The sequence below is a fragment of the Sceloporus occidentalis genome, unplaced genomic scaffold (assembly GCF_023333645.1).
Source record: "Sceloporus occidentalis isolate IW3139 unplaced genomic scaffold, rSceOcc1.0.p SCAF_9, whole genome shotgun sequence".
In the NCBI taxonomy this organism is placed as follows: Eukaryota; Metazoa; Chordata; class Lepidosauria; order Squamata; family Phrynosomatidae; genus Sceloporus; species Sceloporus occidentalis.
Window position 1 is genome coordinate 12,344,896 of NW_028316989.1, and position 56,215 is coordinate 12,401,110.

The 56,215-nt window shown below is 44.9% G+C and overlaps 3 protein-coding genes across 4 annotated transcripts in view; 2 read left to right on the top strand and 1 right to left on the bottom strand.

Annotated features, from left to right (window-relative positions):
- Positions 1 to 1,526, top strand: part of LOC149306917 (G protein-activated inward rectifier potassium channel 4-like) — an 18,776-nt gene extending 17,250 nt beyond the window's left edge. Inside the window, exon 4 of the mRNA XM_089538081.1 lies at positions 663 to 1,526. Coding sequence (XP_089394207.1) covers positions 663 to 1,036 — 374 coding nt within the window. The 3' untranslated portion in view covers positions 1,037 to 1,526. The remainder of the gene's footprint in view (positions 1 to 662) is intronic.
- Positions 1,527 to 6,834: 5,308 nt separating this feature from the next.
- Positions 6,835 to 20,542, top strand: LOC149306918 (centromere/kinetochore protein zw10 homolog). 2 transcript variants are annotated; one of them, XM_089537684.1, is made up of 16 exons: positions 6,835 to 6,987; positions 8,266 to 8,400; positions 9,714 to 9,815; positions 9,943 to 10,020; positions 10,469 to 10,628; positions 11,066 to 11,215; positions 12,204 to 12,395; positions 12,802 to 12,983; positions 13,573 to 13,755; positions 14,573 to 14,811; positions 15,311 to 15,382; positions 15,953 to 16,110; positions 16,651 to 16,781; positions 17,196 to 17,327; positions 17,987 to 18,189; positions 19,032 to 20,542. In XM_089537684.1, the coding sequence occupies exons 1-16, from the start codon at positions 6,862 to 6,864 to the stop codon at positions 19,150 to 19,152; spliced, it is 2,364 nt and encodes a 787-aa protein (XP_089393810.1). In that variant the 5' UTR covers positions 6,835 to 6,861; the 3' UTR covers positions 19,153 to 20,542. The 2 variants fall into 2 exon arrangements, with proteins under 2 accessions (XP_089393810.1, XP_089393811.1); XM_089537685.1 differs by lacking the exon at positions 17,196 to 17,327.
- A 1,980-nt stretch (positions 20,543 to 22,522) lies between these two features.
- Positions 22,523 to 54,968, bottom strand: LOC149306919 (transmembrane protease serine 5-like). The gene is made up of 11 exons (XM_089538227.1): positions 54,551 to 54,968; positions 28,964 to 29,050; positions 27,929 to 28,072; positions 27,607 to 27,742; positions 26,075 to 26,188; positions 25,674 to 25,717; positions 24,903 to 25,068; positions 24,439 to 24,608; positions 23,555 to 23,653; positions 23,285 to 23,433; positions 22,523 to 22,690 (listed from the first exon to the last, which is right to left on the bottom strand). The coding sequence occupies exons 1-11, from the start codon at positions 54,966 to 54,968 to the stop codon at positions 22,523 to 22,525; spliced, it is 1,695 nt and encodes a 564-aa protein (XP_089394353.1).
- Between the last annotated feature and the right edge of the window lie 1,247 nt (positions 54,969 to 56,215).

Consider the following 56,215-nt stretch of genomic DNA (forward strand, 5'->3'; position numbering starts at 1 on the left):
TATTTAATGTGTTCAAAATATGTACAGCGAGCCCTTGGTATCTGTACCCCCTGTGGATACCAAAATCCATTAAATACAATGGTGTATTATTATTATTATTATTATTATTATCATCATCATCATCATCACAATCATGATTGGCCCTTGGTAGGTACAATGGGTTATATTATTATTACTACTACTACTACTACTACTACTACTACTACTACAATGGGCCCTTAGTATTGACTGGGGTTTGGTTCCAGGGCCCCTCATGGATATCAAAAGCCATGGATACTCAAATCCCATTAGCTGCAATGGAGTATTATTATTATTATTATTATTATTATTATTATTATTACAGTGGGCCCTTGGTATCCATTGGGGTTTGGTTCCAGGACCCTCTGTGGATACCAAAATCCATGGATGTTAAAGTCCCATTAGATACAATGGTGTATTATTATTATGACTATGAGCTTTCCTAGACTAAAGTCTACTTCCTCAGATCCATTTAGATGCAATAATAATAATAATAAGTAGAGAAATCTTGTGGCACCTTTGAGACTAACTGAAAGAAAGACATTGGCAGCATGAGCTTTCCTAGACTAAAGTCTACATCTTCGGATGCATTTGGTATATCAATGGCTTTTTCTTGTCTCCTGATGACATTCTCTTCTCTGCAGGGATGACATGTCAAGCCCGGACATCTTACGTAGAGGACGAGATCCTTTGGGGCCACCGCTTTGAGCCCTGCATGACCCTGGAGAAAGGCGCCTTCCGTGTAGACTACACCAGATTTGAGAAGACCTTTGAAGTCCAGATCCCAGGGATTAGTGCCCGCGAGATGTACGAGCAGAAGGAGATAGAGAATCGGGACCAGTCAACTCTAAGCTTGTACTGGGACCATCTGGTGCACCCTTGCCTTTCAGCAGAACTCAACAATGAAGGTCGGCAAGGGGATGGTCCCAGCGAGGAAGGCCTCTCCAGACTGGGCTTTTCCAACATCACAGAAGAAGAGCGAAGCAACGAGTACCAGACCCAAGAGGCCAGCGTCTAAAGCAACCTAGAGCCATCGCTGTTGGCTTCCGTTCAACCAAGAGATACAAGGAAGACCTCCTGATGTCCTTGTGGCTGACGAAACGGTGCATGCTGGAGGTGTTGGGTTTTTTGAGCATCTTCATGCTGGCAGCTGTCTTGAGCTCCCTGGCAAAGTTCCCAGGAAACCATAGAGGTCCAAGGGTTCTCTTGTTTGGGACATAGGTCCTTACAGACAACCTCCAACTGCTTCAGGTTACTCTTCCAATCGCCTGCCTCTATCTTTGATGAGTCGACATGCTGTGCAAAAACAAGACGTTGCACTATGGGAGAGCTCTTGTGGGGCTGGAACCCCTTACAAAGAGCCATAACTGGAATACCTGAGCTGGAGCCCTGGTTTTTGCAAGCAGAAGTCAGGCGTGGAGCCTTGAGGCCCTTCCAAAGCAAGCAGCGACATCTTTTATCAGGGTCAAAGCTGGGGAGCATGCACACTTTTAGCATGAATATTATTTTTCTTTGAGATAAAAACAATTATGGGAAAAGCCTGGCTGGTTTGCATCAGTGCTCCACGAGGCTGCTCCTATCTCTATGCAACGCAATGCAATGAGGGAGCCTGGAGCAGTTGCATCCCCAGCCACAGTTCTGGGTGCAAATACGAAAGTGTCTCATTAAATTTGTTTACAGTGCCATACAGAACTCTCATCGAATGCTGTCGCCTGTGTCCTCCTCACCCCTGTGCGTAGCTGGACCCGTTTTCCTCCTCCTCTTTGCCTCACAGAAGCCTTTCGCTCCTGAACTCATCTTACGTTTCCCTTCGCTGTGGCTACTAAGTGGAATTATGTTTACAAGAGGCCATGCTCTTTTGCAACAAGGATGTGGGGAGAAGGTTGGGGGCAAGGGAACCGACAAATAAAACAAGTTTCTTCTGGAACGTCCACGCACAATGGCAGCGTCATGCTTTTTGTGTGCATGAGGTGAATGTTGTAGAAATTTTGAAGCTGGTCAAGGGCCTGGGAAGGAAAGATAAGAATCTGAGGAGCACCTGTAATATCTGTTATATTGTATATCCCTGGTCTCCAAACTTTGGTCCTCCAGATGCTTTGCACTTCTGTTCCTAGAAGTCCCAGCCAGCTTGGCCAACAATCGGGAATCATGGAAGCTATGGTCCAAAACATCTGAAGGACCAAAGTTTGGGGACCACTGTTGAACAAGAGTCCTCACTACTGTGTGTATAGGAATCTACTCAGAGGTTTGGAACCCAGGGAAATGGACTTTTGGTAAGCAGATGAAACCGGACCATGTCCAAAAGAGGGCAACTAAAAGGGTGAAGGGTCTGGAAACCATGAAGCCCTATGACGAACAACTTAGGGAGCTGGGGATGTTTAGCCTGGAGAAGTTAAGGTTAAGAGGTGATATGAAGGCCCTGTTTAAATACTTGAAGGGATGTCACATTGAAGATGGAGCAAGCTTGTTTTCTGCTGCTCCAGAGACTAGGATCCGGAGCAATGGATGCAAGCTGCAGGAAAAGAGATTCCACCTCAACATTAGGAAGAACTTCCTGACAGCAAGGGCTGTTCGACAGTGGAACAAACTCCCTCGGAGTGTAGTGGACTCTCCTTCCTTGGAGGTCTTTAAACAGAGGCTGGATGGCCATCTGTTGGGGATGCTTTGACTGGGAGTTTCTGCATGGCAGAATGGGGTTGGACTGGATGGCCCTTTTGGGGGTCTCTTCCAACTCTTATGATTCTCTGACCTAACTTTGGGAAACAATATCTTGGACGATTCTAACTTTAGTGCTCAGTTGTATATCTTTCCTCCTTAGGATACTGCAGTTCTTTCATGGCTGCCCTTCCCATTCCTAGGAGTTTACCACGCAGGAGACAATTGGAAGTACAAACAGTGATAATCCCGCAATTGCACTAATGGTTTTCAGTTGAGATGAAATGTGATTAAAATGCCATTATCCTGTGAATAACCAGGCAAGAAACAGGAGCAAATCATTCACAGGATTTTCCCTGAATGACTTTTTGCTCTTTATCCCCTGGTTATTCATGGGATAATGGCTCTTGCGTTAATCTCATTTTAATTACGTTTTAATGTCAAATGTGCAATTTTCATGGGTTAATCACTGTTTAAACGCCACATTTTCCCATGTGTGATAAACTCCATAGTCTTCTTCTGATTTCTTAGTGGCCATCTCCATTCTGATTATTGTTTGATCCAAGGTACGGGAACTCTTTTCCACTTGCCTTATCGATTAAGTATTACGTATTACAGGTCACTTACCTTATTGCATGTATTATACATTATGTACATATCCATCCCTTACTTTAATTCACGTAGTAAACACAACCAAATTTTAACACAAGTCCAGAACATCACAGGGACACTGAGAAACACGGGTTGAGACCTGGAGGCAATACAATTTGATCCACTCCCAAACTTTTGGGAGCTGAAGAATCCCTGGAGGAGTGTATTAACGCCACTGGCTCCACCAGGATTAGTGCTTCATTTCTACGTTCCCTAAAGCAGCAAAAACCTTATACCTGTTTGTCTAGATCTGGGGAGACTAAAATATATCTTTAAAGTTTGCTATTCAACGTGCATACTATTTAAAGGACTCCCAGGAGCAAGTTCAGCTTCTTGGAGCTTCAACTGCGTGGGAAGAGAAGGAAAGATGGAGAGACTGATGAGCAGGTAATTAATAGTTACCTTATTCCATTAGTAGGTCAGGCTAGACTCAGACAATGCCATCATCTCCTTCTAAGCCAATGATGGCTTCTCCGCAGGGAGTGGAGCCGAAACAACAGTATGGCTGCCTATGAGTTTGTTTATTTTTCGATTTCGTTTTGGGTTTTATAGCTCTTTCATACCTGGATTCGAAGCCGGATGGAAGAGCGCTTGAGGATGCGGCCGGCAGTTGGTTCCTCTTGCATCTGGGGCCCAGAAAGAGACGGTTAAGCCTAAAGTAAAAAAGAAATGAAATAAAACTTTTATTTTTATCCCACTTTTCTGCAATAAAACAATCGAAGCAACTAACAACAACTTAAAAACATCCATATACAATATTACATCACAATATCCCCCCCCTTAAAAAAGAATTAAGCATAATATATTTAAAATAGAGTATTAAAATATCAATTAATAACAAAGACAACATGGGAAGTGTGGTAGCACAGAACAACATTTTTTAATTAACAGTTTAAATAATTGCATAAAGCAACATGAATAAGACGAGACAAAAGTTTGAAAAGGTAAAAGATGACCTATTAAAACATTTTCCCCATTTGTTTTGTTATTTATTATTAAGTTATTTGCATAAAAATTTATCAAAGAATGCAATGAATATTATCAAATATATAGTATAATACTCATAATAATAATAATAATAATAATAATAATAATGTACTTATTCATATAAAATTAATATAAGTGTAATAAAATTATAATGTAATCATTTAATAATATAATATAATAATTATAATATAATAATATAATACACACAATAATAATATTATAATGATTAAGGTTAATATAATATAAAATATATAGTATAATTATAATATAATACAATGAGCAGAATAATAATATAATTATTATTATTAATACAAATTAATATAAAATATAACTATGATATAATTTAATAATACGTTATAATACTACAAAATAATAATTGTAATATAATCTAATGCACATAATAATTACTATTAATATTAAATAATAATCATAATATAATGCAATACAGATATTAACAATATAATTACTAATTAATATAAATTATAATAAAATAATAATATAATAATTATAATATAATGTAATACATATAATAATATAATTGTTAAATACTAATGTAAATTAATATAAAATGTAATATAATTATAATGTAATTTAATATAACAATCATAATATAATGTAATACAGATTATTATTTTATTATAATTTATATTAATTAGTAATTATATTATTAATTACTAATTAATATAAATTATAATAAAATAATAATGTAATATAATAATTATAATATAATGTAATACATATACTAATATAATTGTTAAATACTAATATAAATCAATATAAAATGTAATATAATTATAATGTAATTTAATAATATAACAATTATAATATAATGTAATACACATTATAATAAATATATCAATATTGTCTTATTTATTAATTTTTTTATTTTTCTTATTTGGAAGAGAAGACATTATTATTAATTATTAATCCATTTGGACCCAGAGATGCCAGCCCTGAGTCTCTCAAACCCAGGAGCCAGGAATCATGAGCCAGCAACGCTCCCTTTCCGCCACAAGAGGGCGCCCCAGGACAGGGAAGAATCCCAATCAGCGTCAAGGGGCCGAAGTGCGCCATCTCAGCCACAGGAGGGCGCCCGAGAGAGAGAGCCAGGGACGAGAGCGCCAGAGCGGAATTGCGAGAAGGCTTTGGCGCTGGAGCCATCCTCGTTGGCCGATGGTCTCCAGAGGAGGGCGCCCGAGAGAAGCCTAGCAGCCATTGGCCCTGAAGCCTGCAGTGCGCAAAGGGCGCCACCAGAGGACGGCCGAGAGCAAGGCACCAGGTGGCGCAGCAGCAGAGCCCCCTTTCGCACTACAATTCCCATCAACCCCTGGGAAAACATGGACGCCTCCACCGTCCCTGAGGGACACAGGATGATGGGAATCTCATTCCAAAGCATTTGGAGGGGCTCCAGGCCGCAGAAAGGCTGGCTTTGAGGCGTCCCCCCCCCGCCTTCTGCATCGCCTGGGGATGATGGGAACACCAGTCCAAACCTAGTCTTTTTTAACGGCTCTTGGACAGAGAATGGAGGGCTTGAAGAAGTTGCTTCCCACTTATGGTGACCCTAGATAGGTGATCTAGATACCTATCTATCTGGGGTTGGCATGGCCCTCTGAGGCTGAGAGAGTGTGACTTGTGAGTGTATATAATTATGTATAACCGTGTATACACAATTATATATGTGTATGTTGTATAGATATATTCTCCCCTGGAGGCTCCGGTCCCTCCTCGCTCTCTCTCTCTCTCTCTCTGCTGTGGCTGCTGCACATGCGCAGAAGGAGGAGGCAATGGCAGCCATCGAGAGACCCCAAAAAGGGCCCTGATCCAGTCCAACCCCCTTCTGCCATGCAGGAACTCTCAATCGAAGCATCCCCATTGACAGAAGGCCATCCAGCCTCTGCTTCAAGACCTCCAAAGAAGGAGACTCCACTACACTCCGAGGAAGGAGTGGGTCCTAGTCTCTGGAGCAGCAGAAAAGAAGCTTGCTCCCTCCTGAATAGGACAACCCTCCAAATATCCGAACAGGGCTCTCATATCCCCTCTTAACCGTCTCTTCTCCAGGCTAAACAGCCCTTTCCTCCTAGGGCTTTATGGTCTCCAGACCCTTCACCATTTCGGCCTCCCTCCTTTGGAGACATCCTTCTTAAATTGTGGGGCCAGAACTGGACACAGTGTTATTCCAGGTGGGGCCTGAGCAGAGCAGAATAGAGTGGCACTGGGACTCCCCTCGATCTAGAGACTAGACTTCCACTGATGCAGCCTAGCATCGCATTGGCCTTGTTAGCTGCCGCATCGCACTGTTGACTCAGGTTCCACTTTTGGGCCTCAGGCAGAAAAAACATTCAGTAAACTTCGCCTGAAAGAGCGAAAGAGGCCGAATTCGGGGCTAAGAATGAAGCCAGGGGGGCCGGAAGTGGAGGCACTCGAAGGTCCTTCTTCCGCCGCAGTGCATGCTGGGAGGCGTAGTCGTCAGGCGCCTCTGGGCGGGAAGCAAAACCGCTTTTCCCGTGGTGCCTTGCGCGTGGCTGAGGCGGGGCAGCAGCGGCTCCAGTCATGGCGGCGGCGACGGCGGTGGGTTCTTCGCTGGTGGAGGCGGTGCTGGCCTGCTCTGGCCGCCTGGAGAAGGAGAGCCTCAGCGGCCGCATCTCCCGACTCTCCGGCCGAGTGGAGGAGCTCAAGGTCTGAGGGGAGGGGGCGTGGCTAGGGGAAGAACCAAGCCCCCTGGTGGGCGGGGTTTCACTAGGCCCCTCCTCCTTTTGGACCCCCTTTCGAGGAGAGGGAGGAGCTAAGCTAAGCGCACAGGGGGCGGGGCTTCACTGGGCACCTTTTGGAGCCTCCCTTCTCTGGAAGGCGCTAATTGTCCTCGGGGGCGGGGCTTCTCTGGGCCCCTCCCCCTGTTGGAACCTTCCCTTATTTGGAATCGAGGGCGTGGCCGGAGGGAGGAACTAGGCGCCTATTGGGCCGGGATATAGAGCAGGGCTTCACTAGGCCCCTCCTCCTCCTTTTGCAACATCCCTTATTTGGAAGAGAGGGAGGAGCTATGAACACAGGGGGTGGAGCTTCACTGGGCCCCTCCCCTCTTGGAGCTATATTTGGAAAGAGTGGGGAGCGTGGCTTTATTGGGCTTTTCTTCCTCGTTTTGGAACATTCCTTATTTGGAACTGAGGGGCGGAACGGGGGCATGGCTAGGGGAGGAGTTAAGTACATTGTGGGCAATGGGCCAGTGCTTCACTAGGCCCCTCCTTCTTGTCATGGAGGCTCCCTTTTGGAGAGATGGGGGCGGGGCTGGAGGGAGGAGCTAAGTACTCAGGGGGCGGGGCTTCACTTGGCTTCTGTTGGAATGAGCTATGCACCTGGTGGGCGGTGCTTCACTAGGTCCCTCCTCCTTATGGAACCTCCTTTTTTAGGAGAAGGGAGGAGCTAAGCACTTAGTGGGCGGGGCCATAGGGGTGGATACAGGGGCAGGGCTTCAATAGGCTCCTCCTCTTTTTGGAACCTCCCTTCCCTTGAAGAGAGAAAGGAAGGAGGAGGGTTCCTGAGCATGTGCAGAGTTCTGAAATGGAGGCGTAGTGGGAGGGAATTCGTTTTTTTTAATGTCATCCCAGCAATAAGGTGCTTGGACTGAAGTGCCTCTGAGCATGCGCAAAGGGTTCCTGCCTTCCTCCTAATAATACTTTGGCTGGAGGAGCAATTTCTATAGGCTGCCTTGAGTCTCGCTCTTGGGGGGAGGAGGAATAACACAGTGTTTCCCAAACTTTGTTTCTCCGGCTGTTTTTGGACTACAACTCCCAGAAGCCCTGGCCATTTGGGCTAACCGTCAGGGATTCTGGGAGGTGTAGTCCACATGTTTGGAGGACCAAAGTTTTGGGAAACACAAGGGACTGATGGGTCGGCTTGGAAAAGGGCTGTTTGCAGGGTCTGCTTTGTGTTGACTCTCCCTGGCTTCCTTCCTCGCAGGACGAGGTTTGCAGCGTGATCCACCAGCGTTACGTGGAGTTCCTTCCCAGCATGCAGAGCGCCACGGACCTGGAGTCCCAAGTGCAGGAGCTGTCTGGGAACATCAACCAGCTCAAGATGAGGATCGAGAACGAGGTGAGAGCGGAGCAGATCCCATTCTTAGGAGGATAGACAGGGCATGTCTTCAAACACTTTCTCTGGTCGTTTGTCTCTTTCCTGCCCTGGGCAGGTAATACCTTTCGGATTGGGAAAAGCAAGCTATAGACCGGATAAACTGTTAGAACAAGGTGCCTTTAAAGTGTTGTGAAATACTTTGTGTGGCTGTAATTAATGAGACGTAGCACTTGGCGTGACGCATAGGCTTGTAATAGAGATGGCGTCATACTAAGCGGCAACAGGTGATGACCATTAGGCAACTCTCTCTATAATTGCACCGAGACTCAGGGTTGAAGTGGTTTGGAGAGAGTGGATTGTCAATGGTTGTTTGGATTGTTGGGTTGAAGCTGTATTACAACATGCAGCGTAAGTTGATGGGAGTCGGGGGCAGTGTTTGTACGTAATCGTACATACAGTGCACCCGCGCCATAGGTGGCTTTAACCTTATGTGGAAGGCAAGCCCCGTTTAAAACAATGGCATGTGTGCCCGCTATGCACACATACACGTGCCTCTGCGCATGGCAGCACACACCTATTCTTTTAAATAGGGCTTGAGCATATGCGTTTTTCCTTTCATGTGTGTGTGTGTGTGGGGGGGGGTCTGGAACAGATTCTTCCATGTATTTTAAGGGTCCGCTATACTGCAATGTCTGATAAAGAACCTCCAAGGACTTGGAAGATAGCAACAAGTGTCTGTGAGTTTATATTCAAGTGTGGTCAGTGTATTGCCAATACTTAAACTGTTTAGGCATTTGGAGGGGTGTCATACTGAGGAAGGAGCAAGCTTATTTTCAGCAGCTGCTGAGAATAGGACACAATGGAGCAATGGGTGCAAACTGCAGGAAAAGAGATTCCACCTAAACATTAGGAGGAACTTTCTGCCAGTGAGAGCTGTTTGACAGTGGAACACACTCCTTTGGAGATTTTGGTGGAGTCTCCTCCTTTGGAGGCTGTTTTTAAACAGAGGCTGGATGGCATTCTTTTGGTGGATGTTTTGACTGTGAGTTCCTGCATGGCAGAATGGGGTTGAACTGGATGGCCCCTGGGGTCTCTACCAACTCTATGATTCTGTGAAACTGAACCAGTGCTTCTGCATTTTGCTACAGTAAAGCTGCTTGTGAGGGTGTGTGCCTCAGATAGTGTTGTATGTTGGCATCTCTGGTGGGCCAAAGAGTTTTGTTTTTGTTACTGCACATCCAGCAGGATAGAAGAGAGCCAACATAATTAAATAATAAATGGCTAAATAGTATTTGCATCCCCAAAACGGCATGTGTCCTTGGGGTCTTTTCCAGGTTCAACATGACCTTAATGTGGCCATTGCAGAATTTGCTGAGCTGAAGCAGCAGCTGGAGAGAGACACGCTTATTCTGACTGTGCTGAAACAGCTTCAGGAGGTGAGAGCCAGTGAGGAATCCTGTCTTACCCTCATTGCCATCGTTGCCCTTTTTGGCTTCCCCCTTTATACTTTTTATTTGGAGTTTATTCTTAGCAGTCAGTGACTGTTCCTTTTCCTTTTCATAGTTTGACACTGCTCTCAAGCAATTGAACATCTTGCTGCCGCAGAAGAAGTATATGTCCGCTGCGCACCAGCTGACCAAGGTAATGCCCAAAATCTTGGGGATTCCCTGTCTGTCTGTGATGCTCGCCCTCTTTTGTGGCTTCCTGTGATTGCTTCAGAGTTGGTTCGCTTGCCCATTTATCACTACGCTCGTCTCTCCACATTTGCGGCTTAGACTTGCAGATTTGGTTATTCACAGATTTTATTAATACGTTCTCTCTAGGACTATCTAGATCCTCCAGTGCAACTCTATGGTCAACTTTAAGCAACTGAAGGACCTAGAGATTCCCAGAGAGAACACTCCACTAGGCATTTGTAGCTTCTCCAGCGCAATGCTATGGTTAGTGCCTGGCAGATGTTGACCACAGAGTTGCATGGAGGGCCTAGTGTTTTTGTTGTTTGCAGGTTTTCCACATTCATGGGGGTCCTGTGCCCCTAACCCCAGTGAATGTGGAGGGATGAGGGTATTTCTCTTTCCCTTTCTGCCAGGCCAGGAGGAATATGAAGGCGATGGAATCTCGCCGCGGCTTTGAGCTGAAGATTCTCAAGGCCCTGAGCAGGGAACTCACGATACAATCCGAAAACATCCTATACCTTTTGGGTCAAGAGTGGCAGCAAATGACAGTGTGGAACCTCCCTCAGTCGAAAGGTATAAGAACTTTTTGGTGTGTTTTATTTTTTAACATCTGTTTGGTATGACTTTATTGCAGGGCAAGGAGAAAAGGACAGTTTTGGCACTGACCAGTCCCAGGACAAGGTGCAGAGCACCACATTCCCTGCGTACTGAAAGTTCATGATTTATGGAAGCTGTAGGCTTGAACCCAGGGCTTTCTGCAGAAAGAGCATGTTCTCTGCCACTGAATTGCAGTCTCTCCTTAAAATAAATACACAGGGTGGAAATGGGAACTGTTTCGAGTCAACAGTGGTTGCAACCTTGCATGCGAAACTGATTGTAAATAGTATCAAACCCTGGAAAAAACAGGCCAGAAAGGATATCCTCATTACGATTTTTCATGTTGTCTGTCTTCGTGATTTGGAAGCGCAGTGTTTGCTCAAACAGATTGGTCTGTGCTACTTCCTCCCTAGAAATTGGCAGTTTGGAATCGGCTACACAAACGGAGCTGCATTTGTCCAGGGCACTGCCCAAGGATGGCATGGTTACTGGCCCAACAGTGACATCCGTGCTGCAGGCGTTTGCTATACTAGGGGAGCTGCGTTCCAAGTTCAAGCACTTTGGTAAGCCATTTTCACCTGCAAAAGCAGCTTGTGATTGGGAGGATTGTGGAAAGCATTTGAGCTCTGTAACTAAACAGTGCTTGACTAGACAACTAAGCTAACAGCATCCCAGATTCTGATTAAATTTGTCCCTCCCCGATCAATTAAAATCAGAGAGCTGTTCCACTCTTACCCTCTGCCCAATCTGTACTTGACCGTCCTTGCAATTGCAATTTCTGTATCCTCCTGGCACCTGCTCTCCTCTTTTACCTCTCAGTCAGGGATGGCGCTATACTTTCCAAGCAGTGGTGATGCTTCTCTTGGTTATGGCACCTGCATCTTTAGCTCCCTTCTTCAGGATAATATCATTGGCTTTATGTAAAAGTAGTAGTAGGAGATCTAGAGACTCAGTATTGCACAGGGGTCTCTGTGATCTGAAAGTTCATATAGGGATAGATCCATCCAGTAGGGTGGCTCAGTGTTTTGCAGTTACAGTAATTTAACACCAGTAATTCAGAAACAGACAAATTCAGGGGGTTCAAGGGGCCAATTTGCTGCTCCAGAACCCTCTGGGGGAATCAAACAGATTGTCAAAAGAGCAGGGAAGGGACATTAACTGGCTACAGCTGGAAGCCCATTTGTTTTGCAAAACAGTCTTTTATTTTCATTTTCTGAATGCTTAACTATGTAAGGAGTCTTTGCTTCCTATTTAAAATATGAACCACCATATTTGGAAGTTTTTTCTTTTGGCAAAAAATGGTTGACATGAGAGAGTGTGAGTGGGAGAAGATCAGGTTTTTCAAAAGGCCTTGGAGTCCACGCTTTACTTACTCCTCACTTCCCCGTAGTAAGTGAAGGAAAAGATTTAACTAAACACAAAACAGATGCAAAGCTGACACAGTGGTCCCTGTTTCCTGAGTGGAAATCCCATCCACCTTTCCTCTTGGCAACCTGCCTATGAAGCCCAGCTGATGGTCTCTTGTTTCCCTCCCTCCCTTCCTTCTGCCAGGACAGCTATTGCTGAAGCACATCCTCAAGCCGTTGATCTCCCACCCGTCGCTACGTCCCTGCCTGGAAGAGCGGGCTGATGCTGTCACGCTGAGGTTCGAGTCGGTGGGCTCCAATCTGGGCCATCCATCACCTGTGGAGGTCTTTTCAAAGCTCAAGTTGGTCCTCAGAATCCTTCACAAGTATCAGTTGGGTGAGTAGCTGCTGGCCAGGAGGAGGAGAAGACCTGCATGTCTGATGCAGTCAAGGGCAGAACATGAGAAAGTAGCCTTTTTTGACTGGTGCTCCACTTGCCGGTTGCAAGGCAGGAAGGGAGCATCTTTGCACCAGCAGCAGCAGAAAATGGAAAAGTAACTTCTTTAAGTCCTGAGTAGGAATGGGTCATAAGAATGCCTTGCATTTTTCTGCATTTATGAAGCTATAAGGAGGTGAGAGAGTACAAACACAAATAGGGATGAAATGCTCTTTCTTGGCTTGCAAGTGCTGATGCCCATTTCCCAGCAATTTCCCCTCAGGTGTGCTGGTTCACTTCCCAGGGCACTGGAAAGAAGGGGACAGTATCTAATGTTCTGGTCCTAAACATCCTTCATCTTCCCCAGATGTCCCCCTTGAGCATGGTGTTGAAGAGGAGGAGGAGAAGGACGACGACAACAGCCCCAGGCTTGTCTTGGCAGAGGCGCTGGGCAATGTGATCTGGAAGGAGATGTCTGACTGCCTCATCCGGGATTGCCTGGTGCATTCAATCCCAAAGAACAGCAGCAAACTAGGACAATATAGCGAGGTGAGTGAGTGCTGCACCCTTTCAGCTCAGGGTGATAGAAAGCATGAGAAAAGCTACTGGAAGAGTTAACTTCCCGGGTCTGCTTTCAGAGTTGTAAAGTAAAAGTGGGCAAAGTGTGGCTGTGGGACAGTGTTTGGTCCCTGAAAGCTGTTTTAGTGGCTTTCCCTCAACACCCCTTTCCCCCAGTTGCCAGGTTTCCCTTTTCAAGGCCAACAACAACAAATCATCTTATTAGCAGTTCACCTTTTTGAAGTTGAATGGACCTCCTGCACCATTTAACATTACAAGTGGCCTGTTTGTCAAAACTCGAGGTTAACTTCTAGCCACTTCCAGTTTCCTTTTCCATTTCTGGTGCAAGCAGTCTGTGTAACACCCCAACAGTGTCCAGAATGCCTAGATCCATCCCTGATAGAAACATTTTCATAGAGGATTAAGATGAAAAAAGCTGGGTATAGCATGTTCACAGCTCTTGACTGGCTCTTTGCAGGCCTTTCCTGTAGTGAGTAGGCTTGGGTTTTCACTGCACAAGCATACTGAACTTACATATTACTAAGCCACTGTGACATTTGCTCTGCCTCACACTCCTTAGGTTATTAAAGCTGCAGAGGAATTTGAAGAAGCCTTGAAGGACATGCGGTTCCTGAAGGAAGATTCCACTGACCTCTTGACCTATGCCCGCAATGTCAATGGCCACTTTGCTGACAAGAAGTGCCAGGATGTCATAGTGGCAGCAAGAAGTTTAATGACGTCGGAAATACACAATACCATAAAGGTATCTGAGCAAAGACCCTCTGGATGTTTCTTCCAGCGCTGGAGTTCTATGTAATCTACAGGAAATACAAGATTCCCAACATTTGCCTTTTCATTCAGAGCCAAGATCACTGACTACAAGCCTAGTCAACTTCTGTTGTTTCCCTAAATATTTACATAATAATCTTTTATTTGTGGGTTGTGCTTGTATTCCCTTAATCAGATGTTGAGGACCATTTGGCATTTTCGTGCCCTTTTTAAATACTGTATTTCTTAGCTTCAGCAATGCAACATTGGTGTTGTGGCATGTTAGACGCACAGATCTCAGTTCAAATGTGCATTCTAGTCATAATGCACTTGCACTCCCTTAGCCAAATATACCTCACACCAAGTAGTTATTGGAATTAAAGGTGGGGAGGTGGGGGAGAGAAGGAGTGTGTGTGTGTGTGTGTGTGTGTGTGTGTGTGTGTGTGTAAAATATGGAGATCATAGGAGGATGGACAGTATATAAATGAGATGCAGCACTAGGACTCCTTGACCGTTCATTTATTATGTAAGTGTGGTTAGAATTCCTGGAGGAGCCATGAAAGTCAAATTATTTTTGAAAAGAATTCAGTTACTTCCTAAAGGCTAACCAATTTATTGTGGCATCCATGCTTGACATCTATCAGTTGCTGTACCGCTTTTTGGGTTCTTCTACAAGGCTCTTTAACTGTACACTTCTGGAATTTCCTAAAATGGCTTGACTGTCCATGCACCCTTATCTGCCCTTTTTCCTTCCCCATTTTCTCTCCATGTTAGGTCCTAAACTGCTGTGCATTTTCCATTTATCCTCCCAGGTGACTCCAGACTCTTCAGTAACTCTGCCTCCATTGCCTGATCCTGGAGCAGGAGACCAGTCAAAGGCACTGAAAACTCCTGATGCTCTTCTTAAGCAAGCGGCCAGTTTGGAGAATGAGGCCAGGCTGAGCCGGCACACTTTGTCCTTTCCCACTTGCCGCATCAGTGATTCCGTCCAAAAATTGATGACGTTGGCTTACCAGACACTTCAGGAGGCCTCAGCCAGCATGGATCAGTAGTAAGGAATCTGAGTTAATTATTTGGGCTGGACCAGGAAAGCACATTGACACTCCCCCACCAAAGAAATCCTTCAGGAACATAGCCTTTCCCTGCTATAAATGGCACAGGAAGTGATGGTGGGGATGGAGTGGGAGTGCTTTGTGATGCTTCACATGTTTAGAGAGGGGTTCTGAATAACTAGGGGGCAAAAAGTGTCTGAAAATTGTGGTTTTAAAACTATGAGCACAGGCCTGTATGCTTTCATTTCATCAGTCACTGTCTTTATTTTTCATATTGTTCACTGCACCATCCAGGGTTTACAAACTAGAGATTCCTTATCTGCCACGTTGATGCTGGCTATTTAGTTACCAAGCAAGGGTTGCTATCCTTTCCACATGTACCATACAGTTAGTCAATCTTCATTCCCCCTTCCAAGTGATTTTTTTTTTGTTAAAGCCATGTTGCTTCTGGCTAACTGTGAGCATCAACAGGATTTCTCTGCTTCTCTCCCCCTGTAGCCGTCTTCAGCTGTTCTACTCAGTGCGGAACATCTTCCTCTTGTTCTGTGATGTGGTGCCGATGTATCACAAGTGAGTGGTCTGCTTTGTTAACAGAGAATAGTTGTGTGTGTGTGTAAATAAAAATGCAGCCCTGCTGTACCCATAGCTTTGCTATATCTGAGTTTATTAGGTCTTCGTCTCCTTCCTTTTTCCTCTCCAGTTTGGAGAGGTGAGGCTCATTCTATTTGGGAAGGCCTGTGCAGTGCATGACCTTTGCAGGAGCCTTTTAGTACTAAGAACATATGCATTCTTCTGTTACAATTCCCAGTAGGCTCGCCTTTAGGGCCTGGGAGAGGATGCTGGGTGTGATAGTCCAATTTCTTTTCCCCATAGCTCTGTGGAAACATTAAGTGAGATCCAGTGAGTAACTTGCTGGCAACCACTTGATGAATTCGTAGGTGGAATTGTTTTCATCCTTTGCAGTTCTTTCTGCATCGTTTCAAAGCCATTGTCTTTACCTGTTTACATTAAAAGAGTTTTCCCAGCCACAGTAGCTTTGTCCTCTTTAGATAATTGTAGTTCAGAGGAAAATCCCCCAAAGGATGATGACCAATTGTCTGCAAATAGTACTTGCTAAAGTTTTTCCTCCCTCCTGCTTAGAGAGAATCTTCAGAAACTTCCCCAGCTGGCTGCTATCCACCATAACAACTGTATGTACATTGCCCACCATCTCCTAACTCTGGGCCACCAGTTCCGAGGCCACCTGAATGATATGACAGCCACCTTTGTGGACTTGGTGCCTGGATTCAGGAAGCTTGGTGAGTCTAGGGCAGATAAACCTATGCCCATTTTCCTTATGTTTGTTCATCTGTCTAGCTGAGGCTTCTAAAACTGCTTATAATGAAAAACACACATAGATATTATAACCACAGTGATCTCTGTGTGGGGGGGAGAGAGTTGGAGAGAATTGTGTGTTCCCTGTAGTACTCTGCAGAGAGAAAGCCAGCATGGTGTAGTGGTTTAAGTGTTGGACTATGGCTCTGGAGACCAGGATTTGAATCATGCACTCAGCTATGAAAACCCTCTGGGTAACCTTAGGCAAGTCATACATTCTTAGCCTCAGAAGAAGGCAAAGGCAACCCACTCACCCAACAAATCATGCCAAGAAACCCTGTGATATGGTCACCTCAAGGTCACCATAAATGGGAGACAACTTGAAGGCACACAACAAGTGCACTTCTGCAGGGATAAATCCAGTATAGCAAGAAGAAGTAGATGTTGGGATGTTCAGAACCATAGGAGACTTCAGAGTCAAAGAAGGACCATCCAGGAACAACCCCATGTTTCCTTTTCCTCAGGAATGGAGTGTTTTGTGGCCCAGATGCGAGTGCAGAAGGAAGAGCTGCTGGAGCGACTATCAAGCGCGAGGAGTTTCTCTAATGTGGACGACGAGGACAACTACTCTGCAGCAAACAAAGCTATACGGCAGGTTTGTGAGAAATTTAGTCTTCTCTGTCAGAGACCACTGGTGCTACAATAAACCACAAATTCCAGAATTCCATAGCATTGAACCAGCCTGACTCCACTCCAGACCTAACCCCAAATCCAAAGTGATGTTCATAAAATTTCTCCAGCTCTTCTGGATTTATATTTGACTGCGTTTGATAAGGCCTTTCTTCTGTGCAGCCTCAGTTTGTTGCTGGATGATTTTCATTGGATGTCCCTGAGTAGTATTATAAGAGTGGGAAGAAACTCTTCTTATTTTTAGTATGTGCTTTCTCCTACTCATGCATAACTTTGTAAATGGTTTCCCCATCCCAGCCCACCCCCAGCAGTGTCATGTTTTTGTTACTTTGGTAGTTGTTTACCTTGGTCTGTGCATGCTGGTGCCATTCCTTTGCAGGTCTTACACCAACTGAAGAGGCTGGGCAAAGTCTGGCAAGATGTCCTTCCTGTGAATGTCTACTGCAAGGCCATGGGGACCCTGCTTAACATGGCCCTCACTGAGATTTTGAACAGAATTACTGCCTTGGAGGTGAGGACTGTGTGCATAGCAGGTGACTTCTCTGTGTGGCTTTTCTCCCTGCTCTAGATTCAGCTGCTACTCAAGTCCAGTTTGGCTGTACTGATGGATATACCCTTCTCAGCTTCCTTGATAAGTGCTAGTATTGCTTAAAGTGTCTTTGCAACACTGGTGTAAAATAAATGCCAGGGTTCTCCTGAGACGTAACTTCTCCCAACATAAGATTTGGTGGTGGTAGAAATGATCGTGGAAAAACTTGACTGTGAACATCTATAGTTGGTGCAGATTTGGGTCACTCAGGAACAGAGCCTGGAAAAGATGCTTTTTCAGTTTCTCTTGTCCCTCAGCAAGCATAGCCAATTGGCTGGGGGGGGGGTGTCTGGGAGTTGTAGTCCCAAAAGGTAACTTTTGATTGTTCTGCTAAGGAGTTCAGGTAATCCGGACACAGCTTCTGTTTCTTGTGCGAAAATGCCTCAAACCTGCTACTTGGAATAGCTCACAGCTCACCTATAGACAGAGTAATGAGAAAGGCCTTAGAAAATTTCTGTAAACAAGAGTTTGAGCTGAATAAATCAGGGTTCTTTCTAAATTGACTATGTCATGGGGAATTTAGGACTGGTGTCACCCATACTCTTTTCCGTCCTAATGGCTCCTTCTAAATCTCATTGCAGGACATCTCTGCTGAGAACGCTGACCGATTGCATGTCCTATGCCAGATCATGGTGGATGAGGGGCCTGGCGTGTTTGTGCCCCTGCCAGGAGAAGAGCAGAACAGGCCCTTCCAAGAAGAGGTCCCAGTCTACGTGCCAAAATGGATGACATTCAGGGAGCTCATGCTAGTGCTGCAGGCCAGTCTGCAAGAAATAGTGGACAGGTGAGTATCTCTTTGAACCTCCCCTAGTTAGGTGGGTGGATGAACAAGACACGGAAGAGATGGCCAAGATGACAGTGGCAGAGCAGGTGTGAGTATCATGGAGCTTGAGGAGTGGGGATCACATGCCACCCTGGGAGGGTACCCTGTGGTACCTGGGCACTGAAATTATTGGGTGGGGTGGTGGTTTTTGAATCCATTTTTTTCTTTTGCCAGAAATATACTCCAAGGACTAATCTACACTGCAGAATTAATGCTGTTTGACATTGCTTTAACTTCCATGGCTCAATGCAATGGACATCTAGAGTTTGTAGCTCTGTGAGATACTTAGCCTTTTCTGGCAGAGCACTCTGGTGCCCCAACAAACTACAAATCCCAAGGTTCCATAGCATGGAACCATGACAGTTAAAGCGGTGTCAAAGTGAATTATTTCTGCAGGGCAGATGAAGCCCAGGAGACCCATTTTAGCCCTCTGACACACACAGCATTTTCCCAACCCCATCGGAACAGTGACACAACAGGGTCAGGCTTATATGGCCTTTTTTTGGTGCCCTTTGCCAATTAAAACCACATTGGGGCTATGAAAGCAAAACACCACTTTTTGCTCATTTGGCATCATTTATTTTTCTAAGATCCAGATTTCTAAAAGAATTGGGGTTAAAAAAGAAACGCAAAAAAGATTCTTAATAAAGGCTTTAAGCCCTGATCTGGTAGTCATTAGAAAGCCACAACCAAAAAGAGTTTGGGAGGCCCGCTAAGGATACCAAAAATGCTGTCCTTTTATTCCCTTTCCCCAGCTTCTTAACTAACTGCCCTTTCCTTCTTCTTTTCTCTGTCTTTCCAAGGTGGGCTGATGGCAAAGGGCCCCTTGCAGCTGAGTTTTCCCCAGGCGAGGTGAAGAACCTGATACGAGCCTTGTTCCAGAACACAGAGCGGAGGGCGGCTGCCCTGGCAAAGATCAAATAGCGTTAAAGACTCCCTTCTCCTCCTAAACGGTCTTCCTGGGCGCGTGGCATTTGGCACAGCCTGTGGCGCCTGTTCTTCCTCCAACTTGACTATTTCCCTGTCCTCAGCCCCAAAGTACCTCCTGGCATTTGTATGCCAGGGTTTCCTATCGGTCAGGCCTATGTGTTCACTGGAGCATAAAGTGACACACTGGCCAAGGTACTAGTTAGCCTGAGGCCTCCAAAGACAATGGCCTGATGTGGTTCCCCCAGAAGGAAAATGGCCCTGCTTGACTATAAACTCCTGGTGTTCAGCTCTTTCCAGCGTTCCCCCTTGACTTGCTTCAGGTAGTTTGGTGCAGGGTCTGTTTGGGTCTGGTGGGCCTTGTAGCCAACCAACCTGCCTCAGGGCTACCTTTGCCCAGGCCATTCTGAGGCAAAGGGTGGCTTGTGAATCCATGTGGAACAGCACCTATGCAGTTTCTTTTTAAAAGGGGGCACCCTTTGTGTCTCTTACCTCATCTCTTTTGCAAACACAAGACTTGAAAAATAAATAATAAAAATCTCTCAGCGGCCTTTCTGAGGCTTTTAAAAGTGCCAAAATGTAAGTAACCCTGCTACTCTCTTAGGAAACTCTATACAGCCAGGCCTCCAAAGGAGGAGGCAGGTGTTTCTCCTCTGCTATGTTCCATATCTAAAAAGCTTTTGTCTGGAGAAGAGAGAATGGGATCGTTCTGTTCTCCAGGTCAGGTGCAGTGTCTGCAGCAGAGAAGCCTATGTATGTTCCTGACTGCATGGAAGCCCCTTGCACTCAACATGCTTAGTCTCCTCTGTTGCAGACAATATACACAAGGCATCAAGTGTTCAGATGCTGAGACCTGTAACATACTCCATGTTGGTTGTGCATGTATATGTGTCTGTGGCTGGTGAAAGCTATGCACAGAGAGCATCTTTGAAGTCAAAGCCCATTGCTCCTATAAGCATCCTCACCTTTCACTTAGCAAATCTGTGGTGCCTACTCTATTCTTTTCTCCTTCCCATAGAGAATCGGAAATCAGTTGTCAGAATGGGAGCTTTGTGATTTTTAGTTTCTTTGACAATGGGGATTGGAGAGTGTCTTTTGGAGTAACTCCACTCCTTTTTCATTCCCCCCTCTTTGGCATTAAAAAATTAACAACACAATCTCCATGTGTTGGTTCAAAGGCTGAAACCCAAAAGTGGGGTCTGGGGGCGGAGGGGAGGAAAGACGGTTGGTTGAATCACTTGGAATAATGAATAATAATTCTTATGAAATGTTTTGTATTTTATTCTGTTGCAATGAGCTAACTTGTATTACACCCTCAGGCTGGTTTGATGCCCCCCCCCCCAAATTTGACTCAACCTAGGTTATTAAATATGCATCTAAGGCTCAAGCATCACTGAAGCCTCTCTGCTTCTTCCGGGCTGATGGCTGACAATTACTACTTCCTTTCTCCTTGCATACCATACAAAGCATCCTAGTTACCAAAAAACTTGCACAGCTCCCTCCCTCACTTCTGGTGAGAGAGATTTGAAGTGCAGAGGGGAAATGGCCAAAGAGAAATGTTTGGGATCACTTTGCCTGGTTGCTTGGCTTCTGTTCTGGTAACAAAATGAAGCTCTTTCTCTGTGGCCAAACAAGTTGTTGAAAGGAAGGACAGGTTGGCATTGTACCTCTTCTCACCATCCTCATCCCCTGCCTGCGGCAAACAGCAGATGATTAAAATCCTGTTCCGTATAAACAAGATGTTCCTAGTTCATTGTTTTCGAGAACTGAAGACTAAAACATGTGGAGGCCTTAGTGGCATTGAAAACCACTCATCTGTTGCATTTAACTCCTCTGGTTTAGTGAGAACCACTCCCCTGTTGCTTTGAATTCCTCTGTTTATTGTTCCCCACATTGGGCAGCTGTTCAAGAATCTCAGACCCCATCCTGAGGACCTCTTTGGCAACTGGCATCCTCTGGCCTTTGACACTTGGCACCCTCCACGGAGGAAAAAATTCCCATAGGGTGAACGGTTTAGCTTTCTGTGGAATGTTTTCTCTTTTCATGTCTTTGACATTCTGTACAGGTTTACTAAGCACTTCCTTGTTCCTCTATGATCTCAAAATTGCTGAGTAAGTCAAAGAACTGTTATAGTTCACTTGGGGAAATGTTTCCAGCGGGCATAGAGTCTGCCGCCTGCCTTATCCAGGGAGGATGGTGGTTCACTGCAATACCTTAGGCATGGTACCATTATTTCTGTTATATGCCGTGATGTTAACTCTGCTTGTGGCAGCCCTATCCTAGGTTTTCTTGGCAAGAATCATTCTTCAGAGGAGGTGTGCCACCATCACCGTCCTCTGAGAGAGTGGGACTTGCCCAACATGGGTGTCCACGGCCATGTGGATTCGAACCCTGATCTCCCAGTACCCTTAGACTCAAAACCACTATGCCATACTGGTTCTTAAATTTGTTTAGAGGGATTTTGGCAATGTGTTCTTTTAAGGCTTGTCCAAGGTCATCCAGTGGGTAGCTCTATGGCTGCACCAAAGTAACCCAGAAGTCTGGTGATTCGAACCCTGGTCTCTCAAAGTTTTAGTCCAGCACTCAAACCGCTGCACTATGCTGACACAATTGCTTAAAGGCATTGCAGTATTGATAGTTATGTTTTCACTCCTTTCCATCCACTAGTGTGGAAATCATGACAGCTGCAAAACTGTCCTCTTTTGTTATCTCCACCATCACTTTAAAATTAGAACCTTTTTATATTTATTGCCTCTCATATGCACCACTTTAAGCTTGCCATTGGATTTCTCCATTCTCTCTGCAGCTGCTAGGTGGAGTTCTTGAGCTGGTTTTCCTTTTCACGCTCCCTCCGGGCTAAAAACTTTCCCAACATGTGCCAAGCAACTCTGCGCTTTTGCTTATTTGCTCTTGTAAGCCCTCTTCTGAATTAACTGGAATTTGCTGTCGGAGAAGTAGACAGTATTATGCACAGCCTCCGGAAAAGGAGACAAGATTACATTCACGAAGTCTAGCAAAGACAGGTGCTGTCCAGGAATGAGGAAGCAAAATGGGGTAGGTGAGACTTTCCAATTAAAAGTCTTGAGTGCATGCCATGGTAACAACATTTGAAATGTAGTGCTGGATTAATATGCACTACAGATATGGCGGATTGCTAAAAAAAATAAAGGTCCTCTGAATAGTCCATTATGTGCTTTTGCCATATGAAGAACTTCTCTAAGATCCATGGGGGGCATCAAGGGTTTGTGTCCTGGGACTGGAAGTCTTCTTTTGGAGATAGTTCCACTTCTGTTGTTGTTATTGTGTATTATCGTTGGCAATCTGAAGAGCCCAAAAGTATCTCTCTACCAACCTAGTTGTCCACCTGTTACAACTCATTCACCTCCATGACATCATGGATCCAGTCCAGGAGTTTCACCACATTTGTATAAACACCAGGTTGGTCTGGTTCCTTGCACCCAGTGTCCCAGCTCCTGATTCCTACTAAATGTTGTGTGTCCCTGTTCTGACAAACCAGGGCACCACCACTCTTGCTCTGTAAAATGAGAAGAAAGGCGAGTTGAGGTCTGTGCATCCTTTCACACCACACAGCTATTGCACTACGATTCCACTTTAAACCTGTGAAACCCTTTCGACTATCCAGGCAAGGAGAGCTCTAGTGCTTCTCCAAACTCCAAGCTCCAAGATTCAATGAGATGCAGCTATAACAGTTAAAATAGATTCAGTGCTGTAACTGCGTAATGTGAAACAGTCCTGCGTCTCCATTGCAGAGGAGCAGATGCAGGACACAGTGGCTTAATGGTTAAGATGCCAGTTCCGACAATCAGAAGACTGGCAATTTGAGGCCCAAGTGCCGCATGGTGGGGTGAGCTCACGTCATTAGTCTCAGCATAGCAGTCCGAAAGCATGCAAATGCAAGTAGATAAATAGGTACCACTTTGGTGAGAAGGCAACAACGTCCCCCATGGATCTTAAGAGGTGTAGTCATGCTGGCCGCCTGACCACCAGAGCAGTCTTCAGACAACACTGGCTCTTAGTCTTCAAAATGGAGATGAGCATTGGCCTACAGTCAGTTACAACTAGACATTCATGTCAAAGGACTACCTTTACTTTACTTTTAGTGTTCTACCTTGCAGGCATTGATGCTTCCATCCAAATAATGGGCACACAGCATCCGGGGGGTGATTTCTCCCACATGCCTGCATGAACCATTGCAGTTTTTTGGCTTGTTCAGAACCACTGGCACTGCTGCCCACGTCTTGGCGACGAGAAATGTGGCTGCAAAAAAAGAAGTGATACAGATCAATGTCCTATATATCTTTCGTGTAAAGGAGAACCTCAAAGCCTGTCATCCTTCCCTAGTTGTTTTTCTTCCCCCGTTGTCCTACGAAGGGCTTACCATTCTCTGGTCTTGGGTAGTCCTGACCTGAGATCCAGCATGAGCTGCTGTTGGGGATGTCCTGGTGATACTGGGGCAGACAAACAGCCTGGATGGTGTCTGTGACATGCAAAATGTCTTGAGTACTGAGGTTATAACTTGAAATAACTTGAAGACATATGACAACAACAACAGTAACAATCCCTATTTGAAGGGATATAGACTGGACAAGATGCCAAAATATCCCATGTTTTTGGATTCATAAAGACAAAACTCTGTGCATCATGTAATTCATGAAATTGGGCGGTATGATAATTTTACAGAAAAAATGCATATGAAATCAATCCTTTCATTTGGTATTTCAGTAAAACCCAAAGTTGTTTGTAGCTACTTTCTGATTGTTACCCTCCTTGTCATGAATTTCAATTGTCCCTTGTTGCCATTTTGAAAAAGTGGCAACGTTAGCTCCTACGTTACAAAATTTTCATTTTGAATGCTCTCCAGATGTTTTGGATTTCAACTACAGCTGAAACAGCAGACAAAGAATTCTGGGAGTTGAAGTCCAACAAACTCTGGAAGGCCAAATGTTGAGAACCATTGCTCTGGAGTACGTTCTCCATGCTCACTTTGAACACTAAGGCTGCATCCACACTGCAGAAATAATCCAGAAATAATAAATGCCATAGCTCAATGCTGTGGAATTCTGGGAAGTGTAGTTTGTTGTTGCACTAGAGTTCTCTGGTAGAGGTGGCTAAATGTCCCACAAAGCTACAATTCCCAGAATTCCAAACCATTGAGCCATGGCAGTTAAAGAAGTGTCAACCTGGATCATTTCTGCAGTGCGGATGCAGTCTATGCTTGGATCTTCCTCCATAAGATGCCTCCAACTTTGGTCAAAAACTCACCTGAGAAACTCAGGGGCTCCTTAAGCTTCAGCATTGCAATGTCATAGTCATGGCTTCCATGGCTATAGCTGGGGTGAAGCACCATTTTTTCCATTGCTGCTCCTGTGTCTTTGATGCTGGCGTGGGCATCAAGTCCTACCAAAGCCACCCAACTGGAAAGCTGAAAAGGACTGGAATGGAACAACAACAACAAATAAACCCTTTAGTTGCCATGGCTTTTTCATGCCAAGCTGATGACATTTTATTATCCTCTATCCAGCCTTGGAAAAAGGCAATGGCAAATCCCCTCTGAACAAACCTTGCCAAGAAAACCCTGTGATAGCTTCACCTTAGGGTTGCCATTAAGTTGGAAATGATTTGAAGGCACACAACAAGAGCAACCCATTGGAAAAGACAAGCCAGACTCTAAACTAGTCCAGGAATGGGGGGTCCAACGCCTTTCCTGCAACTAGAGCTCAGTTTACCTGTCCATGCAATGGGCAGCACTGACGATCCATTCCCGAGACAACAAAGCACCTGCACAGATGCGTTTGCCGTTGAGATAGAGGCCAACCTGCCATGGCCAGTGCCTCAAAGAGACGTCCTTTCCTTCTGATATCTCTGGCATCTTTGAATAAGTGGCGCCACACTCTGCATGGAACAGAGAAAGAGGATTCAGTCCACAAGAAACTTGAAGAGATGGAGGGGGAAATCCCAGCTCTTGCTGGAAAAATTAACATGCTGCCCAATTTCATGAATTAACAATGCACACAGTTCTGTCTTTATGGATACGAAAATATGGGTTATTTTGCCATCTTGTTCAGTCTATATGAAAGGAAAACCATTCCAGCCTTCAAATGGGGATTGCTGCTGTTGTCATATGTCTTCAAGTTATTTCAAGTTATAACCTGGGTATGCTTTGAACTCAAGACTGAATTGTGAATATAATATAAAGGAACCAAATACGAAGATGAATATTGGATGAATAGTATAAAAGAGGAACAGGATTATGGAATGACCAGAATTTTAGAAGCACTGCTTGAGAAGGCATTCAAAAGGACTAAGAAGTAGAGTGAATGCATCTTGCGTTCATTTCCATGTAAAGAGGAGCAGTCTTCTCAGAGTAGGAGGCCAAAAACATAACTTCCCAATACTAGGAGGAGTACTAACAACATCTAGACTACGCTGATGTTAGGGCAAATGTGCCAATATAGGGCCATTTCTGGAGCATCCTCAGATGAGATCTGAGGACTTACCGGAACATTTTAGGGCCACAATCCGACCTGAAGAGCATTTTCCCCTGAGGAAAATAAAATAGCAGTTAGATGCCATGATGCCCAGAGAGGCAGCAAAATGTATCCCTAATAACATGCAACATGCATTTGCTCCCCGTGACCATCATAATGAAAACATAGGCTAGAAGAACCCAAATCCAAGCTGGAGCAAAACTGGAACTGAGTTTCAGTCAGCCTATGGGGAAGGAGGTCCAGGGCTGAAGACAGCCCCTTTGCATGGTTGTCCAAAACCTGGTCCAGGCTGTTTTTAAAGATAATACTAAAGGGGGACACAGCAGACTTGGCAGGAGGACAAAAAAAAGAAGAGCAGAGGATGCCTCTTCCATCCGATGGCCCAGGAGCCTACCTGTCCAGGTACCCACCTGATGTGCCATCTCTCTTTGGCATTCTCCTGCCAGTTGGGTGACACCTGCAGAAACTCTTGGTTGGGGTCCACCTTCACATCGGTGAGGTTCACCCCTTTGTGGTGGGTGAGTCTGTGGCAAGGAACACAGAGAGTTTGTCACTTGAGCTTAATGATGGTGGTTGGTCCATCTAGAGACCACTTGAAAACAAAAGGAAACAGCCAGGTGTCTTTATGAACATGCTGTGTTGCAATCGAATCAGCGATCCATCTCATATCAATGCTGTATTATCCATGTCAGCTTGCAGAAGCTCTCTATAATTCCCAAGTACTTTTCTTGAGATTTGAGATTTTGGAGGGGGGGGGGGGACTTCAGCTCCAAGAATCTCCAGGGAACATGGCCCCCGGTTGAGGGATATGGGCCATCATAGACCTCAACAGGTAATATTTCAATCCTCAGGTCTTTCGTCTCTCCTCCTATTTGATCAGTTTAAATGGAGATGTCAGGGCATTGACATCTGAATGCACCACTGTATATAATAAAATACGTATATGTTTAATAACAACAGTATTAATTTTGTTATTCATATTATTCAAGGGCCACACTTCAGGATCCCAATGGTTGCATTCAGCCATTGTTCTATCAGAAGCCTCCACCCAGAAGAGTAAGAAGGGCATAGCATCTGGATGTGTCCACATGTTTTAAAAAACAATCTTCCCATAGTGTCAACATGCAGTCATGTAGTGTTGGGCTGAAAGACCAGGGTTCGAATTCCTGCTCAGACATGGAAAGCCAGTGTGAGACTTTGGGTGAATCGTGCTCTCTCAGCCTCAGAGCACAGCAATAGCAAACTACCTCTGGAGGATAAATCTTGCCAAGAAAATAATATTATATATGTAGATGTAGGTGTGTGCGTGCGTGCGTGCGTGCGTGCGTAGATAGATAGATAGATAGAATAATTAAAGGAAACCCAAGAGGCATTGAATAAACCCATATCTGATTATACAGATGCCTCCTTAAATGGCAGACTGGAAAAGCCCCATAGTCTGGATTATGGGGAAACCAATGTGTGGGGCAGGGCATTCCAGACGATAAGAATGGCTGGAGCTAGAGGATTCTGCTACTTCCAGAGCCTGGAAAAGCTACTTTTTGCAAGATGCTTCCCATTATCTGGGAATTGTAGTCCAAAAAAGTAACTTGCTCTTTTGTTGTTGTCATTGTTGTGAGCCTACAAATTGTTTCCAATTTATGGAGGCTCCAAGGTGAACCTATCATGGCACGTTTCTTCAGAGGAATTTTGCCATTCCTTTCCTCTGAGGCTGAGAGTGTGAGACTTGGTTAATGTCACCCAATGGGTTTCCATGGCCAAGCTGGGAACTGAACCCTGGTCTCCAGAGTCATAGTCCAATGTTCAAACCACTACGCCATGTTGGCTCTCAACTTGTTCCTAGCTTTCTCCAATTTTGGGTGTATCTTCCAAAGGAGGTGACAACGTAAATGGTGCAGCTGCATTTCTTTTGGGAAAAGGGATGGAAACTGGCATTGCTTACCGGATGTGGCCCATGTGTTTGCAGATGGTGCTCCCCAGGGAGCTGTCCCAGTTTTCGTGGCATAGCAGCAGACGGTTGGATCGACCCACCACTTCCACCTCCAGCAAGAAGTTGCTCCAGTTTGTTCTGAAAAATACTTTTGAAGAATTGGATCATCCATCTTTCTGTCACGTACTGGCACGCTTTAGCTCACAGATAATAAATGACTAATTTAAAAAAAACAAGAAGATGCAATAACATTAATAATGATAGGGAAAGAGAGAGGGATGTGTGTGGAATTAAGGGATGGAACAGATGGAAGGGAGGTATAAAGATTGCAAACCTTTCTTTCCATTGGCATTTCCAAAGGGGATTTTTGGGTCTTGCTCGTCTTCCACGGTCACATTTTTGCACCTTGTTTGAAGAGCCACTGAATCCTGGAAGGACACCGACTGCTGAAGGCGGATGGGACTCAGCAAAGGTTTTACTAAAAAATTGGAAAAGGAAGGATGGAGTCATCCTTCATTCTGCAAAAGGAAAGGCAAACAACTGCTGGAAATCCCTGAGCATTTCCCCAAATTTCTTCCTCCTTCATTCCAACCCAGACTCTACTAAGACCCAAAGGCGTCATTCCTCAAAGGATACATCTACACTAAAGAAATAATGCATTTACCACTTGAACTGCCACGGCTCCATCCTACGGAAATCCTGGGATGGGTAGTTTTTTTGAGGCACCGGTTCTCTTTGGTAGAGAAGGCTAAAGACTTTGCAAAACTTCAGATCCCAGGATTGCATAGGATGGAGCGACAGCACTTAAAGTGGTGTCAAACTGCATTATTTCTACAGTATAAGTGCACCCACAATGACCACCAACTTGGGCTCAGTCAAGCCATAGAATTTTATAGCACCGTTATTCTACTTTCTATCAAGGCTCAAAAAGGTAAGCAACCTGAAATGGCTGAGTTGATTTAAAAAGACCTCTAAAATAGCCACCTACTTAAAAATACAAATGCCAAAACACCTTAGGGAGGCATTTATTTGAGCTAGACTTGGCCAACTATGGTAAGATATGGGATATTTCATGGCATCCCTTATAATGGGTGAACCTGTATCTGTGGAGAGTATGAAACTGAGGACATAGCACACATACTATTTAAGTACAATTTGTATCGGCAGGTGAGAGATTTGTATCTCGGACCCAATATTAAATGAACAATGCACCAGGATTATACATATTAGAACAAGATACTTTATGAGCAGTCAAGAATCAGCTAAAATGCAAATGTACATGCAGACATTACACACCAGATTGCAGAGACCTATCTTCTAGCAAGGCATGAGCCTTGCAATGTGTATATCTATAATATGCTGGACTCACCCAGAAACCAAGCTCCAATGCCTGTTCCCATCAGCAAACTAAAGATCCCAAGGACCACCAAGTACTTCTGGACAGTGCAGGTACATGCTGCAAGAGAAATTTTGGAGGGTGCTGAATACTAGACAGAAACCAATCTTTGTTTCCTAGGACCAGTGGTTTCATAGGACCAGTTTCCTATGCCTTTGTGCACTAGCAACCATTGTTAACACTGGACCTGCAACTTCATTTCCATACAGAAAGGATTTGTACCATATATACTCGACTATAAGTCGACCTCATGTATAAGTCGAGGGCAAGTTTTGGGGTGAAAATTATTGATACGACTCGTGGATACGTCGAGGTAAAACCTAGGGGCATGTAACAAAGGATCTGAAGGATGATGCAAAGGAAAACAGTGCCAAAGAACTTACAAAATCCTAGCAGACATAACTGTTTGTGCTCAAAATAAAGGCTGGATGGATGAATATATATATACATACACATACACATACACATACACATACACATACACATACACACACACACACACACACACACACACACATATATATATATATATATGTCTGTGCCTGGTTTCACTCCACCAAATGCATCTGAGGAAGTAGGATGAAACCTATGAAAGCCCACGCTTAAAATTTCTTTCAGTCAGTCTCAAAGGTGCTGCAAGATCTCTCCACAACTGAAAAACAAATCTTTTAAGAATCAGCCGAAGGTACTCACTGACGCCGAATGCTGTGAGAAACAACTTACATAGACTGCTTTGAAATATTACATGCATACAACATCTTTGAAAGATTAGATGCATTGCACTACCAATAACACATTAATAGAGAAGGAGGGGACGGAGATGGTTAAGGAAGAAGGAAATGGAAAGTGTGGGTTTTGCAGAACTCAACTGCAAGAACCCAAGAACAAAAAGGCAATGTCTTTCTGCTAACCAGCTTTTCTGAAACCTGGACATGACCCTGTCAAACAGCTTACCATGTCTTGTAACAACCTCTGATCTCTCTTCTTCCTTCATCTCTGAAGGACCAGGCTTGGAGCTTTGAACCTAAGAAGAAAACTGTATGTTATATATATGTGTGTGCGTGTGTACATATATAAAATATTCCTAGAAGAATGCAGGTCAGTCATAAGTTTTAGGAAAGTAACACTCTTGTGGCACTTCATGACTGGACTGAACACTTGTAGATAGATAGATGAGTGGAATGCAAATATTACAATCGGGTGCACATTATAGATAAGCAAGGCACCCATCACAAAAAGTTGTAACTGCTGACAATCTGAACTGGTCTCTTTCGTTTGGCCCTTTGGTTGAATCCTGGTCTCAACCCAAATGTAAAGACTGATAGAACCAACTCTGTGGCCTGTGGGAAAGATGCTCATCTCACCCACCATGCTCCCTGTTGCACTCACTCCCTCTCCTCATGCAATGGAAAAAGAGAACATTAGGAACACCTTACCACTGTGGGACATACCAGGAAGGCAGGAGGGTGCTGCTGTGTGCTTCAATCCATAGATCCAGAAAGCAGCAACTGAAAAAAGACCAGAGTGGAGAGACTTATAATGAAATAACCCAGTGGTTTGGCTTCATTTTTTGAGCATGCACGGACCCCCTCCAATGCCACCACTCTCCGCAATGAATAGAGCCATTGTTTCTGCCCAAGAGGTCAGGTGGTTGATGGATGTGTTTGCCCCCCAGACCTTTATCTCCAAGCTGTTGATGGGATACCTGGAAAGAGGGAGGCAAGCATGCAGTTGCTTAGTAACCTCTTCCTCCTCTGGATGCAAAAGATGTCCCTTGTGCACCCTGGTGCAAAAGTTTTATGTGTTCCCTTTCTTTGAGCGAGCCGGGTGACATTTGGAGTTGATGAGATGTTGTTGAAACCAGGAGAACTCAATTGAGCCTCTCTTTTTTTATACATCCCTCTGTTGGGAGTCAAAATATTATGGGAATGTGATTATTATCATTAGTAGTGGTATTAAGGGAAATTAGTTCTCTCTTTATTCAAAGGTCACACCAAATGTCATCATCACCAAAGGCCCTCAATGAACTCAGCCTTCTTTCAATGGGAAGTTTTGCCCCGATGCCATCATCTCCAAACTGTAATAAAATAAATTAAGGGAAAAACTATAATAATCTACTTTTGTGGGGTCTGATGCTGAAGGCCAAGCAAAGTAGGTTAAGTGGAGGATGGTGACCAACAGCGAGAAAAAAGGACTTGCAAAATATTACCTTAAATAATAATAATAATAATAATAATAATAATAATTTATTTATACCCCACCTCTCCAATGAGATTGAGGCAGCTTAAAACAGTATTGAAAAGCATTAAAATACAATAAAATACAATACCCCATAAACCCACCCACCCACCATAACCAATAAATCAATTAATATATAAATGATAATAATTAAACTATCTTAGAATATCCTGTTAGACTGTGTAAAATGCATGCAGTGGGGCCTAGTTATCCACTGGCTTTGGTTCCAGGATCCCCCGTGGATAACAAAATCCGTGGATGCTCAAGTCCCATTAAATACAGTGGAAGATCAGAATGGTGTCCCTTACATCAAATGGAAAAATCAAGGTTTGTTATTTGGAATATATACCTTTTGGGAATATTTTCGAGCCTTGGATGCTTGAATCTGTGGATTAAAAAATCTGTGGATAAGGAGGGCTCAAATGATTTTTCTTTCTTTCTTAAAAGTACCGCTATGTCTTCTCTTTGCAAATTATTTTTGTCTTGGTCTCACCCAAGGTAGCCAACAGATAGCAGTAGAGAGCTACAGCTATTGCTCTTTGGAGCAATTCCACCAGAGAGGCTACTATGATTTAACATACCCAATGCAACAACAAGTATTTTGTTTTGAAAAGAAGGGACAAAATCACCCCACTTCAGAAACTCATTTGCAGGTTTGATCAGGAGGTAAAGATGGCATTGGAATATTCAGTCTTGACTTGTGGTTTATCTGTCTTTGGCAATTTTCGTATGTGGGCAGAAGTTGCTGGCCATGCAAATAGGTTTGAGAGGATGTTAAAGTGGCCAGAAGCAAAAGAGTACAGAATTTCTGCACTCTCCTTTAGTAACTGTGTTATCTATTAGAGAATTTCAGCACGAAAAGCCTCATCTGCTGAAACCTAAGGTTTCAGGAGAGTGAAATTCAGAAAACTGAATTGTGTGTTAGTCTGGAATATCAATATGCAAAGGGATCTTGTAGCACCTTCGAAGCTAACTGTGCAAAAGAAGAAAGATGCTTTTGTAGGCTTGCTCTGCCTCCTCAGATAGATGGAGTGACCTGGTGTCCAGGAAAGACCTTTATAATCGGACTGTATGAATAGTCACAGAAATGCAAAACCTGTGGAGATCATGGTGAGGTGAGAAGTTTATTTTTCACAATGGTTGTTGAGGGACAAAGGCAGGAAGAAAGATGTTGCCTAAGGCCAGGATGGGTGGATAACCATCTGAATGGCAGAGATCATTTTGGATTGTGGTATGTGCAAGTTGGGAACCAGAAAGGAGATGGGATAAACTGGCCAATAGCAATGGCTGGGATGTTAACCAGTGTTATAATATTTGTAGTATGCCAAGAAGTCATTTTCTCTGTTTAACCCATTGTCCTTGAACCAAAAAACTACAAAGGAAGATTGGAAAGAGAAACAGCTACATTAGGAGATATACTCTAACTCCAATCCATCAACAGTGGGTTGAACAGAGAGATTAGTGCGCTTCCTAGCACGCTGCACATATTATAATATACACACTGGTTAATATCGCACTCTTGTGCTGAATGGCAGTCTTGCACTATTGAAGTGGGACACCAAAATGAACAACTCCATGCACAACCAAATCCCTATGTGCATCTATGGAAGGTGTGCATCCATGGACAATGTGTATCTGAGATGCCCAGTGGCACTGCATGCACAACTGCATGTGCAACCTTAAACTGATTGGCGATGTTCTGCTTTGGACAAAAATATCCAGATGGAGCTGCTTCCACAGGGAAACTTACTCAAACGTATGATACCTGCAGGATCCTGGCTGTGAATTTCTATACACTTGGAAACAAGGGTGCATATTCAACTAGGGAGGGGTGGAATGGTCACGACATAATGGGAGGAACAGGATTAGTAATGGAAAAATGAGGACCTTGACGCGATCAGGTTTGACACATCCACCCCTCCCTGCTCTCCGCACACATTGATGTGTCCCTTTTCATAAACGCTTGCAATAAGAGGCCCGCAAGGCACATAGAGCAAGCAACTAGCAGCAAATGACTGGAATCTAACACACACCACTCTTGTCGACACAGTTGGGAGTGATGCCTGCGTTTGCCTCTGGCAGAAAAACTGAAAAATGCATCAGCCACATTGCCTAAAGGTGATCATCAAGGCCATCATTAAGCAGAGAAATCAAAGCAAGCCCTTCTTGCCGGCTGTGACCCCTCTTAGCTGTCCAGCTGGAAGGAGCAGAAATGGAAACACTTGCAGCTCCCAAAACCACAACAGCAGGAATAAAGGTCTTCTTAGCATCCTGCCTCCTCCTCCTTTTTGCAAATTGGTCTCTGTCCAAACCTGAGAGGGAGAGATGCTGCCTTAGGGGTGTTCCTGGGCCTCCTAAATTGGCTGTTATGGGGTCCTGGCTCCTGCACCACAGAAGAATTCCCTTTCTGTTGCTAGTAGAGAAGTAACTCCAAATGCCTTTTGGACTGTAACCTCTGGTTCAATTTGAAGCGACCCTTGCAACTCTGGTATTGGAAGTCCTTAAGGCCTTTAGGCTCAGGGAGCAGGAATATTGCCATGCTACTATGATGGCATTAAAGCAAACCATTGTGCTTTCTCAGAGCTTGCTTAAACATGATATTTCTGCATAGACAGATGTGCACAACCCTCTCTGTCTCCCTTGTGACCTGGCAAATGGGTGGTTTGACTTCGGAGGGTGACACCGCCCCCCCCCCCCCGCCACTGCAGCCCTGACCAAAAAATAATTTTCACTCCCAGTCTATTTCTAAGGAAACATGGAACATTTGCACCATGTTTTTGCAACATAGAAGCATGCAACCATGTTTTTGCAATAGGAAGTGTTATGGGAGTCACTTCTTGCTTTAATAGAATGGTCCAATGGGGCAAAAACATGGTGGAAATGCTCCCTAGAAGTAATTTGGGGCAATTTCTTTTTATCCTAGGGGATCTTGGAGGCTGTAAAAGGTGGGTGTAGGCTGTGCTGGATTTTTCTCACTCCTGATCATTGCTATCCTATGTTGTGGTTGTTGTGTGCCTTGAAGTAATTTCTGACTTATGGTGAAAACCTCTCATGGGGTTTTCTGGGGCTGAGAGTATGTGACTCACCCAAGGTCACCCAATGGGTTTTCATGGCTGAGCAGGGAATTGAACTTCAGTCTCCAGAGTCATAGTCCTGTGCTCAAACCCCTTCACCATGCTAGCTCTCTCAAGTAATGCAGATCCCAAGTACCGTATATACATGACTATACGTCGGCCTTGTCATGGACTGCACTGGACCTGACTTAGAGCCACAGTCAGAGGACTCAGACCCTGAAGAGATGGAGGAGGTTGAGACAGGGGCAGATCTACAAAATCCCAGCAGCCATAAATGTGTCTCCTTACCCTAAAGGCTGGATGGATAACCACCATTTTCCAGCCAAAAGTAGTGTCACAGAGGAGAAAGTAGAGAGGCTTGGTGCTTCTTTTAGGTCTCTCCAATATGGACTATTTTTTGCCACTCTACTCAGAGAAGGGGATTGTTCCCTTTTTGGTAAGAGTTAACATACAGTACTTACACTGACCATGGATAAGTCAACCCAGGTTTTTGGGGTCAATTTTTTGACTAAGGTTTCTAGGTGTATAAATGAGTATATGCAGCAGTGGTTCCCCAAACTTTTTGGATGTCAACTCCTAGAAGCCTCAGCCATGTTGGCCAACAGTTTGGGATTCTGGGAGGTGAAGTCCAAAATCTCTTAAAGGATACAATTTGGGGACCACTGATATACAGTAATATAGTGTTCCAGTTAGGCACCTGATTTATAGTTTCTTGCTGCTGCTGTTGCGTGCCTTCAAGTCGTTGCCAACTTACAAAGACCTCAAGACCATGGGGTTTTCTTGGCAAGATTTGTTCAGAGGAGGTTTGCCTTTGGCTTCCTCTGAAGGTAAAAGAGCATGACTTGCCCAAGCTCCCCAAATTGTCTTTGGCAGTTTTCTTATGTGGGCAAAAGTTTCTGGCCATGCAAATAGCCTTAAGAGGAGTCCGGAAGCAAAAGAGTGCATTGACATGTAGCTCCATGAATGGATATTTACACTCCATCTCCTTGATCTAACATCTTGGACAAAATCTATGTTTTCCCCTCCTTTTCTTCAGCCTTCTTGTTCCTAAGATACTCATGGACAACCTTAGGAACTAAACAGGGCATGAATCAAAATGGACTTTTCAGTCTCTCCAAAGGAGCCCCATGCTTCTTTCAAAACAATGAAAGGTATCAGAGAGACACCTTTGCAAAATCTGTCTCCAGGGCATCCCAATGCCAGGCATCTGGGGAAACTAGATCTCCAGCTGCTCTATAATAGCCAGGGGCATTTCTCTTTCATCCGCCGGCCGGGTGAGTTGCATTGCATCAGATGCGGATGGCGTGGCTCATTTCGGATGACAAGATGCTCGTCCCTATTATCCAACTCACTGTCTCATCTGCCAGGAAACTGCTATTCATAGTCAGCTGTGTAAATGCAAACCTATTCTATTTTTAGACTTTTTTATTTTAACAATACTTGCCTTGGGGGGGGTGGGGGAAATGAAATAAAAAGAGGATAGCAGTGCCTTTTACTTGATTTTTTTCTTCTCCTGCATCTGAAAAGGGTTTAAATTTAAAGCTGCAAAGGATAGTAAGGTCTGCTTCTCCATTTCCTAATGGATCGTCCAAACCCAGAAAGCTGAACATCTCAAAGAATCTGAAACTCTGTGCCTCATTTGCTGTGGAGTTCTTCGGAGCCTATGGGGCCATTAACACATTACCAAGGGAGAGCCATTGGATGGAGGCTTCTTAATCGAATAAATATTTCAAAAATCACAGTGATGTCACATAGCGATAAAAGCGGCCTGGGGCAGTCCAAAAGATTGCATGCAAACTTGACTTGTAGGCTGGAAAAAAAAATCCCAAACGGTTTTGCATCAGAGCAAGAAGACAAAGATCCCTCCAATGAAGGTTTTGGGTCCACCAAGATAGCCAGACCTTGGCCTACTTCCACCGGTTTCTGGATTGCACCATCTCACCCTGAATGACTGATTCATTGCAACTTGGCAACAAATTGCCGTCTGGGAGCCAGGATTAGAAAACTTGATCCCGTGAATGCAGAAACTGCTAGACTTAGTGAGTTACCTCTGAAATATTGACTCTTCCTCCACACCTTCCACCAAGCTGTTGGAATGATTTCTCATTCAGCGTTTTTTGAACCACGTGGTTTTCACTTCTGTCCTAACTTAGAAGATGTGCTTTTGGGTAGCAAGAGAACACAGTAAAACGATGGAGAGAATGAAGAAATGGAGCAAGGAAGCTCTGAACCCAGCTCCTCTTTTGGACTTCAACTCCCCAAATCACCCTTCCCCCCCAAGCCAGCTTTCTCAAATATTGTCTGATTGTTATGGAGAACTGGGAAGGAAACAAACACACCAAATTGGAACCAAACTTCTCTGACAGATGAAGGCATGATCTACAAGAAGATTGGTAAAGAGGGATTAAAAAAAAATAGATCCACCTCATGGATCCAAGAGAAAATCAAGTCTCCTTACAACAATGTGACCAAACTGAAGCTGTTCATGAATTGACCCATGGGAATAGATGATAATGCTAAGGAAAGTGGGAGGAGCAAAGAGGAAGATCATGCCATGGTTGCATTGATTCAATGAAGGAAGCCATCCATAGTGGCCACCACAGGACATGTTGCGTGTTGTGTGCCTTTGAGTCATTTCCGACTTATGGCAACCCTAAGGCGAACCTATCAAGGGGCTTTCTTGGCAAGGTTTGTTCAGGGGAGGTTTGGCTTTGGCTAAGAGTATGTGACTTGCCCAAGGTAACTCAGCTGGGAATCAAACACAAGTGTAAACTAAACATTGGTCCAAGCACAAATCAAGCCTGAACTCTCACTTGAAGCCCAAACGGTGACTGTTGCACTTTATACACATCATGAGATGAAATGAGTGACTGGACAAGCAAGGCTGGAGAGGGACATGAGGATGGAAACGGATGTGAAATGAGTGACCAGGAGCAGTGTGGCAGTGAAGGTGGAAGCAGGTAGCTGGAGGACTCCTTGGAGATCTCCTGTATAGTAATCAGGTCCCTTATATGCAATAAAATGGTGCACTATTTGCAGGATGCAGAGAGACACAAGAGATGCAATGCTGCAGAGAGAGAGATGCGTTTGGAGGGAGAGAGAGAGAGGAGATTTCAAAAAACTGCTTTTATTTAAAAATGCATGAAAAATAGAGCGAGCTTTCCAATGACTTGCATTGTGGTGGTAGCAAGGAAAAGCAGTGGGAAGCAGACTGGGAGGAGACAAATAGGAACAAAATCTGGTGGGCAACAAAACCCAGGAAGAGTGGCCTTGGTAGCAGCAATGGACAACCCAAAATCCAAGTTACACTCTCCAGCAGCGTCTCTCTGCAGCCTGCAAATACTGCACCATTTTATTTTCTTTAAACTAAAATACTGTACGGGAGATCTGTACACGGAGCCCTCCAGCCAACCCCTTCTGCCTTTGCTCAGGGTCCCTTGTTTGCAAGGCATAAGCAGTCAGCTAGCAAATATCCCCAAATCCAAAAATATCCAAACTCCAAAACAGTTCCGCTCTCAAGCATTGTGGAGCAAAGGGAGACTCAACATGTGAACGGTTCAGGCAGTCGTTTAAGGGGAGCGAGGAGAGGAAAGCAGAACACGATGCTCAAGAGGTTTGTTGGCTTTGTGGAGAAAATGAACTTATTGGCAAAACGTCGTTCCCAATCAGGGCAGCCTTGGCCCAGTTCTTAGTTTCCTTATATAATTCCTGTGTGTGCAGGTAGTTCGGCTACAACCCCGAGGAAGGAGTCACTATTCTTTTCCCAGGACTTCTGAACAATGTTTCCGGATAATGCTTCCATAACTAAAAGTTTTATTGGGCCAACCAAAATGCACAATTACATGTTGCAAGCAGAATCAACCGACTCAGGTGGGCCTATCTGTGGAAATACAGGTTTTCAGATAGTCTGGACCTAAGCTGTATAGGGCTTTATATGTCAAAACCATCATATTCCTCTGAAGATCCTGGAAAGTGTGTCAACAGCGGAGAAAGAGATGCAAATGAGGCATAGGTCAAACTGGGACAAGAGTATGGTCTAAATCCACTTGGAATCTGCCAGCTCCAATCTGCTTCCCAAACCAAATATAAATTCAATCGGTCATGGGTTTGCTCACAGGTAGAGCCAAGATAGCACTGGAGCAATTAAATGGTTTTCAAGCAACATTTTGCATTCACTTGCTGAGATTGTAAAAATCTTTAATCTCTTGTCTGAAGTGTTTCCAATTATGGATGCTGTTGATTTTAGGAGATTTGAGAGAGGGAAAAGGACGGGCCGCGCACATTCTTGCATTGCCTACAATCAAACATGTATTAACAAACATAAACGAGGGACAAATTGCTTTGGAGGTAGAAAGGGGGATTGTGAGTTAAAAATGGATCTGCAGTTGAGACGTTCCAGGACTTTATAATTGGTTTCTACGTAATCAACCAATATGTGACTAAACTGCACATTTGATAGGATTGTTCTGAAGGAATGGGGTGTTGCAAATAAAAGACAGGATGATGGGGACTGGAGAATGTTGCCATATTGTGGGAACATTTGCAATCTGCAGCACTGGCTTGAAATTGTCAATCTGAAATGTCCAAATGGAAGGAGAGCAAAGATCTGTATATTGATGGCTGAAATCGATGCAGCCTTTAACTGTGAACTGAGAATCTTTAAATAAACAAGAGTGGAGAACTTCCTGGAGCTAGTGGGTTGCATTCAATTTTGGGAAAATCCTCAAGGACCACACATTTGTAGAGCCAAAAGAGCAGGACCAAAAATACCAGTATATTTTAATTCGCCGCTCTGATATACAACTGGGCACGAAAGTCAAAATCATTCGAGTCATTTCTTGAATAATTTCAGATATTCTTTCCATCCCTAAACCAGATTAACCCCAGGTGGATTATACAGCCATGCTGCAGAGAGTCTCTTTCGGTGCCAGGTTTCTCCATAAAGCACCACATCATTGCTTTCAAAGACAGACACAGAGTTCAGGCAAAGCTTCCAAAAAGGGGACCATGCTTTTGGATGGACTTGGGATGAACTTAAACAAAGGAAATCAATAGCTCAGCTGTGGAGAATGCAGACTTTCTTGGCTTCTTGGTGGAATTAAACCCAGTTGGCTGAGCATTAAAGAATGCCATGCTTCACAGAGACAACCAAGTTGAGGTTGGCACAAGTACAAAAGTGACAATGAGGTGGTACTTTAACTTGCTGGTTTATCTTAAGCAGAGCTGTTGAAAATTGTTAATTTATTTGGTGGGATGTACTTCCCAGAATTCCCTAGCCAATATGGCGGCTGGACATTCTGACTGGGGGATTCTGGGCGTTGTTGTCCAAACTGCCTTTTCCCCAAGCTCTGTTCTTCAAATAAGAATGTTATGGCTTGGCTCACATCTCCTGTCATTGCTTTAGACAGCTAAGGTTGGCAAGGTATAGAGTTTTTAATACATTTTAAATTTCAATGCATAATTGTTTTAACATTAAACATTTTAATTTTTTAAAAAAATTATTATTTATACATTTGAATGCTTTTGTATCGTTTTTGAATTGTATTGTTTTAAACATGCTGTTCATCACCTTGAGTCCCTATATTGGGAGACTATAAGTAAATAAAATAATAATAAGTAAATATAAGTTAATCATCATCATCATCATCATCATCAAACCAGAACTGGGCAATTGAAACAGAAGCAGGGGTTAATTTTCTGATATTGAAACCTATCTGGGACCCCCACAGACTGCCAAAAATGCTCCATAGCAAAGTCAATAACCACCTCTGGGGTCCATTCACATTACAGAAGTATAGCATTTCAGTTCCACTTTAACTGCCATGGGTCCATATTAGGAATCTTGGGGCTGGTAGTTTATAAAAATACTCTCAGCCAAGAGGTCCAGTGCCTCCCCAAACTACAAACCCCAAGATGCCATAGGACCCAGTTAAAAGAGGAAATATGGGGTGCATCTACACTGCAGAAATAACGCAGTTTGAGACCACTTGAAGTGCCGTAGCTCCATCCTATGGAATCCTGGGACTTGTAGTTTTGCAAGATCTTTAGCCTTCTCTCACGAAGAGGGCTGGTGCCTTACAAAAAACCCCTACAAATCCTAGGTTGCTGTAGGATGGAGCCATGTCAGTTAAAATGGTGTCATTCCGCATTATTTCTGCCATGTATGTGCATCCTAGGTGCGACTAACTAACACGATTCAGGCCAATGTCTATCTATTTATTGGCCATCAAGGTTCAGAAAAATGGAAGGTCCTGCCTTTGAGCAAAGAAGCAGGGAAGGAGGCATCTGGAGACCACAAATCCCATCCCTGCCCCAGGAGGATGAACGCATCTGTCCAAGAGAAAGATGCTGCAATGACAACATCCCTCTGGGACTTTATCCTTGGAGACATGTGTTTCTATTAAACGCTTCTTATCGGCTTGATGGGATACGTTTCTGTCTCTGCAAGTCAAAAGCTGTCAGTTTCATTGACAAGCCATCCGTTTTGAGAAATGAGAACAATTTCACCTCTCTCCCTCTTTGTACCTTTCTGTCTCTTTCTCTGGCCTCAGGGTCTTCTGCCAACATGGAGCGACTTCCATGGAGGCTGCTGACTCACTTGAGTATTTCAATCCAACCTTAGGAAAATATCCAGCACTTGAGCTGGGTTTCTTTTGTCTCCATCAAGCTTAAGCTGGGGTTAAATTTAGCAAAACTAACCAGAAATGAGGAGAGATTTGATTAATAATTCAAGAGGAAAGAGGATCATCACCTCAAATCTTATTGTGAGACTCAACTAGAGTAGAGCCTTGGAATCAATGGGATTTCCCCATGAGTGGACTTCTCATTCAACAAGTCATGCCCATATATTCATTCCTGAAAGAGACAGTGAGCCATAACGTTCTTTCTTTTGACATTTCCCTTCCGCGGATGCATATTCCAATTCTTCGTGATTATAGTAATTACACCGATAATGAAGTATTTCTTCAAATAACACACCATGTACCCAAAATATATGTTAAATATCATATAATTGCTCTGTGTGTATCAGAATGGAAGGAGGGGAGCTTGCAAAAAGTTCCATTTGACTATCGTTCCCCGAACCCAACCAACCAAGAATCATGCTCACTGGGGGCTCCTGGGAATTTTAGCTGTTTCGTGTGCGAGAATGTCAATTTAAATTCAAAACTTTGTGGGTCTGGGGCTGAAGTAACAAGTTCAATTTTAACAACAGTCATTGGGAGGGCAAAGGCAAGAGGAGTCGAGAGTAGATAACCATATGAATGCTACCAACTTCTTTCTTTCGGTTAGTCACAAAGGTGCTACAAGAGCCCTTTGCACACTGATATTCCAGACTAACACAGCTATGTCTTTGAATTATAACAGTGTGCATAGAAGGAGTGAGCTCTGTATTAAATTTGCGACTGCTATGGACTCAAAAGATGGGTCCAATGGCACCTTGGCTCTACTGATGGAGATTCTGTCCTCTCCCCAACTGACGTCACCTGCTGCCTATCTCCAGTCTCTCAGATATCAGAGGTGGGCTGCCTTCGTCCAGGATGGGAAACCATGTGAAAGGAGAAAGTAGGAAGGGGGTGATAATTGGTGGAGGATTATGGAAGTTTCCTTGGAGCTCAAACAAGAGACAAAACTGGTGCATGCAGAGCAGTGTGCCATTGGATAAGGAGGAGGATTCATTGAAGATGGCGCTGCCAAACCACCCGACAGTTGCATTTTCCCTCTTTCAAGGATGAGCAACCTGTGCCTCTTCAGTTGTTGGTTGTGTAGATATTTGCTGCCTGCAGCCCACAAGGTTTGTGGTGGCCCTTCTTTTGGGGAGCGTGGGTCTTCCCGCACCAGAAGTGAAGTGGGCATGGCCGGTGTCTATAAAAGTGTAGGAACTGACAGCATCAGAAAGAGCATCATCTCAGCCAGGAGAATGTCACTGTGGAGACGCAGGCATTTTCCCTCCTGCCTTTTAAAATTTGCCTTTAAAAAGTGCTATTTAGAGTTTATTGAACCCTGTTAACACCCACCATCAGGCAAAAAAAGACACTCTCTCTTGTTCTCGAAAGAAAAATTAAATGGACTGTCTTTCAAGAAAGAGGAGAGGATTAGTTTGAAGATGGCCTAAATTAGAGTTTGGGAAGGTTTCATTGATTTGGAATAACTCCCCAAATCCCCCAGCCTTCAGTATGACCATGATGTCTGGGAGATCAGAGAAGCTATAGCCCAAAATGTAAAACTTTTCCAAGCTCTACCATTCTGTTTGGATAATCTGAGAGTAGTAGTCCAAAACTAGATTCCCAAGGGCTACCAGGCTTCTTGGGGATGCTGGGACTTATAATTCAAAAGCTAAAGTGCTTGGGTGCTCAAAATGTCAAAACTACAAACCCCAGGATTCCAGAGGATGGAGCCATGGCAGCTAAAGAGCTGTCAAACTGCATTATTTCTGTTGTGTAGATGCAGTCAGCAGTGTGTAGTTTGTGAGATACTTAGCCTTCTCCATCAGGGAGCTCTGGTGCCACAACAAACTAAAATTCCCAGGATTCCATAGCATTGAGCCATGGCAGTTAAAGCAGTGTCAAACTGCACCATTTCTGCAGTGCAGATGAGGTCTTAGTCATGGAGAGCTTCAACCTACCCTGTTCCAGATTCCATATATCCATTTTCTGTGTTCTCCTGTGTTTTTCAGGTTCACTACTTGCAGTCTTATGAGATTCAGTTAGTTGTGATGATATTTGGACAATGCCTTTGGCTGGTTGGAGCACTAGGAAGTCAACTGAGCTCAGTGGTGAGTATGGCTTAGGAAGATATCTGGGGCCGCATCGCATAACCCAATCGATACATTTCCCCATTGATTTTTCCAAATTGTGCTCTGTTATGGAACAAAATTATATAAGCACCGTCTATGTAAAAAAGCAAAAAGGGAAACAAACGTTCTCTGATGAAACGCTTGAGGCTTCCAAATGGACCAGGGGGGTTGCCATGTCCTACTTCTACCTCAGATTGAAGAGTTTGCTCATTTTTGGAGAAATAATGTTGGGCCAAACTTCCAAATTGCTGTTAGTTGCATGTTCGGTTGTGTAATATCCCAGTTCACTAACAAGGTGGCAACTGCTGTGTAACTCCATGGTGGAGATCCTACAAGATGAACGTAGTGTATGAGTTCCACATGTAAAACTGAACCATAGCTCTCCTGTCAATACCCCAGGACTCACTTGTGCTTTGGTAGTTTCTATCCCACAGCCATTTTGTTGTTACTGGAGATTGGGGGAGGGAATTGTAGAAACATCTGTCCATGCCCCTATAGCCAGAGCTAGACTGAGAATATTTTCCACTGAGATTTGCTCAGGGCCTCCAGAGGTTTCAGAGGATCCATATGCATCTGGCTATGGGATCACAGGCAGGTGCTGCTCCGATCCCCTTCACTCTCTGCCAATAAACTCCCTGCAATAGGCAGGGTTATTGCAGTCCTATTAGGGGTTGGTGCAAAGAGAGGAAGAGAATACTTACCTCTGCAATGACAACCCCCCTTCCCACCCAACAAACACATGCAAGCATGTTGCTTGTGTATCTCACTAACAAGATGCCAGCCTACTGCAATCCTGTGTAGCCCAGTGCAATGCAGTAGTTCCATATGTCCAAAATTATATTCCTGTCCTGGACCTGCTGAATCCCCCTCCTTACAGCCATTCATTCCTGGTGAAGAGAGGTGGCTGTGACTGTACCATTACCTAATAGACAGAGTGAATACATCATATGCTGAGGTTGCAGCAATGGAGGCAATCTGTCATGGCCAGCCACGAGGAGGACTTGGAGGACGACAAGGAGGAATCCCTCCCTCCATCTGTCTCCAGCTATGGAGAGCCATGGATGGGTGAATTTAAGTGGCTCCATGGTAGAAGTTATAATCATCCGAGCCATTATATTCCCCATTACCATGCAAAGATGTGAGAGCTGGGCAGTGCAGAAAGCAGATAGGAAGAAAATCAATTCGAGACACAGTGCTGGGAAGCAGTGCTGAGGATGCTGTGGACAGCCAAAAAGACCAACAAATAATTAATTAATTTGTTTTATTTATATACCGCTATTCCAAAGATCATAGCGGTGAACAGCAAGTAAGCTAATTAGCAAGTAAGCTAATTTGCCCCCAACAGTCTGGGTACTCATTTTAGCGACCTCGGAAGGATGCAAGCCTGAGTCGAGCTTGGGCCCTTTTGCTGGTCTTGAACTCGCAACCTTGTGGTTTTGAGTGAATGGCTGCAGTACAGGCATTTAACCACTGCGCCACCAGGGCTCCACTAATGGGTCCTAGAACAGATCAAGCCTGAAGCCAAGATGACTAAACCGAGGCTGTTGTACTTTGGCCACTTCATGCGAAGGAAAGATTCACTAGAAAAGACAATGATGCTGAGGAAGGTGGAAGGAAGTAGAAAGAGAGGAAGACTATATGCCAGATGGATGGACTCAATCAGAGAGACCATGGGCCTGATCCTACAAGACATGACCAGAGCAGTGGAGGAAAAGGGGTCTTGGAGACAAAATTTTAGACATAGGAGGGCTTTGGTTATTGCAGAGAGAGGAAGGGATTACTCCTCAGCGACCCAAAACCAGACATAAACTTGTGTAAAATCAACCTATGCTTGCATATACAACAAACAAGATGCCAGGGCGTGAGGGTAAAGCATTTGCTGCATCTTTCCAGTGTAGGATCACATCCACAGACTCAGCATGGCAGGATTTTGAGCCCAGGAATTTGTTCTGAGTACAAGAACGGAATGAAATTCACAGTCCTTCTACACAGACAACAATCATTCTTGGTAATGCCAAGCTTTCTTCATTTCATCAAAGTAATTTAGGATGGTGGGAGAATTCAAGATCCTGTTACCCATTCTGTTTGAGGCTTTGATTGATTTCCTTTAAGCACTTGTCACTAAGAAACAGATTTTCTTGTGGGGGAAAAATGAAAGGAAACAAAAAGGTGGTACGAAGGACAGATAGATCAGTGGGATGGGTGGATAAGAAAAGCAGCCAGTACTTGGGGTGTGTCCAAAAGGACAGTGTGTCCAACTCCCTAGAAATGCATGGCCCAGCTTTCCTCACCATCCTCATCTTTGAAAGCCAATTGTTGCGTGATCAAGACACATTGCTTGTGCAGGCAATCACTCATGCGCTGACATAATGGGATGCTAATAAGATCTGATGGAAAAGTGTCAAAAAAGCTCAGTGACTGTCAATCGGGAAGAAAAGAACAAATCTACATACTGATAAAACAACGGAAATGCAATGAGTTTTCACGGTGCACCATTTATTAAGACTCTTTGTTCATTAAGACCTCTTGTTCATTAATAGGCTTTAATGTGACAGCTGAAAACAAATGCAATCTACACCACCTGGAAGGATGGAGAAACCATAAGATATTCTGATGAAAACGGATGGCATCCCTTCTCACTGCCTGGCTCTGCAAAGGATTTAGCCAAGGGGAAAGTTGTGTTACCTTTCACAAATCGAGGAGGAATATACACTTCTCCCTCCATATTCACTAGGGTTAGGGGCACAAGACCCCCGTGAATATGGAAAAACTGCAAATGACAAAAACACCATGTTTTTACCTGAGAGGACACCTCTCTAGGAATCTCTAGATCCTCCAGTGCTACTCCAACAGACACTGACCATAGAACTACACTGGAGAAGCTACAAATGCCTAGTAGAGTATTCTCTCTAGGAATATCTAGGTCTTTCAGTGTGACTTTTAGTTAAAGTTGACCGTAGAGTTGCACTAGAGAGAACCTATTAACCAAATCTATGAATAATCCAAGACGCAAATATCAAAGCCGTAAATATGGAAGGATGAGTGTAATTTGCTCTAAAGGGGGATTTCGTGCTGCAAGAGAATCCCACTATTAAAAAAAGTGTGTGTGTGTGTGTGTGTGTGTGTGTGTGTGTGTGTGTGTGTGTGAGCTCTTTTCTTTGTGAATATATGTGTCTGTGTGTAAAAGCTTTTTTCTTTCCAGGTTGACTTGGCACCTGAGACTTCCCAGTACCTAAAAGTCAACTCTTGCAAATGTTCCATTGTGATCAGACAGATCCATAAAATCAGAAGGAAACCACGCAAAGGTGGAAGGTTGAGCAGAGCTTGGTGGGTCTGTCTTGAACCCACCATGCCAGGTGATTAAAGCCTTTCTCAAGATGCCAGAGGTCTACTGTAGATCTGTTGTCTTTCTTCCCCAACCCCTCAAAAGCATATTCCGAGACTCCATCCTTCTCCTAGGTTCTGTGCTTTTCTGACTCCTCAGTCAATATTTGATGTTCTGTAATGAAAGATGTCCGTTCTTTGGAAGGAGGGCTGTGAAAGGCACTTTTATCAAGAAATAAGGCAGCTGCTTTGAGTCCTTCCCCTGTGAGTTGCGGGGTTTGAAACATCATCTTAGACGAGGTTGAAGGGTCGATGCATTTGAAACCTCCATTTTATATGCCAGGGCTGCAGGGGGAAAGACGAAAAGAAAATGTTGATCTGAACATAAGTCAGAGATGCATATGAGTGCCTCTGTGTGTTTTAAAGTGACGCTTCTGGTTGGGTCTCAACTCTCTCTATGTTTGCTTTGTGCAATCTATATACAGGAATGAGGGTATCGCTTGGTTCCTTTCATTCACCAGATTTCTAGCCCATAAAAGACAGGAGCCATCGGTGGTGCTGAATGCTATCTGTGGAATATGGCTGGCCACTTTGGGCAACTCCTTTAAAGCTGCTGCCGCTATTTATATGTCTCCACTGTGGTGAATTACCATTTTGTAAACAGTTGTCTCTGCTGACCCAGTGCTATGACAGTATCCATGTTCTGCACACAGATGCTAACAGGATAATTGGATACCTCTGGGAAACCTATTTGCAAAACTAGCCGCAATGAAATGCTAAAAGGATAGCTTCCCAAAGAGATGAGAGAGAGAGAGAGAGAGAGAGAAGATCTAGCAACAAATGTATTGGCCACCTGCCATGAACTAGAACTGTCTTTCTACAGAAGGACATTTTCCCCCTTTGGTGATAAGGGTTTTGCATTGCTTTGTTGTCATAATTGCAAATTTGGCTAATCTAACATCTCATTAGATGGGAATCGAAAGAAATAAAAGGGAACCAAATTGAATTGTAGCTCCTTTGCAGTGATTGCTACAGATGTTCAGAAATCTGGCATAGTTTCTTATATGAGAATTAGATATTTAATAATGACAAAGTGGAATCACCAGAAAAGAGATTGTGTGCATTGCTAGAACTGTCTGTAGCAGCCTTTCCCAATCTGGATGATCCCCAAATGTCTGTGATGGCAATTCATCAACCAACAGTGGCTATCCAAGTACTTCAGCCATTGGTCTTACAGATATTATGGGTTTCAACTAAGAGATTGCCAAGTGATGATTCCTGTCTTTTGAAGGTTTCTTCAGAGGGAAATTTGACAGACTGAGAAATAAAAATCTGTCAGAGATGAAGAAATAAGAGTGTGCAAAATGAATTTGCAAATGGAGGCAAAGGGACCAATTGTAGAATAATAAACTGGCTACTTGATGAGGTTCATCATCAGTGTGAAAGTCTAGAGTTTTGGGAGATGCAGCTTCCTCAAATCTTTTAGTCTTGGCCTCAAACTGTACATTATATTAGGTAGAATTCAGGGACATAGTTATGTTAGTCTGTAAAATCAGTAAGTAGAGAGATCTTGTTGCACCTTTGAGACTAATGGAAAGAAAGAAGTTGGCAGCATGAGTTTTCTTAGACTTAAGTCTACTTCCTCAGATGCTTTTGGTGAAGTGGAAGCCAGGCACAGAGATATATATGCCATTGGTATGTGAGGACATCCATTCAAATTACAAATCTTTTGTGTATGGAAATGAAGTTGCACTTTAGGCCTTTAGGAATGACATCCTGTTGCTTGCATTTGTTGAGAAATAAGATGTCTGTCTGTACTGGGCAAGTTTCTTGAAGAGGTTGATGGATTTCCACTTTGTTGTTGTTAACTGCCCTTGAGTCGATCTCGACTCATGGCGACCCTATGGATGAGACATCTCCAAGATCCTCTGTCCTCCACTGCTCTGCTTAATTTGGCTAAATTTGGTGCTTCCTATAGTGCTGGAATTCAAAGATATAGAATTCTGTAGATTCAGTAGGTAGAGAGATCTTGCAGCACCTTTGACACTAATGTGAATGGGAATGCATGCAGCTGTCTTGTTCTAGTCATTCAGCCCATTGGACTACCTAGCCCAGAACCTTTTGAAGAAAGAAATACAGCTCTCCTCCAGCCCCAGACCTTTTCAGCAGAAAATTCTGGGGTTGAAGTTAGGACCCTGAATGAAGCAGATGCTGTACTTATAGTGGAGACCCTCATATGAAACTCTGGTGCTGTGCTTGACCATGTAGGATCTTCACCAAACCTTCATGTAAGGAAGAACCATTTTTCCACCTAGCTTTGTATTGTCTGTTATGAGTGGCAGCAGCCAGCTCTCTAAAGATCCAAATTCTGTTAACCCTTTTAACTGGATACATTAGAGCAGTGATGGTGAACCTTTTCGAGGCTGAGTGCCCAAACTGCAACCCAAAACCCACTTATTTATTGCACAGTGCCATTTAACCTCTGGCTTTCTAGTAACAAACTCTGACAAACTCTGTGTTGGGACGATGGCACATGTGCCCACAGAGAGGGCTCTGAGTGCCACCTCTGGCACGCGTGCCATAGGTTCGCCATTACTGCATTAGAGACTGCATCTGCTAACCTCTTCACTCAAAGATGTTCACCCATTGAGTTGTGTCCCTCACTCCATGCTTACTGCTCCAGTCTCTAGGTTGACTTCCTCTCTCTGTAACACCTAGTTAGGAAAATGGATGCTAGGATGCCACAAGCACAAGATATATTCCTACAACTACTATTGCTTTCAGAAATGAACTGTCTCCTGAATGGCATCCTGTGGTGAAGGAGGTAAGAATGCAAAGGGCCAAGTAGCTTGGTTTGCAGCAAAGATGCGCTTCCTTCTGACACCAGACTTGGACTTTGTTCTTCCTTTGAAATGGGAAAGAGAGTCATGAACTTCTCAGTCTTGTTGTAAAAACAAACAAAATAGAGACTTTAATGAGGGCAATAAAATTGATTAATTGTGACACTAAAATAAAGTGGCACGATTAGCTGGAGGACAATAGCTTGGAATAGTGACTAAATGAAACAGGCCTTGCTGCATCCCATTTTTTTTTTATTAGCTTTCAAAAACTTCTTAAGCTAAAGCATCAAAGGCAAAGGGGGGAACAAATTGGCATGTCCCTGCGCCAGCAAAGAATTTGCATTCTCCCATGACATTTGCAGACATTTGAAATGTATCTTCTAGTCTCCATGTTTGCATCCCCTTGGTCAGCTTGTTTGTCCCCTTCCTTTGGATACTTAAACTGCAACTCCAAACAGAAGGTTTAAATTAGTGCAATGCTAGAAATTTGAAGACTGAAGTACAGTCCGAACCTGCCTGAACCTCTCTCCTACTCTCCTTATTCCCATAGGAAGCAAACGCCGTCAGAGTGATTAAAACCTTTCACGCAGCACAGCAAGCTTGTTCTACATGAAGAAAACAAAGATTTTCAATATTGGGAGTGCAGTTTTTACAGAACACAGGACCTTGGGGGGAAATGAAACCAATAACAAGCAAACACTGTCTTTTCTCTACAAATTAGACATTTGCCTTGCATGTGTTTGTCAAAATAACCACAGAACACCAATATGGGAGAAAGGCCACAACTTTAATAAACCATTGGTAGGGTTGGCACAAAGCATAAGGTCAGGATCTGTGCAATCAAACAACCACCCTGTTGATTGATTATCCAAAGCCGGGTCCCTACCCGGTGCTTGGGATGACCTAGGGGCAAAGGAACACCGCTTGAGCGCAAACCATGCCTTGCGTTCTCCAATTCACAAAGCCCCTAGTCACCGGGAGGCGCACCTGCGTTCTGGCCCCCGCAATGGCCAGACGCCTTCGCTCATCGCCCCCGGGTACCTTGTGACTCCCAAACCAGAACTCCATAGCCCTGGTACCACCAACGTTCAGATCCTGGCCTATGCTGCCGCAAAGTTGTGACAAAAAACCACCTAAAACAGCGGTGGGCGGGTGGGAGAAGCTCGAGGCTAGCTCCCTTCCCAAGCTTGGCTCCGCTCTGCTCGGAGCCAAGCGCCGACTGAGGCGGAGAGGCCTCCAAGCAGCAATTTATACTGCTCGGCCCCTCCCCTCTGCGTCCTTTGCGGGGCCCCGCCCCCAAGGCCGAGCCCACCAATGGGCAGCCTTGGAGGACCGGAAGCCCCGCACCAGTAAGCCCGGCTCCTAGAGCGTCCCTAGGCCGGAAGGGCCGCCCCTTCCGGCCCCACCAGCCAATCAGGAGCCGAGGCAAGCCCCAGAGCACTCTGGGGCTTGTAGTTTTGCCGCGCTGCTGCGGCAAAGCAGTCTGCCCCGCTATCGGGGCGACTGCATTTTGCCTTGCATGTGTTTGTCAAAATAACCACAGAACACCAATATGGGAGAAAGGCCACAACTTTAATAAACCATTGGTAGGGTTGGCACAAAGCATAAGGTCAGGATCTGTGCAATCAAACAACCACCCTGTTGATTGATTATCCAAAGCCGGGTCCCTACCCGGTGCTTGGGATGACCTAGGGGCAAAGGAACACCGCTTGAGCGCAAACCATGCCTTGCGTTCTCCAATTCACAAAGCCCCTAGTCACCGGGAGGCGCACCTGCGTTCTGGCCCCCGCAATGGCCAGACGCCTTCGCTCATCGCCCCCGGGTACCTTGTGACTCCCAAACCAGAACTCCATAGCCCTGGTACCACCAACGTTCAGATCCTGGCCTATGCTGCCGCCACAAAAGGCCTACTAAAGAGGCCTGCCGCCAACCCTGCCAAGAGCGAATTAATGTCCACCACATTGATCCAAATGTGGGCGAACGTAGCCAACAAAGGCCTTGGATCTCCAGCGTCCCACTTGCTTGATATCCCTGGCAGGCATGCCAGCCCCAGAGGCCGCAGTGGCCGCACCAATCCGAAAAGAATGTCCACCAAACTCCCTGGCAGGGAGTCCCAAACTTGAAATGACCATTCTGAGCACAGAAACAAACTGGTATCTTGTCAGGGGAGAACCATCCACATGTATGAAAAGAAATTCGGCCAACGAAGGCCTAACATCCCAGAAGAATCGAAGAGCTTTAACTGGGCAAACAGGGGAGCCACGAAAGCGACGTAGCACCACATTCTGACCAACCCCTAACTGGTCGCACTTGGAGCGACGCAAAGTTAAAGAGACACCGTGCTTTATAAAATTTAAGTCAGAAGCACGCAGTGCCCTGCCAGACAAATCGCTCTTGGACCCAGCAACTAATTCGCCTAAACGAAAGGCGCCAAAAAATGCAACTGCAAATGCAGCACAAAACAGCTGAACTTCGTATTTAGAAGAACAAATGACAGGAAGAGTAGCACAAATTTTACCGAGCAATTGTAAACAAATAGGACGTCTAGTGTCCTTATTAACAGCATAAGCGCGCTTCCAACCTTCAACTGTCCTTTTTACCAAAAAAGAGGCACATGGATCGGCAAATCCCCCAGCCTTAGAGAAAAAAGAAATACCAGCCAAATGGATGGACATTGTCTTAGGAGCCACCTTATTGTGGCGTAACCAAACTAAAAAACGCAACAACACCTCGGTAGACAAAGGCCAAACGTGCTGAATTCCGGAGTCATTAAAATAATCTGACAGCTTTCTTATGGCATTTTTGTAAGTCTTCAATGTGGAAGGAGCAATGGATCCCAAAATCCCATCCATTATTTCTGACAGCCAACCTCCCACATGGAAGCAGGACATGGGGTAGGTTGAAGGTCTGCCTCTGGGGCTAATTGTCGAAATCGCTGAAACTGAAAACGAGAAATTGCATCAGCAATGCCGTTATAAATTCCATGAACATGTTTAGCTATGAAGGAAATATTGTTAATCAAACAACACAACACAAACTTCCTTAACAAACTCACAACCCTGGGGGATTTTGCTGACTGCTTGTTGATAATTGACACCACAGCTTGGTTATCGCACCAGAAAAGGACTCTTTTGTTTGAAAATAGGGTGCACCAAATTTGAATGGCCACAACAATGGGAAAAAATTCTAAGAATGTCAGATCTCTGAGAATGTCTGACCCTTGCCAGGCCTCAGGCCAGCGCTCAGCACACCAGTGGCCATTGAAAAATAAACCGAAACCAATGCTCCCAGCAGCATCTGAATGAACCTGCAAAGAGTCATTAATGTGCCAGGTTCTCTGCCAAATGGCAATACCGTTGAAACTCTTGAGAAATTGGAGCCAAATGCGAAGGTCATCCTTAACATCTTTAGTGATCCTAATGTGATGGTGAGGCAGCCGCGGACCTGCTAAAGATCTGGCTAATCTAGCACAAAAGGCTCTGCCAGGAGCCACCACCTTGCATGCAAAATTAAGATGTCCCAGCAGGGATTGTACCTGCTTTAGCGTGAGCTTGGGCGCCTGGAGGGCCTGCTCTAAAAGTTCGCACAGCACACCAATTTTTGAATGAGGTAAAGAAGAAAAACCATTGACTGAATCTAACTGAATGCCTAGAAAGGACATAGCATTAGCTGGACCCTCTGTCTTGTCAGCCGCAAGCGGAACCCCAATTTCCGCAGCTAGGGAAGAAAAGGCAGTTAATAAATCCAAACACATGTTAGAATTAGCAGGTCCCACAAACATAAAATCATCCAGATAATGCGTAACCAAAGAAGAAGACGCCCTATGCTTTAACTCCCACTCCAGAAAGGTGCTAAAGGTTTCAAATGCTGAGCAACTTATGGAGCAACCCATAGGCATAGCCTTGTCGAAGTAAAATTGACCTTCAAATTGGAAACCAAGGAAATGAAAATCGTCCGGATGAACCGGAAGGAGTCTAAAGGCTGACTGAATGTCACACTTGGCCATGAGTGCACCTGGGCCGCAGGACCTGACTAAGCGAACTGCATGATCAAAGGAAGCGTATTTAACTGAGCAAAGCTCATCAGGGATGGCATCATTGACAGAAGACCCTGGGGGGTGAGAGAGGTGATGAATTATCCTGAACTCCCCAGGAGCTTTCTTGGGTACAACACCCAAAGGAGAGATATGGAAATTATCGAAAGGAGGTGCAGGGAATGGGCCAGCAACCCGCCCCGCCTGGATCTCCTTGTTGATCTTTAAACGGAGTACCTCAGGCATGGATCTGGCAGATAGCAAGTTCTTGGGAAACCAATGTGCCAAATGACCTGAAACAGGAATCCTAAACCCAAATACAAAACCATTGGCCAAATAAGAGGCAGCTTGCTTATCAGGATAAGCTTGTAGCAATGGAATAAGAACCTTAGGATTTACCGGAGAAAAGGCTAACGAAAATGCATGGGTGGGAACAACCGAGTTATTTTTGGCTCCCTGCTTGACCGGCACTCGGCCCCCCGGCCCCATCGCCTTTTCCGGTGGTTGCAGAAGCAGGGCGCCCGCCTCGAAAGGGCTGGGAAGCTTGAGAAGGACGGGAACAAGAAGATTTAGGGTGGGACCCTCTACAAATGGAACAGCAATGCTCATATTTACAATTAACACGGGTACAACGACTAGAATTGTAGTCCCAACAAGATAGAAACTTGGAGTCCTTTTTCACAGGCCCTTTTTGAGAGCCCTTGGGCCTCGCTGACGTGCCCACTTCCAAGAGCCAAATCTCGTGATGAAGAAGGTCCCAACGTTCACGAGAGTTCTGCGATGCATGTTGGCGAAATGCAGCATCATAGGAAATAGCAGCTGCATCTCCAGCGAACGCCCTGGCGCGCTGCACGTTCAACAGATGGCTAAGCAAATGCCAAGCACGCTCAGGGAACGCCATAGACACTACAGCGGCAAAGATGGTAAAGCCCTCCAACCAATTAGAAAAAGTAGGCTCAGCCGGAGCAACCTTAGGCTCATGCCTGTTCTTTTTAGTTGAAGTGACTGCAACCGCCTCCTTTCCTTTAGGCTGCAGCAAGGTGAAAACATCCACGTAGCAACCTCGAAGAATGTTGTTACGTATCTTCTTCGACAGATGGGCTCCAGGAGGGCGCTCTCCAGGAGAGCAAACCGGGAACTCAGCTGCCAGCGGATCAACCCAAACACCTTGCACCCCAGGTCGCCAAGCTCGCTTCTTAATGGCCCACCGCGGCAAGCCCGGGACCATAGCATGGTCAACCCAAAAGCCATCCCTACCCACTGGCACATCAGGGTGAAAACCACCTGTAGGAGCTGATTGAACCGAACCAGCCTTCCGCGCTCTCCGTCGTTTCCTCTTGGCCTTGCGCTTTCTCTTCTTGTCCCGGCGCCGCTGTGTCGCTGACACTCCGGAAAGGTCATCCTCGTCCGATGATGACGATGAAGAACTGGAACTCGAAGAGCTGGATGAGCTGGAAAGCTGAACCTCCCGTCGACGGGAACCAGGGCCGGACGACCGGGGGTCTTGAATAGCTGCGGAAGTGGATGGCTGTACCGACAGACTAGCGTCCTGATGTCTTGGCTGAAGAACTGGAACTGTAGGCGTCGATGGGTGAGGCATCCGACCAGCATCAACAGCATGCTGAATGAATTCGGTGATGGATCTGGATAAGTTGGCAATAGCATCTGGATTCATCCCAGCAGGAACAGCTGGCTGTGCAATGTCTGCCACAGGAGGATTGCTTACACTGTGCGGGCCAGCATGTGCAAATGTAGTAATGAGGGGCCCATGACAAGAGGCCTGAGACCTACTTGGCAAAACATGAGGATTTATAACCGTCCGAGCCCTGCGAGCCTCAATCCTCTGTGACCTTTTAGGAGACATCTTGGACAGATGTAAAAAACAGGCAACTGCTGAAATTGCAGTACACAGTCACAGGCACTGGCAAGCAGAAAAGATCAAGGTGTGTAAAGGTCCCCACACAGCAAATGTCCAAGCTAATTGGCACTAAAAGACAGTGTCCAAGGACTGCAAAAATAACCCCAAGGGATATAAAGGGGTGAAAAACAATAATAATAAGGACCCTTTATTGCTGCAATGGCCATTCCAGCCAAAATAGGCACTTAAAATGGCGCTCCCGCCAAAAAGGGGGAACAAAATGGCGCTCCCGCCAAAAAAGGAGCTCAAAATGGCGGCTCCCGCCAAAACTGGGGCCTAAAATAAAGGCCTGGCGCCAAAATAAGGCCCAAAATGGCGCCTCCTGCCCCCAGCAGGCACCCTAGGGGGTGGGGGGACTCACCCCAATGGCCGCCGGGCCGCGGAGAAGCCGGCAAAATGGAGGCCGCGGACCAAGGCAAATGAGCCCGGTGGAATGGGGATCCGGGGAGGGAACCTCCCCAAACCACACCACCCCACCAACCTCGGCCCTGTCGGCCTCCAAAGGAAGGGAGAAGCTCGAGGCTAGCTCCCTTCCCAAGCTTGGCTCCGCTCTGCTCGGAGCCAAGCGCCGACTGAGGCGGAGAGGCCTCCAAGCAGCAATTTATACTGCTCGGCCCCTCCCCTCTGCGTCCTTTGCGGGGCCCCGCCCCCAAGGCCGAGCCCACCAATGGGCAGCCTTGGAGGACCGGAAGCCCCGCACCAGTAAGCCCGGCTCCTAGAGCGTCCCTAGGCCGGAAGGGCCGCCCCTTCCGGCCCCACCAGCCAATCAGGAGCCGAGGCAAGCCCCAGAGCACTCTGGGGCTTGTAGTTTTGCCGCGCTGCTGCGGCAAAGCAGTCTGCCCCGCTATCGGGGCGACTGCATTTTAACAGCGCAACGAATGTCTATTCAAAACCAAGTCTGGCACAAGAGGCGACCAGCACAGAAACGTTGGTTAGTTGTCACATTTGGTTTGTATCTCTTTCTCTGGTTCAAAAAACAGCAAGCAAGCAAATAACAACAAGAA

What these genes read in the sequence shown, in the direction of transcription:
- LOC149306918 (XM_089537684.1), top strand. Translation starts at nt 6,862, where the DNA reads ATGGCGGCGGCGACGGCGGTGGGTTCTTCGCTGGTGGAGGCGGTGCTG. An exon ending in TCAGCCAGCATGGATCAGTA is followed by an intron (nt 14,812 to 15,310) that starts GTAAGGAATCTG and finishes CTCCCCCTGTAG; the next exon opens with CCGTCTTCAGCTGTTCTACT. An exon ending in GTGGTGCCGATGTATCACAA is followed by an intron (nt 15,383 to 15,952) that starts GTGAGTGGTCTG and finishes CCTCCTGCTTAG; the next exon opens with AGAGAATCTTCAGAAACTTC.
- LOC149306919 (XM_089538227.1), bottom strand. Translation starts at nt 54,968, where the DNA reads ATGAATCCAGATGCTATTGCCAACTTATCCAGATCCATCACCGAATTC. An exon ending in TCACCCTGATGTGCCAGTGG is followed by an intron (nt 29,051 to 54,550) that starts GTAGGGATGGCT and finishes TTTCTCTTGCAG; the next exon opens with CATGTACCTGCACTGTCCAG. An exon ending in AAATGCCAATGGAAAGAAAG is followed by an intron (nt 27,743 to 27,928) that starts GTTTGCAATCTT and finishes ATTCTTCAAAAG; the next exon opens with TATTTTTCAGAACAAACTGG.